General features: G+C 57.8%; 3 long non-coding RNA genes across 3 annotated transcripts; all 3 read right to left on the bottom strand.

The window, feature by feature from the left end:
* Nucleotides 1-18,988: 18,988 nt before the first annotated feature.
* LOC139825802 (uncharacterized) lies at nt 18,989-21,556 on the bottom strand. Its single transcript, XR_011736001.1, has 4 exons — nt 21,389-21,556; nt 21,255-21,309; nt 21,141-21,179; nt 18,989-19,028 (listed from the first exon to the last, which is right to left on the bottom strand). It is a non-coding gene; the product is annotated as an uncharacterized lncRNA (long non-coding RNA).
* A 5,243-nt stretch (nt 21,557-26,799) lies between these two features.
* LOC139825792 (uncharacterized) lies at nt 26,800-27,347 on the bottom strand. Its single transcript, XR_011735991.1, has 2 exons — nt 27,221-27,347; nt 26,800-27,046 (listed from the first exon to the last, which is right to left on the bottom strand). It is a non-coding gene; the product is annotated as an uncharacterized lncRNA (long non-coding RNA).
* A 34,489-nt stretch (nt 27,348-61,836) lies between these two features.
* Nucleotides 61,837-62,170, bottom strand: LOC139825771 (uncharacterized). Its single transcript, XR_011735973.1, has 3 exons — nt 62,113-62,170; nt 61,999-62,037; nt 61,837-61,914 (listed from the first exon to the last, which is right to left on the bottom strand). It is a non-coding gene; the product is annotated as an uncharacterized lncRNA (long non-coding RNA).
* Nucleotides 62,171-65,007: the final 2,837 nt, after the last annotated feature.

The raw sequence follows: 65,007 nt of genomic DNA, 5'->3' as shown, positions 1-65,007 counted from the left end.
CCTAACCCTAACCCTAACCCTAACCCTAACCCTAACCCTAACCCTAACCCTAACCCTAACCCTAACCCTAACCCTAACCCTAACCCTAACCCTAACCCTAACCCTAACCCTAACCCTAACCCTAACCCTAACCCTAACCCTAACCCTAACCCTAACCCTAACCCTAACCCTAACCCTAACCCTAACCCTAACCCTAACCCTAACCCTAACCCTAACCCTAACCCTAACCCTAACCCTAACCCTAACCCTAACCCTAACCCTAACCCTAACCCTAACCCTAACCCTAACCCTAACCCTAACCCTAACCCTAACCCTAACCCTAACCCTAACCCTAACCCTAACCCTAACCCTAACCCTAACCCTAACCCTAACCCTAACCCTAACCCTAACCCTAACCCTAACCCTAACCCTAACCCTAACCCTAACCCTAACCCTAACCCTAACCCTAACCCTAACCCTAACCCTAACCCTAACCCTAACCCTAACCCTAACCCTAACCCTAACCCTAACCCTAACCCTAACCCTAACCCTAACCCTAACCCTAACCCTAACCCTAACCCTAACCCTAACCCTAACCCTAACCCTAACCCTAACCCTAACCCTAACCCTAACCCTAACCCTAACCCTAACCCTAACCCTAACCCTAACCCTAACCCTAACCCTAACCCTAACCCTAACCCTAACCCTAACCCTAACCCTAACCCTAACCCTAACCCTAACCCTAACCCTAACCCTAACCCTAACCCTAACCCTAACCCTAACCCTAACCCTAACCCTAACCCTAACCCTAACCCTAACCCTAACCCTAACCCTAACCCTAACCCTAACCCTAACCCTAACCCTAACCCTAACCCTAACCCTAACCCTAACCCTAACCCTAACCCTAACCCTAACCCTAACCCTAACCCTAACCCTAACCCTAACCCTAACCCTAACCCTAACCCTAACCCTAACCCTAACCCTAACCCTAACCCTAACCCTAACCCTAACCCTAACCCTAACCCTAACCCTAACCCTAACCCTAACCCTAACCCTAACCCTAACCCTAACCCTAACCCTAACCCTAACCCTAACCCTAACCCTAACCCTAACCCTAACCCTAACCCTAACCCTAACCCTAACCCTAACCCTAACCCTAACCCTAACCCTAACCCTAACCCTAACCCTAACCCTAACCCTAACCCTAACCCTAACCCTAACCCTAACCCTAACCCTAACCCTAACCCTAACCCTAACCCTAACCCTAACCCTAACCCTAACCCTAACCCTAACCCTAACCCTAACCCTAACCCTAACCCTAACCCTAACCCTAACCCTAACCCTAACCCTAACCCTAACCCTAACCCTAACCCTAACCCTAACCCTAACCCTAACCCTAACCCTAACCCTAACCCTAACCCTAACCCTAACCCTAACCCTAACCCTAACCCTAACCCTAACCCTAACCCTAACCCTAACCCTAACCCTAACCCTAACCCTAACCCTAACCCTAACCCTAACCCTAACCCTAACCCTAACCCTAACCCTAACCCTAACCCTAACCCTAACCCTAACCCTAACCCTAACCCTAACCCTAACCCTAACCCTAACCCTAACCCTAACCCTAACCCTAACCCTAACCCTAACCCTAACCCTAACCCTAACCCTAACCCTAACCCTAACCCTAACCCTAACCCTAACCCTAACCCTAACCCTAACCCTAACCCTAACCCTAACCCTAACCCTAACCCTAACCCTAACCCTAACCCTAACCCTAACCCTAACCCTAACCCTAACCCTAACCCTAACCCTAACCCTAACCCTAACCCTAACCCTAACCCTAACCCTAACCCTAACCCTAACCCTAACCCTAACCCTAACCCTAACCCTAACCCTAACCCTAACCCTAACCCTAACCCTAACCCTAACCCTAACCCTAACCCTAACCCTAACCCTAACCCTAACCCTAACCCTAACCCTAACCCTAACCCTAACCCTAACCCTAACCCTAACCCTAACCCTAACCCTAACCCTAACCCTAACCCTAACCCTAACCCTAACCCTAACCCTAACCCTAACCCTAACCCTAACCCTAACCCTAACCCTAACCCTAACCCTAACCCTAACCCTAACCCTAACCCTAACCCTAACCCTAACCCTAACCCTAACCCTAACCCTAACCCTAACCCTAACCCTAACCCTAACCCTAACCCTAACCCTAACCCTAACCCTAACCCTAACCCTAACCCTAACCCTAACCCTAACCCTAACCCTAACCCTAACCCTAACCCTAACCCTAACCCTAACCCTAACCCTAACCCTAACCCTAACCCTAACCCTAACCCTAACCCTAACCCTAACCCTAACCCTAACCCTAACCCTAACCCTAACCCTAACCCTAACCCTAACCCTAACCCTAACCCTAACCCTAACCCTAACCCTAACCCTAACCCTAACCCTAACCCTAACCCTAACCCTAACCCTAACCCTAACCCTAACCCTAACCCTAACCCTAACCCTAACCCTAACCCTAACCCTAACCCTAACCCTAACCCTAACCCTAACCCTAACCCTAACCCTAACCCTAACCCTAACCCTAACCCTAACCCTAACCCTAACCCTAACCCTAACCCTAACCCTAACCCTAACCCTAACCCTAACCCTAACCCTAACCCTAACCCTAACCCTAACCCTAACCCTAACCCTAACCCTAACCCTAACCCTAACCCTAACCCTAACCCTAACCCTAACCCTAACCCTAACCCTAACCCTAACCCTAACCCTAACCCTAACCCTAACCCTAACCCTAACCCTAACCCTAACCCTAACCCTAACCCTAACCCTAACCCTAACCCTAACCCTAACCCTAACCCTAACCCTAACCCTAACCCTAACCCTAACCCTAACCCTAACCCTAACCCTAACCCTAACCCTAACCCTAACCCTAACCCTAACCCTAACCCTAACCCTAACCCTAACCCTAACCCTAACCCTAACCCTAACCCTAACCCTAACCCTAACCCTAACCCTAACCCTAACCCTAACCCTAACCCTAACCCTAACCCTAACCCTAACCCTAACCCTAACCCTAACCCTAACCCTAACCCTAACCCTAACCCTAACCCTAACCCTAACCCTAACCCTAACCCTAACCCTAACCCTAACCCTAACCCTAACCCTAACCCTAACCCTAACCCTAACCCTAACCCTAACCCTAACCCTAACCCTAACCCTAACCCTAACCCTAACCCTAACCCTAACCCTAACCCTAACCCTAACCCTAACCCTAACCCTAACCCTAACCCTAACCCTAACCCTAACCCTAACCCTAACCCTAACCCTAACCCTAACCCTAACCCTAACCCTAACCCTAACCCTAACCCTAACCCTAACCCTAACCCTAACCCTAACCCTAACCCTAACCCTAACCCTAACCCTAACCCTAACCCTAACCCTAACCCTAACCCTAACCCTAACCCTAACCCTAACCCTAACCCTAACCCTAACCCTAACCCTAACCCTAACCCTAACCCTAACCCTAACCCTAACCCTAACCCTAACCCTAACCCTAACCCTAACCCTAACCCTAACCCTAACCCTAACCCTAACCCTAACCCTAACCCTAACCCTAACCCTAACCCTAACCCTAACCCTAACCCTAACCCTAACCCTAACCCTAACCCTAACCCTAACCCTAACCCTAACCCTAACCCTAACCCTAACCCTAACCCTAACCCTAACCCTAACCCTAACCCTAACCCTAACCCTAACCCTAACCCTAACCCTAACCCTAACCCTAACCCTAACCCTAACCCTAACCCTAACCCTAACCCTAACCCTAACCCTAACCCTAACCCTAACCCTAACCCTAACCCTAACCCTAACCCTAACCCTAACCCTAACCCTAACCCTAACCCTAACCCTAACCCTAACCCTAACCCTAACCCTAACCCTAACCCTAACCCTAACCCTAACCCTAACCCTAACCCTAACCCTAACCCTAACCCTAACCCTAACCCTAACCCTAACCCTAACCCTAACCCTAACCCTAACCCTAACCCTAACCCTAACCCTAACCCTAACCCTAACCCTAACCCTAACCCTAACCCTAACCCTAACCCTAACCCTAACCCTAACCCTAACCCTAACCCTAACCCTAACCCTAACCCTAACCCTAACCCTAACCCTAACCCTAACCCTAACCCTAACCCTAACCCTAACCCTAACCCTAACCCTAACCCTAACCCTAACCCTAACCCTAACCCTAACCCTAACCCTAACCCTAACCCTAACCCTAACCCTAACCCTAACCCTAACCCTAACCCTAACCCTAACCCTAACCCTAACCCTAACCCTAACCCTAACCCTAACCCTAACCCTAACCCTAACCCTAACCCTAACCCTAACCCTAACCCTAACCCTAACCCTAACCCTAACCCTAACCCTAACCCTAACCCTAACCCTAACCCTAACCCTAACCCTAACCCTAACCCTAACCCTAACCCTAACCCTAACCCTAACCCTAACCCTAACCCTAACCCTAACCCTAACCCTAACCCTAACCCTAACCCTAACCCTAACCCTAACCCTAACCCTAACCCTAACCCTAACCCTAACCCTAACCCTAACCCTAACCCTAACCCTAACCCTAACCCTAACCCTAACCCTAACCCTAACCCTAACCCTAACCCTAACCCTAACCCTAACCCTAACCCTAACCCTAACCCTAACCCTAACCCTAACCCTAACCCTAACCCTAACCCTAACCCTAACCCTAACCCTAACCCTAACCCTAACCCTAACCCTAACCCTAACCCTAACCCTAACCCTAACCCTAACCCTAACCCTAACCCTAACCCTAACCCTAACCCTAACCCTAACCCTAACCCTAACCCTAACCCTAACCCTAACCCTAACCCTAACCCTAACCCTAACCCTAACCCTAACCCTAACCCTAACCCTAACCCTAACCCTAACCCTAACCCTAACCCTAACCCTAACCCTAACCCTAACCCTAACCCTAACCCTAACCCTAACCCTAACCCTAACCCTAACCCTAACCCTAACCCTAACCCTAACCCTAACCCTAACCCTAACCCTAACCCTAACCCTAACCCTAACCCTAACCCTAACCCTAACCCTAACCCTAACCCTAACCCTAACCCTAACCCTAACCCTAACCCTAACCCTAACCCTAACCCTAACCCTAACCCTAACCCTAACCCTAACCCTAACCCTAACCCTAACCCTAACCCTAACCCTAACCCTAACCCTAACCCTAACCCTAACCCTAACCCTAACCCTAACCCTAACCCTAACCCTAACCCAAGGGAAGCACGTGACAGGAAGCACGTGACAGGAAGCACGTGACAGGAAGGACGTGACAGGAAGCACGTGACAGGAAGCACGTGACAGGAAGCACGTGACAGGAAGGACGTGACAGGAAGCACGTGACAGGAAGCACGTGACAGGAAGCACGTGACAGGAAGGACGTGACAGGAAGCACGTGACAGGAAGCACGTGACAGGAAGCACGTGACAGGAAGCACTCGACAGGAAGCACTCGACAGGAAGCACGTGACAGGAAGGACGTGACAGGAAGCACTCGACAGGAAGCACGTGACAGGAAGCACTCGACAGGAAGCACGTGACAGGAAGCACTCGACAGGAAGCAGGTGACAGGAAGCACGTGACAGGAAGCACGTGACAGGAAGCACTCGACAGGAAGCACTCGACAGGAAGCACGTGACAGGAAGCACTCGACAGGAAGGACGTGACAGGAAGCACTCGACAGGAAGCACGTGACAGGAAGCACTCGACAGGAAGCACGTGACAGGAAGCACTCGACAGGAAGCAGGTGACAGGAAGCACGTGACAGGAAGCACGTGACAGGAAGCAGGTGACAGGAAGCACGTGACAGGAAGCACGTGACAGGAAGCACGTGACAGGAAGGACGTGACAGGAAGCACGTGACAGGAAGCACGTGACAGGAAGCACGTGACAGGAAGCACTCGACAGGAAGCACTCGACAGGAAGCACGTGACAGGAAGGACGTGACAGGAAGCACTCGACAGGAAGCACGTGACAGGAAGCACTCGACAGGAAGCACGTGACAGGAAGCACTCGACAGGAAGCAGGTGACAGGAAGCACGTGACAGGAAGCACGTGACAGGAAGCACTCGACAGGAAGCACTCGACAGGAAGCACGTGACAGGAAGCACTCGACAGGAAGGACGTGACAGGAAGCACTCGACAGGAAGCCCGTGACAGGAAGCACTCGACAGGAAGCACGTGACAGGAAGCACTCGACAGGAAGCAGGTGACAGGAAGCACGTGACAGGAAGCACGTGACAGGAAGCAGGTGACAGGAAGCACGTGACAGGAAGGACGTGACAGGAAGCACGTGACAGGAAGGACGTGACAGGAAGCACGTGACAGGAAGCACGTGACAGGAAGCACGTGACAGGAAGCACTCGACAGGAAGCACTCGACAGGAAGCACGTGACAGGAAGGACGTGACAGGAAGCACTCGACAGGAAGCACGTGACAGGAAGCACTCGACAGGAAGCAGGTGACAGGAAGCACGTGACAGGAAGCACGTGACAGGAAGCACGTGACAGGAAGCACGTGACAGGAAGCACTCGACAGGAAGCACTCGACAGGAAGCACGTGACAGGAAGCACGTGGTTCTACATATGTTTGTGTACTTTTAAATTTCTGTGGGTGGAGCTGTGAAGGGATCCGATGAGTTGTGAAAGAGGTGTGAAAGAGGTGTGAAAGAGGTGTGAAAGAGGTGTGAAAGGGGTGTGAAAGGGGTGTGAAAGGGGTGTGAAAGAGGTGTGAAAGAGGTGTGAGTGCTGGTATTTGTGGTTTGTATTGTTTTGTTTTTTTATGGTTTTTGTTGTGGTGGTGGCGAAAAAAAAATTTTTGCCTAATTTGCATAATTAATTAGGTAATTTGCATAATTAATTAGTAAATTTTGTAATTAGTCTTTGATCGTTATGGTAGTATGTTTTTTAATAGGTTTGATGTCAGGTGTGGTTGGGTTTTCTAGGTGGTTGTTGTGTATTGAATATGTGTTCATTTGTGTATAGAAAAAGAAGAAAAACTAAAAGTCCGGTGCAGCAGTAGGGGTTTGGGTGCTCTAGGGGAGGTCTGGAATTTATTTTTAATTTTTTTTTTTTCAAAATCCCCTAGAGCACCCAAAGCCCTACTGCTGCACCTGAAAAAAATAGAGGAAGAAGCAATCCTTAGTTTATTTCTGAATTAAGACTGCATTTTATTTTATTTTTCTTTAGTTTATTGAAAATGACAAACTCATCTGATGTGACATCCAAAAGAAACCCATCTGGAACTTGGCGCTCGCTGCCGTTTGACCTCTCCGACCGGTCCGCTCGCTCGAAGTCCGTCGAACTGACGCTCCGACACGGACGGACTCAGATGTGCGTACCGATGAAGTCCGACGCCGGGGCGTACGAAGTCCGGCACGTAAGGTTGACGCCGACTCTGGCGTGCCTGTAGATGGGGACCGAGTCCGACGTGCGTAGTGGCGAAGTCCGATCCGACCATGGACGCGGACGGACTGAGTCTGACCCTCGTGCCGCTCGGGACGGATTGCCACGTCGACGCGCTCTCGAAGCCTCTCGCGCCGGTGAAACTTCTCCGACTGAAAATGATGCCGCACGACGACGAGGTACGGCTGCTTTACTGTCTGTGTGAAGGAGCTGACTCTGGTAGACCTAGGTCCCTCAAACTCAATATTACCCAAGAAATTACAGGGAGTCGTAATAAATAGTAACATCACATACAAACAGCTTGTTATATCGTCCTTCCCTTATCACTATGACCGTAACACGGAAAACTCCCGCACGTTACTGCATTTTGTCGTAACCTGTCGCGGCGCCGAGGCTACGGGAAATATCGTGGCCTTCGTACGGAGCCATCGCGAAGGTTCGTTCCGGACCGCGGCGATTTACGGGCTCTTCGCGACCCCGTCCCTTTGACCGCGCCGCGGAAGGGACTCCTCCCTGCTCTGACTCTTTAACCTAGTATCCTCCGGACGGGTAACCGAAACTGCTAACACACGACTTGATAACATATTTTACCTATTTCCTTTATCACGCTAAGCAGAGAAGCCGACTCCTCTATCTCACGGCATCCCTGACATGGCGTTACGGAGGACGAGGCGCTCCCGTCGCGACCCTGACCGACTCCTGGGCCGTTTAGTTCGACCGCTGCCGGGGCGATCGCGACCGGCTTTCCGGGACCGTTCCCTAAACGAACCTCCCGGCCGCTACCGACCGAGACCGCGATCCGGAATGACCGTCACCTGAAAAGGTGCTCCCGGAGCCTGGACGATCCCCCCGCCTCCGAAACCACCGTCCCGGTCAGACCCGAAACAAAACGCTGACCGTGAACTTCGCCTGGTGGCCGGGACCTGGGAAAAAACACCCTCCTGGGGGGGCGGAGCATGGGAATCCCCTGGCAGTGGCTTCTTTTCCTATTTCAACTTTTTTCTCCTTTTCAGGTAAATTTCAAAATAAACCTGCAAAGAAAACAACTACCCCAGAACACAATCCTACCAGACGTCACAGCTAAACAGCACCGCTCGCTCCGATACCGAACCCGCCGCCCTCTCGCACGGCGGCCGTTCTCCCGGCTCGAACCGTGGCCCCGTGCCCGCGTCGCCCCTCGGGAACGTCGTTCCCGGGAGCCTGAAAAATGGCCCTGCCTGCCAAAACCCCGGTCCTACGGCCGACCCTGTGCAAACCTTGGTGACGAATGTCACCTCACAGAGTGACCGGGACCGGGGAAAAAAAAACCCAGCCGGGGGAAAAAAAAAAATCCCCCGGCTGGGGTTTTTTTATTCTATTTTAAAATTGAAATGTACCTGAAAAGGAAAAAACATTAACCTGCAAGGACAAAAGCCCACAACCCAGAAACACAAACACACTGAATCTCACAGCTCACCACACCACTCATTCACCCAACAAAGCCACCCCACGCATCACATCCATTGTCCCCTCTGCGCCATTGCCCCTCAGGAACGTTGTTCCCAGGAGCCTCGCATGGCCCTGCCTGCCGAAACCCCGGTCCTACGGCCGTCCCCATCCGAACCTTGGCGACGAACGTCGCCTCGCGGAGCGGCCGGGACCGGGGAAAAAAAAAACCCAGCCGGGGGAAAAAAAAAAATCCCCCGGCTGGGGTTTTTTTATTCTATTTCAAAATTGAAATGTACCTGAAAAGGAAAAAACATTAACCTGCAAGGACAAAAACCCACAACCCCAACTATACAAATGCATCACAATCACACGGCTGACCGCACCGCTCATTCACCCGACAAAGCCACCCCATGCATCACAGCCATCGTCCCCTCTGCGCCGTCACCCCTCGGGAACATTGTTCCCGGGAGCCTCGAATGGCCCTGCCTGCCAAAACCCCGGTCCTACGGCCTCCCGCCTCCGAACCTTGGCGACGAACGTCGCCTCGCAGAGCGGCCGGGACCGGGGAAAAAAAAACCCAGCCGGGGGAAAAAAAAAAATCCCCCGGCTGGGGTTTTTTTATTCTATTTTAAAATTGAAATGTACCTGAAAAGGAAAAAACATTAACCTGCAAGGACAAAAACCCACAACCCCAACTATACAAATATGCCACAATCACACAGCTCACCGCACCGCTCATTCACCTACCAAACCCACCCCACCCTCACACGGGACCCCTCGTCCCCTCTGTGCCGTCGCTCCTCGGGAACGTCGTTCCCGAGAGCCTCGGATGGCCCTGCCTGCCGAAACCCCGGTCCTACAGCCTCCCGCCTCCGAACCTTGGCGACGAACGTCACCTCGCGGAGCGGCCGGGACCAGGGAAAAAAAAACCCAGCCGGGGGAAAAAAAAAAAATCCCCCGGCTGGGGTTTTTTTATTCTATTTCAAAATTGAAATGTACCTGAAAAGGAAAAAACATTAACCTGCAAGGACAAAAACCCACAACCCCAACTATACAAATGCATCACAATCACACGGCTGACCGCACCGCTCATTCACCCGACAAAGCCACCCCACGCATCACAGCCATCGTCCCCTCTGCGCCGTCGCCCCTCGGGAACATTGTTCCCGGGAGCCTCGAATGGCCCTGCCTGCCAAAACCCCGGTCCTACGGCCTCCCGCCTCCGAACCTTGGCGACGAACGTCGCCTCGCGGAGCGGCCGGGACCGGGGAAAAAAAACCCAGCCGGGGGAAAAAAAAAAAATCCCCCGGCTGGGGTTTTTTTATTCTATTTTAAAATTGAAATGTACCTGAAAAGGAAAAAACATTAACCTGCAAGGACAAAAACCCACAACCCCAACTATACAAATATGCCACAATCACACAGCTCACCGCACCACTCATTCACCTACCAAACCCACCCCACGCCGCACCCATCGTCACCTCTAGGCCGTCACCCCTCGGGAACGTTGTTCCCGGGAGCCTCGAATGGCCCTGCCTGCCAAAACCCCGGTCCTACGGCCTCCCGCCTCCGAACGTTGGCGACGAACGTCGCCTCGCGGAGCGGCCGGGACCGGGGAAAAAAAAACCCAGCCGGGGGAAAAAAAAAAAATCCCCCGGCTGGGGTTTTTTTATTCTATTTTAAAATTGAAATGTACCTGAAAAGGAAAAAAACATTAACCTGCAAGGACAAAAACCCACAACCCCAACTATACAAATGCGTCGCAATCACATGGCTGACCGCACCGCTCATTCACCTACCAAACCCACCCCACCCTCACACGGGACCCGTCGTCCCCTCTGTGCCGTCGCTCCTCGGGAACGTCGTTCCCGAGAGCCTCGGATGGCCCTGCCTGCCGAAACCCCGGTCCTACGGCCTCCCGCCTCCGAACCTCGACGACGAACGTCGCCTCGCGGAGCGGCCGGGACCGGGGAAAAAAAAACCCAGCCGGGGGAAAAAAAAAAAAATCCCCCGGCTGGGGATTTTTTATTCTAATATAAATTCTAAAAGAACCTGAAAAGGTAAACCATTAACCTGCAAGGACAAAAACCCACAACCCCAAAATACAAACGCACCAGATCACACAGCTCAGCACAACTCTCATTCACCTACCAAACCCACACTCACACTGCAGCCCTCGTCCCCTCTGTGCCGTCGCCCCTCGGGAACCCGGCTCCCGGGAGCCTCCGAAACGGCCCTGCCTGCCGAAACCCGGCCCGAGGGCCGCCCGCGTCCGAACCTCGGCGACGAACGTCGCCTCGCGGAGCGGCCGGGACCGGGGGAAAAACCCGGTCGGGGGGGATGGATCCCCCGGCTGGAGTTTTTTATTCTTTAACTTTGGAATTTACCTGAAAAGGAAAAAAAATTGAACCTCCAAGGACAAATAACTACAGCCCCGAGCCGCGTTCGCTCGAGGTTTCGCGCTATCCGAACGCTCTGCGCGTCGTCTACCCCGTCGACCGCTTGTTCCTCTCCTGAAGATTGGCTTGACACGGGGATTTCACGCTTGGCACTTATTTCCCTTGCCGTCCTTCGTATAGTTCTTGACCGCGGTGACCTATTCTCGCTCGGCTTCCCGATCCCGTCGATTACCGTGACCTCCTTCCTCTGAGATTCCGCGACTCAAACTCGCCCCGCGTCTCCGTCGCCGAACGCCGACGACGCCCGCGATCCCCCCGACGTCGCTCGGTCTCGCCGGACGGCTTGCGCTGAGGCGGAATGTAATGGCGAGGGACGCTAATGCTGACTAGGAGGACAGAACATGCTAAGCGAATTCGGCTGAAACTTGATGCGGAGCGATTTCGACGTGGACGGGAGATGCCGAAGGCTACGGGGAGGTCTTTCCGTCGAGACGTGAGGTTGGGATCGGACCCCCTCGTTTTCTAAACTCCTCTGCGGACGGGAGCCCGGGTGCGGCCGGATCCGAACTCGGCCCCGCGCTGGATCTACGGTCGGCCTCCCGGCCGTGCGGGGGACAGGGAAAACACCTAAGATATTATATTGACATATGGCTAAAGGACTGGATGTGCACACCTGACTCCTTATACCGCTCAGCCTGAATTTCAGAATGGCATCGCTCTACGCCTCGGCGTCCGTACCGCCCTTCCAGAGGCACGGGGACGGTTGATCGAGGTCTAAGTCCTCGGTCTATCGGGGCGACCTCTCAGGCAAAATCCGTGTAAATAACCGACCGAACGGAGCGGTACTGCGGGAAGGCTGACCGGAGCTGCCGCTTCTGCTGAGGTCCCGGCCGAGCGTGGAAATCCCTGGGTATTTATACCCTTACAAACTATTCACCCGCCCCTCTACGCTGCGAATCGGTCCGATAGCGATAGCCAACTCTCTGGTCTTCTCGCTTCCGGGCGGATCCTTTGCGCCGACCTCGCGCCGGACTCGGCTCTGCGCGGCCGTAGATTCGGTTTACGGTCCGTGGGAGCGTCCCGACGGCCTCGAACGTGGCGTTTTCGGCGACGGAAGCCTATTCCTGCGGGAACGTGTAAAGCGCGCCTTACGGGATGGGTGACGATCGGAGTCTGTAGCCGCTTTTGTTACCGTCGAGTAAAGGCTATAATTATGAGTGCTACATAGCCTAATAAAACGCCTTGTTATAAGTGAGTCGTGTTCACAATGTAGTCCCCTACAAAAAAAAAATACAAAAAGATTTCATTAAAACAGGCTTTGTCTATGAAATAACAGCACACCACAGAAAACACTAGTCAACAATGGTCTCTGTAACAACTGCAAAACACCACTAAAAGGACTTACAACTCCCCTGCCCCCAGCTACTGCGTCCCAGATGACTACTGGCTACACATTTTAACACATCAACAGATTAACCGTGGACTCCTAGAGCTCACTCCACCCGCCCCTGACTTCACACCGCCGGGCAGAGCAGCTCCGAGCCGAATGCGCACGTGCGCAGACCAACGCGCCACAGAACGTTACAGACGACATCATGTCAACAACACCAACAACACCCAACGATGGCAACAACTCCCAAGCACAGAGGCATTGATCAAAAGAACCTGCAGGGGGGTAGTGGTGTGGCGAGGAGCCTCCACTGCAACCCCAGAAAACAAAGCAGCCGAACGTCACAGCCCCTTATGAGACGGCGGCACTGGAGCACACACACGCAGAGACGGCGGCACTGGCGCACACACACGCAGAGACGGCGGCACTGGCGCACACACACGCAGAGGAGACGGCGGCACTGGCGCACACACACGCAGAGGAGACGGCGGCACTGGCGCACACACACGCAGAGGAGACGGCGGCACTGGCGCACACACACGCAGAGGAGACGGCGGCACTGGCGCACACACACGCAGAGGAGACGGCGGCACTGGCGCACACACACGCAGAGGAGACGGCACTGGCGCTACTTAAAAACTTCAAGATGCTGGGAAGAAGTGCCAGTCCCTGAGACTGGAGTGGTACAGAGCAGAGCTGCTGATGCAGCCCAGAACTACACCATAAAACACAACTGAGCAGAAACATCCAAAATGCAAAAACCATTCACACTTTCAGCTACTGATACAATAAAACTGGGACCCAATTGGCGCTACGCCAATTGGCTCTGGCGTTCAAAATCCCAGGATGGCGCCCGGGATCCCTGTCGGGTCCCTCAAACGCGATGAGACCCCGGGACCATCTGACAGGCACAATGCAAGCCTCCCGACCTGCAACACAACACTGACACTGCTTAAAAACTTCAAGATGCTGGGAAGAAGTGCCAGTCCCTTAGACTGGAGGGGTACAGAGCAGAGCTGCTGATGCAGCCCAGAACTACACCATAAAACACAACTGAGCAGAAACATCCAAAATGCAAAAGCCATTCACACTTTCAGCTACTGATACAATAAAACTGGGACCCAATTGGCGCTACGCCAATTGGCTCTGGCGTTCAAAATCCCGGGATGGCGCCCGGGATCCCTGTCAAATGCCTCAAACGCGATGAGACCCCGGGATCGTCTGACAGGCACAATGCAAGCCTCCCGACCTGCAACACAACACTGACACTGCTTAAAAACTTCAAGATGCTGGGAAGAAGTGCCAGTCCCTTAGACTGGAGGGGTACAGAGCAGAGCTGCCAATGCAGCCCAGAACTACACCATAAAACACAACTGAGCAGAAACATCCAAAATGCAAAAACCATTCACACTTTCAACTACTGATACAAGAAAACCGGGACCCGATTGGCGCTACGCCAACTGGCACCGGCGTTCCGGATCCCGGGATGGCGCCCGGGATCCCTGTCGGGTCCCTCAAGCGCGACGAGACCCCGGGATCCTCTGACAGGCACAATGCAAGCCTCCCGACCTGCAACACAACACTGACACGAGGCTGGAGCTGCCCTGCCCGGGACACGCTGGCATCGCACTGTGAAGTTCCCTGGACCCTTCGCCTGCCCAAAAGGGACTGTTCCTGGAGCACCCTTGCCCCAAAGAGAACTTTACCCCCCTCCCTGCAGTTCCCAACCCCTTCCCAGCCCCCCAGCCTCCACTTATCTTTCAGAGGGCCAAGAGACTGAATCCATCTTCAACAGAGGAAAACACCACATGTGCTGATGGAGATCTTCCTGCATCGCCGGGTTCCTCCTCGACATCTGCAATAACACAAGAAAACACACGCTCACTAAGCAGAGCGAGCACACAATATAAAGGCACAAGGCACATCTTCGCTCTGACACCACGCACCCACCCACCTGCTTACGGCGCTCTGCTCGGCTCTTCCGTCGCTCTTTCGTGCCAGGTTGTCCCTCTGCATCTGAAATCAAGGTATTCAACAAGTCACCCAAATGCTCATCAACAGCTTGACCATTCCACAGGTCTGCTTTCTATTCAGGAATCCCACCCGACACTCTAATTGAGTCCCTAAAACACTGGGGAACAGACTGCCAGCTCCCCTGCCCACAGCTACTGCATCCCAGGTGACCGCACAACCTTTGCCTACACAATTGAATCTGTCAACAGATTAACCCTGGACTCCTAGAGTTCTCTCCACCCGCCCCTGACTCCACACCGCCGGGCAGAGCAGCTCCGAGCCGAACGTGCACGTGCGCAGACAAACGGGCCACAGAACGCTATGGACGACACGACCGCAACGGCACCGAAAACGCTCTGCAACGACAGTGACCCAAAACCAGAGACGGCATCAAACAAAACGCCCTGCAGGGAGGCAGTGATGAGGCAAGGAGCCTCTTCTGCAACCCCAGGAAAAAGGAGCTGAACATCATGGCCCCTTATGAGACGGCGGCTCTGGGGCGCACGCACGCCCGCAGAGACGGCGGCTCTGGGGCGCACGCACGCCCGCAGAGACGGCGGCTCTGGGGCGCACGCACGCCCGCAGAGACGGCGGCTCTGGGGCGCACGCACGCCCGCAGAGACGGCGGCTCTGGGGCGCACGCACGCCCGCAGAGACGGCGGCTCTGGGGCGCACGCACGCCCGCAGAGACGGCGGCTCTGGGGCGCACGCACGCCCGCAGAGACGGCGGCTCTGGGGCGCACGCACGCCCGCAGAGACGGCGGCTCTGGGGCGCACGCACGCCCGCAGAGACGGCGGCTCTGGGGCGCACGCACGCCCGCAGAGACGGCGGCTCTGGGGCGCACGCACGCCCGCAGAGACGGCGGCTCTGGGGCGCACGCACGCCCGCAGAGACGGCGGCTCTGGGGCGCACGCACGCCCGCAGAGACGGCGGCTCTGGGGCGCACGCACGCCCGCAGAGACGGCGGCTCTGGGGCGCACGCACGCCCGCAGAGACGGCGGCTCTGGGGCGCACGCACGCCCGCAGAGACGGCGGCTCTGGGGCGCACGCACGCCCGCAGAGACGGCGGCTCTGGGGCGCACGCACGCCCGCAGAGACGGCGGCTCTGGGGCGCACGCACGCCCGCAGAGACGGCGGCTCTGGGGCGCACGCACGCCCGCAGAGACGGCGGCTCTGGGGCGCACGCACGCCCGCAGAGACGGCGGCTCTGGGGCGCACGCACGCCCGCAGAGACGGCGGCTCTGGGGCGCACGCACGCCCGCAGAGACGGCGGCTCTGGGGCGCACGCACGCCCGCAGAGACGGCGGCTCTGGGGCGCACGCACGCCCGCAGAGACGGCGGCTCTGGGGCGCACGCACGCCCGCAGAGACGGCGGCTCTGGGGCGCACGCACGCCCGCAGAGACGGCGGCTCTGGGGCGCACGCACGCCCGCAGAGACGGCGGCTCTGGGGCGCACGCACGCCCGCAGAGACGGCGGCTCTGGGGCGCACGCACGCCCGCAGAGACGGCGGCTCTGGGGCGCACGCACGCCCGCAGAGACGGCGGCTCTGGGGCGCACGCACGCCCGCAGAGACGGCGGCTCTGGGGCGCACGCACGCCCGCAGAGACGGCGGCTCTGGGGCGCACGCACGCCCGCAGAGACGGCGGCTCTGGGGCGCACGCACGCCCGCAGAGACGGCGGCTCTGGGGCGCACGCACGCCCGCAGAGACGGCGGCTCTGGGGCGCACGCACGCCCGCAGAGACGGCGGCTCTGGGGCGCACGCACGCCCGCAGAGACGGCGGCTCTGGGGCGCACGCACGCCCGCAGAGACGGCGGCTCTGGGGCGCACGCACGCCCGCAGAGACGGCGGCTCTGGGGCGCACGCACGCCCGCAGAGACGGCGGCTCTGGGGCGCACGCACGCCCGCAGAGACGGCGGCTCTGGGGCGCACGCACGCCCGCAGAGACGGCGGCGCTACTTAAAAACTTCAAGATGCTGGGAAGAAGTGCCAGTCCCTTAGACTGGAGGGGTACAGAGCAGAGCTGCCGATGCAATCCAGAATGACACCATAAAACACAACTGAGCAGAAACATCCAAAACGCAAAAACCATCCACGCTTTCAGCTGCTGATACAAGAAAACCGGGACCCGATTGGCGCTACGCCAACTGGCACCGGTGTTCCCGATCCCGGGATGGCGCCCGGGATCCCTGTCGGGTCCCTCAAGCGCGACGAGACCCCGGGATCCTCTGACAGGCACAATGCAAGCCTCCCGACCTGCAATACAACACTGACACGAGGCTGGAGCTGCCCTGCCCGGGACACGCTGGCATCGCACTGTGAAGTTCCCTGGACCCTTCACCTGCCCAAAAGGGACTGTTCCTGGAGCACCCTTGCCCCAAAGAGAACTTTACCCCCCTCCCTGCAGTTCCCAACCCCTTCCCAGCCCCCCAGCCTCCACTTATCTTTCAGAGGGCCAAGAGACTGAATCCATCTTCAACAGAGGAAAACACCACATGTGCTGATGGAGATCTTCCTGCATCGCCGGGTTCCCCCTCGACATCTGCAATAACACAAGAAAACACGCGCTCACTAAGCAGAGCGAGCACACAATATAAAGGCACAAGGCACATCTTCGCTCTGACACCACGCACCCACCCACCTGCTTACGGCGCTCTGCTCGGCTCTTCCGTCGCTCTTTCGTGCCAGGTTGTGCCTCTGCATCTGAAATCAAGGTATTCAACAAGTCACCCAAATGCTCATCAACAGCTTGACCATTCCACAGGTCTGCTTTCTATTCAGGAATCCCACCCGACACTCTAATTGAGTCCCTAAAACACTGGGGAAGGGACTGCCAGCTCCCCTGCCCACAGCTACTGCATCCCAGGTGACCGCACAACCTTTGCCTACACAATTGAATCTGTCAACAGATTAACCCTGGACTCCTAGAGTTCTCTCCACCCGCCCCTGACTCCACACCGCCGGGCAGAGCAGCTCCGAGCCGAACGTGCACGTGCGCAGACAAACGGGCCACAGAACGCTATGGACGACACGACCGCAAAGGCACCAAAAACGCTCCGCAACGACAGTGACCCGAAACCTGAGACGGCATCGATCAAAACGCCCTGCAGGGAGGCAGTGATGAGGCAAGGAGCCTGTTCTGCAGCCCCACGAAAAAGGAGCCCAACGTCACGGTCCCTTATGAGACGGCGGCACTGGCGCGCACACACACAGAGGAGACGGCGGCACTGGCGCACACACACACAGAGGAGACGGCGGCACTGGCGCACACACACGCAGAGGAGACGGCGGCACTGGCGCACACACACGCAGAGGAGACGGCGGCACTGGCGCACACACACGCAGAGGAGACGGCGGCACTGGCGCACACACACGCAGAGGAGACGGCGGCACTGGCGCACACACACGCAGAGGAGACGGCGGCACTGGCGCACACACACGCAGAGGAGACGGCGGCACTGGCGCACACACACGCAGAGGAGACGGCGGCACTGGCGCACACACACGCAGAGGAGACGGCGGCACTGGCGCACACACACGCAGAGGAGACGGCGGCACGACCTAAGAACTTCTTCCCAGCATCTTGAAGTGCCAGTCCCTGGGACTGGAGGGGTAGAGAGCAGAGCTGCTGAAGCAGCCCAGAATGACACCATAAATCACAACTGACCAGAAACGTCCAAAATGCAAGCACCGTCCTCGCTTTTGGCTGATGATACAATAATCCAGCACCCGACTGGCACTACGCCAATTAACACCGGCATTCCGGATCCCGGGATGGCACCTGAGAGGCCCGTTGGGCCCCCGGAGCGCAGCGAGACCCCGGGATCGTCTCACAGGCGCGAGGCAGGCTTCCCGAGCTACACGACAACGCAGACGCAGGCTGGAGCTGCCCTGCCCGGCACGTGCTGGCGTCGCGCTGTAAAGTTCCCTGGGCCCTTTACCCACCCAAAGGGGACTTTTCCTGGACAGCCCTTTCCCTTATCGGAACTTTACCCCCAGCCCTGCGATTCCCGGCCCCTTCCCGGCCCCCGTGCCTCCACTTATCTTTCAGAGGGCCGAGGGATCGAATCCACCTTCGACAGAGCAAACGCCACATGTGCTAACGGAGATGTTCCTGCATCGCCGGGGTCCTCTTCAACATCTACGGTAACACAGGAAAACGCACGCTCACTAAGCCGTGCCAGCATACCGTATTGCGGGGTAAACGCCGACTCCTCCCGCGACACCCACCTCCTAAGATCCTCGGCGTTCCGTTCGGCGCGTCGTGTCACGGGTGCGGTCACAAACCCTCGTCGCTCGTAACGCCTAAGACAGCGAGAAACGAAAGAACTGTAGGGCTTGGAGCGAGTCCCCAGCCCCACGCTCCTCCTCGCCCATACCCCGGCTCACCAGAAACGTTCCTCTGAGTCCAAAGGGCCCAAAAGGAGCCTGCAAAACAAGAAGGAAACGCTGAACCGAGTCACCGGGCGACACCGGGCTCCTCGACACCCGCCGCCGCCTCACCTTCTCGGCTGCTGGTCGGCGTGCGGCTTCGCCCCTCCGAGCCGGTCTGCGGCACCTGCGAAAACAAAGGCACCTGCTCAGACGCTACCTGAAAACAGCCTGCCCGCAGACAATTCCATCTCCCGCTCCTTTACCTTGGCCGCTCGCCCGCCTGGCCGCCCTTGCTTTTGACTGCAACGCTGTTGACCACAGAGGTTCAGCTGCCGCCTGTAAAACACAACCCAATGACGCTCACACCTGCACTGGCAACACGGGACCTGAAACGAGCTGCTGCTCTGGCCAAACACTCGTTCCTCACCTTGCCCGAGGAGCTGCGGTGCCGATACCCAGCTTTCCTCTTCGCTTCGCACCTGTAAAACAGACAAACAACCAAACTTAGATAAAGACAGAGGGCACATCTTCCCTCTGACACCACGCACCCACCCACCTGCTTACGGCGCTCTGCTCGGCTCTTCCGTCGCTCTTTCGTGCCAGGTTGTGCCTCTGCATCTGAAATCAAGGTATTCAACAAGTCACCCAAATGCTCATCAACAGCTTGACCATTCCACAGGTCTGCTTTCTATTCAGGAATCCCACCCGACACTCTAATTGAGTCCCTAAAACACTGGGGAACAGACTGCCAGCTCCCCTGCCCACAGCTACTGCATCCCAGGTGACCGCACAACCTTTGCCTACACAATTGAATCTGTCAACAGATTAACCCTGGACTCCTAGAGTTCTCTCCACCCGCCCCTGACTCCACACCGCCGGGCAGAGCAGCTCCGAGCCGAACGTGCACGTGCGCAGACAAACGCGCCACAGAACGCTATGGACGACACGACCGCAACGGCACCGAAAACGCTCTGCAACGACAGTGACCCGAAACCAGAGACGGCACCGATCAAAACGCCCTGCAGGGAGGCAGTGATGAGGCAAGGAGCCTCTTCCGCAGCCCCACGAAAAAGGAGCCCAACGTCACGGCCCCTTACGAGACGGCGGCACTGGCGCACACACACGCAGAGAGAGACGGCGGCACTGGCGCACACACGCAGAGGAGACGGCGGCACTGGCGCACACACACACGCAGAGGAGACGGCGGCACGACCTAAAAACTTCTTCCCAGCATCTTGAAGTGCCAGTCCCTGGGACTGGAGGGTAGAGAGCAGAGCTGCTGATGCAGCCCAGATTGACACCATAAATCACAACTGACCACAAACATCCAAAACGCAAGAACCACCCACGCTTTTGGCTGATGATACAATAATCCAGCACCCGATTGGCTCTACGCCAATTAACACCGGCATTCCGGATCCCGGGATGGCACCTGAGAGGCCCGTTGGGCCCCCGGAGCGCAGCGAGACCCCGGGATCGTCTGACAGACGCGAGGCAGGCTTCCCGAACTACACGACAACGCAGACGCAGGCTGGAGCTGCCCTGCCCGGCACGTGCTGGCGTCGCGCTGTAAAGTTCCCTGGGCCCTTTACCCACCCAAAGGGGACTTTTCCTGGACAGCCCTTTCCCTCATCAGAACTTTACCCCCAGCCCTGCGATTCCCGGCCCCTTCCCGGCCCCCGTGCCTCCACTTATCTTTCAGAGGGTTGTGGGACCGAATCCACCTTCGACAGAGAAAACGCCACGTGCGCTAACGGAGATGTTCCTGCATCGCCGGGGTCCTCTTCAACATCTACGGTAACACAGGAAAACGCACGCTCACTAAGCCGTGCCAGCACACGGTATCGCGGGGTAAACGCCGACTCCTCCCGCAACACCCACCTCCTCCTAAGATCCTCGGCGTTCCGTTCGGCGCGTCGTGTCACGGGTGCGGTCACAAACCCTCGTCGCTCGTTACGCCTAAGACAGCGAGAAACAAAAGAACTGTAGGGCTTGGAGCGAGTCCCCAGCCCCACGCTCCTCCTCGCCCCTACCCCGGCTCACCAGAAACGCTCCTCCGAGTCCAAAGGGCCCAAAAGGAGCCTGCAAAACAAGAAGGAAACGCTGAACCGAGTCACCACGCGACACCGGGCTCCTCGACACTCGCCGCCGCCTCACCTTCTCGGCTGCTGGTCGGCGTGCGGCTTCGCCCCTCCGAGCCGGTCCGCGGCACCTGCGAAAACAAAGGCACCCGCTCGGACGCTGCTCAAAAACAGCCCGCCCGTAGACGGGCCCGTCTCCCGCTCCTTTACCTTGGCCGCTCGCCCACCTGCCTGCCCACCCTTGCTTTTGACTGCAACGCTGTTGACCACAGAGGTTCAGCTGCCGCCTGTAAAACACAACCCAATGACGCTCACACCTGCACTGGCAACACGGGACCTGAAATGAGCTGCTGCTTCGGCCCGACGCTCATTGTTCGCCTTGCCCGAGGAGCTGCGGTGCTGATACCCAGGTTTCCTCTTCGCTTCTATGAAAGAGACAAATGACCAAACTTACATAGAGCCACACGGCACATCTTCCCGCTGGCACCGCGCACCGACCCACCTGCTTATGGCGCGCTGCTCGCCTCTTCTGTTGCTCTTTCGTACCAAGTCATCCCTCTACCTCTGAAAACAAGGTATTCAACAAGTCACCCAGACGCTCATCAAGCGCTTGACCATTCCACAGGTTTGCTTTCTATTCAGGAATCCCACCCGACACTCTAATTGAGTCCCTAAAACACTGGGGAACGGACTGCCAGCTCCCCTGCCCACAGCTACTGCATCCCAGGTGACCGCACAACCTTTGCCTACACAATTTGATCTGCCAACAGATTAACCCTGGACTCCTAGAGTTCACTCCACCCGCCCCTGACTCCACACCGCCGGGCAGAGCAGCTCCGAGCCGAACGTGCACGTGCGCAGACAAACGCGTCACAGAACGCTATGGACGACACGACCACAACGGCACCGAAAACGCTCTGCAACGACAGTGACCCGAAACCAGAGACTGCATCAATCCAAATGCCCTGCAGGGAGGCAGTGATGAGGCATTGAGCCTCTTCTGCAGCCCCACGAAAAAGAAAAGGGAGCCGAACGTCACGGCCCCTTACGAGACGGCGGCACTGGCGCACACACGCAGAGGAGACGGCGGCACTGGCGCACACACGCAGAGGAGACGGCGGCACTGGCGCACACACGCAGAGGAGACGGCGGCACTGGCGCACACACGCAGAGGAGACGGCGGCACTGGCGCACACACACGCAGAGGAGACGGCGGCACTGGCGCACACACACGCAGAGGAGACGGCGGCACGACCTAAAAACTTCTTCCCAGCATCTTGAAGTGCCAGTCCCTGGGACTGGAGGGGTAGAGAGCAGAGCTGCTGAAGCAGCCCAGATTGACACCATAAGTCACAACTGACCAGAAACGTCCAAAATGCAAGAACCGTCCACGCTTTTGGCTGATGATACAATAATCCAGCACCCGATTGCCACTACGCCAATTAACACCGGCATTCCGGATCCCGGGATGGCACCTGAGAGGCCCGTTGGGCCCCCGGAGCGCAGCGAGACCCCGGGATCGTCTGGCAGACGCAGGCTGGAGCTGCCCTGCCCGGCACGTGCTGGCGTCGCGCTGTAAAGTTCCCTGGCCCCTTTACCCACCCAAAGGGGACTTTTCCTGGACAGCCCTTTCCCTCATCAGAACTTTACCCGCCTCCCTGCGATTCCCGGCCCCCGTGCCTCCACTTATCTTTCAGAGGGCCGAGGGACGGAATCCACCTTCCACAGAGGAAAACGCCACGTGCGCTAACAGGGATCTTCTCGCAGTTGTCGCTTTCTCCATCGTCGCCTACGGTAAGGAAAGCGAGGACACGCATGCTATAGAGCGCCCAAATAATATTTATCCGTAGTAGCCTACGGTTCGTTGCTCACCTTGGCTGAGTTCTGGGAGGTACATTTGAATGATCCACCGGGGATCGCCGCACGCTGCAAAGGTTCTGGAGACGAGATGCTCCTCCAGGAGAAGAGATTATATTAACAACTATTAATACAGCAATACAAACCGAAAAACAACACTCCATCTCCATCGTGGTCAGGAGTTTTGGGAAAATGCAAAGCACCTGGAAATAAATCAACAAATGAAACATAATGAGAAACAACTCTTCTACTACAGCTATTGTTAAACCTTCACTGTCCCTGAAGCTCTTACGTCAAACAGGCACCTCTGCTTGTCCAAAGACATCTGCCCACTTAGATTAAACATCTCAAAAGCTGCCGGCTGCTGAAGGAGCAGCAGAGAACCACCACCCAAGCTGCCCTGGAGCAGAATGAGCTCCCTGCCCGGGGACCGGGGCTCAAATACCCAGGGCTCCGCCCACCCCTTCCCACAAACCCCTGCGAAAGGGGCGGGGTCATTCACCCCAGACCCCCTCACCACCCTTACCAAATTACCTGGAATCTCCCTGAAAATGGCAGCGCCTGCACTTTATTGCTGCTATTGCAGCTACAATGAGATTGAGTATGGATTTCAACTTCGTTTTTCTAGGGAGCAAATAGAAAGTGAAATACCACCACCAGCACTCCAGCATCTTCATTGTAGTCAGGAATTTCAGGAAAATGCAAAGGACGTGGAATTGCATCAACAAATGAAAATTAATGACAAACAACCTTTCTACTACAACTGCTACTGAACCTTTGCTGCTCCTGAAGCTCTTACATCAAACAGACACCTCCGCTTGTCTAAAGACATCTACCCACTTAGATTAAACATCTCAAAAGCTGCTGAAGGAGCAGCAGAGAACCACCACTGAAGAGGCTCTGGAGCAGAATGAGCTCCCTGCCCGGGGACCGGGGCTCAAATACCCAGGGCTCCGCCCACCCCTTCCCACAAACCCCTGGGAAAGGGGCAGGGTCATTCACCCCAGACCCCCTCACCACCCTTACCAAATTACCTGGAACCTCCCTGAAAATGACAGCGCCTGCACTTTATTGCTGCTATTGCAGCTACAATGAGACCGAGTATGGATCTCAACTTAGTTTTTCTAGGGAGCAGATAGAAAGTGAAATACCACCACCAGCACTCCAGCATCTTCATTGTAGTCAGGAATTTCAAGAAAATGCAAAGGACCTGGAATTGAATCAACAAATGAAAAATAATGACAAACAACCTTTCTACTACAACTGCTACTTAACCTTTGCTGCTCCTGAAGCTCTTACGTCAAACAGACACCTCCGCTTGTCCAAAGACATCTACCCACTTAGATTAAACATCTCAAAAGCTGCTGAAGGAGCAGCAGAGAACCACCACTGAAGAGGCTCTGGAGCAGAATGAGCTCCCTGCCCGGGGACCGGGGCTCAAATACCCAGGGCTCCGCCCACCCCTTCCCACAAACCCCTGGGAAAGGGGCGGGGTCATTCACCCCAGACCCCCTCACCACCCTTACCAAATTACCTGGAATCTCCCTGAAAATGACAACGCCTGCACTTTATTGCTGCTATTGCAGCTACAATGAGACCGAGTATGGATCTCAACTTAGATTTTCTAGGGAGCAAATAGAAAGTGAAATACCACCACCAGCACTCCAGCATCTTCATTGTAGTCAGGAATTTCAGGAAAATGCAAAGGACCTGGAATTGAATCAACAAATGAAAAATAATAACAAACAACCTTTCTACTACAACTGCTACTGAACCTTTGCTGCTCCTGAAGCTCTTATGTCAAACAGACACCTCCGCTTGTCCAAAGACATCTACCCACTTAGATTAAACAGCTCAAAAGCTGCTGAAGGAGCAGCAGAGAACCACCACCCAAGAGGCTCTGGAGCAGAATGAGCTCCCTGCCCGGGGACCGGGGCTCAAATACCCAGGGCTCCGCCCACCCCTTCCCACAAACCCCTGGGAAAGGGGCGGGGTCATTCACCCCAGACCCCCTCACCACCCTTACCAAATTACCTGGAATCTCCCTGAAAATGACAGCACCTGCACTTTATTGCTGCTATTGCAGCTACAATGAGACCGAGTATGGATCTCAACTTAGTTTTTCTAGGGAGCAGATAGAAAGTGAAATACAACTGCCAGCACTCCATCTCCATTGTAGTCAGGAATTTTCGGAAAATGCAAAGCAGCTGGAACCGAATCAATGAATGAAACATAATGACAAACAACCTTTCTACTACAGCTGCTACTGAACCTTGGCTGCTCCTGGAGCTCGTACCTCGAACAGACACCTCCGCTTCTGCAAAGACGTCTGCCCATGTAGATTAAACGGCTCAAAAGCTGCCGAGGGGAGGGGTCGATCGTCCCAGGCCCCGCCCACCACCCTTATAAAATCACCTGGACCCTAACTATAAATGACAGCACCTGTGGGAGATTTAAGGGATGTTCTTAAGGTTGTTGTGCGGATGGGTTTCTGTTAGGTAGAGATTTATTTCTGACCTAGACAAAGCGACTCCGAGGCCGGCGCAAAGGCTGAAAAACACCACCTGTTACGAGGGTGAGGTAATTCTATAATAACGAGACCCGAACGTGGACGATATCCGATCAGCCGACGCGTGTTTGGAACGTGGACGCTTATCGGGAAATAACTGCTTATACAAGGAGGCTTGTCTCCACAATAAATGGCTTCGCTTGAACTCGTGTTGAGTTGCGTGGAGTCCGTGAGTTTGCGCCCTCGCGAGCGGAGACCCCGACGTGATCCCTAAGGAGAATTTACGGAAGGCTTGCGACCGCTGCGGGGAGCGAGCCCCAGCTGGAACGGCTCGGCTGGACCGGGACCGGGACGCGGGCTGCGGGCTGCGTGACTCCCGATTGACGGCTACGGAGCGACAGAGGAGGGATGAAGGATCCGATGTCGTCGCAACGGACGCCCAAAGAGGAGCGAGAGGAGATGGGGCAGAATATTTTTAAAGAAGAAGAAGAAATACTGGGGGGTTCTCCCGCATATTCTCTCTAAGAGAGGGGTGAAGTATGAGGAGAGTAACCTCAAAACACTGTTCATTTGGTGCAGAGGCAGTGGGTTTCCTGCTGAACTGTTAGGAGTTTTTCAAATAGAGACCTGGGAAAAAGTGGGAACTGTGTTGTGGAAGGCGATTAGTCGCAGTGAAAAATATATTCTCGGCCTTCTAACCACCTGTAAACTGGTAATTACTACGGTGAAGCAATTAAAACCTGGAAAGACTGTTATGAGCATTAGTGACTCAAAACTTTAACTTGAACTTTGGGATGATAGCTAAAATCCTAACCCTAAACCCTAACCCGGTGTGAAGTGGCCGGGGGGGAGGTGTGTTTACCTCATTTGCATATTTAATGAGGTAGTTTTCATAATCGGGTTTAATTTCCATAATCAGGGTCTCATTTGTTTCGTGTGTGTTTGGCTGTTTATTGTTTGAGTATTTCCTAGGGGTACGGCAATGTCATGTAATGGATTGGAACGTGTAATTTAGTTTTTTCTTCTTTTTCCACACAAAATACCTGCAAGTCTGGTGCAGCAGTAGGGCTGTGGAAGCTCTAGGGGAGGACTGGAATTATTAATTAATTAATCAATTAGTTAATAATTAATTAAATGAATAATTCCAGTCCTTCACCATCACAATCGCACAGCAGTGAACTCGTAAGAGCAAAGCAGCCGTCTGACAGACGCGCTCAGAACCAGGCGAGGCTGGGGTCACACAAACGGACTCGCATTGTGGTAACATCACTTTATTTATTGCCCCCCCCCCCACCCCCGTGCTTTAAGGTGGGTTGCGCGGGAGTGGGCGGAGTCTTCAGAGGCACCGACGAATCAGCTGAGAGCGATGGTCACCTGCGGGAGGAGCTCGGCCAGGCGGGCGCAGCGATCGGGGGCGGCGGCCAAGGGCGTGTCGGCCAATCGGATGCGGCGCAGCTGGGGGCAGGCGGCCAATGGGGTGAGGGCGGAGGCGTCGCCAATCGCTAAGGTCAGAGTCAAAGGGAAGAACCAATCAGAGCCTGACCCCAGCACCCCCAGTTCACCACAGTTCACCCCAGTTCACCCCAGTTCTCTTTGATCCGGTCGCACTGATCCCCATTGACCCCCACTGACCCCTCAGTGCCTCCCAGTCCCTCCAGTGTCCCCTTGGTTCTCACGGTTTCCATGGAGATCCAGTTCCTCCAGGTGGGGGAGGGGTGGGAAACCCTGCAGAGTTGTGACCTCGTTGAGTGACAAGTCCAGAACCTGCAGGGGAGGGGCAGCCGGATGCTTGGGTCCCTCCTGAACTCCTAGGTCCCCTCAGAACTCCTGGGTTATCCCCTCAGAACTCCTGGGTCCCCTCAGAACTCCTGGGTCCCCCCCTGAACTCCTGGGTCCTTTGGGGCACTCCTGGGTCCTTTGGGGCACTCCTGGGTGGTCCCCTCCTCATCTCTTGGGTCCCCCTCCTCATCTCTTGGGTCCCCCTCCTCATCTCTTGGGTCCCTCCCGAACTCTTGGGTCCTTTGGGGCACTCCTGGGTCCCCTCCTGAACTCTGGATCCTTTAAGGCACTCATGGGTCCCCTCCTGAACTCCTGGGGGGGTCCCCTCCTGAACTCCTGGGGGGGTCCCCTCCTGAACTCCTGGGGGGATCCCCTCCTGAACTCCTGGATCCCTCCTGAACTCTTAGGTCCCCTCTTGAAATCTTGGGTCCTTTGGGGCACTCCTGGGTCCTTTGGGGCACTCCTGGGTCCCCTCCTGAACTCCTGGGTCCCCTCCTGAACTCTTGGGTCCTTTGGGGCACTCCTGGGTCCCCCCCTGAACTCCTGGGTCCCCCCCTGAACTCCTGGGTCCTTTGGGGCACTGCTGGGTGCCCTCCTGAACTCCTGAGTCCCCTCAGAACTCCTGGGTCCGCTCCTAAACTCCTGGGTGGGTCCCCCCCTGAACTCTTGGGTCCCCCCCTGAACTCTTGGGTGCTTTGGGGCACTCCTGGGTCCCCCCTGAACTCCTGGGTCCCCTCCTGAACTCTTTGGTCCCCTTCTAAGCTCTCAGGTCTCGCCCTGAACTCCTGGGTCCCTCCTGAACTCCTGGGTGGGTCCCCCCCTTAACTCTTGGGTGCTTTGGGGCACTCCTGGGTCCCCTCCTGAACTCTTGGGTCCCCTCCTGAACTCTTGGGTCCCCTCCTGAACTCTTGGGTCCTTTGGAGCATTCCTGGGTCCCCTCAGAACTCCTGGGTTCCCCCCTGAACTCTTGGGTCCCTCTTGAACTCTTGGATCCCCTCCTGAATTCCTGGGTCCCCCCCTGAACTCCTGGCTCTTGTCTTGAACTCTTGGGTCCCCTTCTAAGCTCTCGGGTCCCCCCTGAACTCTTGGGTCCCCTCCTGAACTCCTGAGTCCCCTCAGAACTCCTGTGTTCCCCCCTGAACTCCGGGGTCCTTTGGGGCACTCCTGGGTCCCCTCCTGAACTCTTGGGTCCCTTGGGGCACTCCTGGGTCCCTCCTGAACTCTGGGTCCTTTGGGGCACTCCTGGGTCCCGCCCTGAACTCTTGGGTCCCCTTCTAAGCTCTTGGGTCCACTCCCGAACTCCTGGGTCCCCTCAGAACTCCTGGGTGGGTCCCCTCCCGAACTCCTGGGTGGGTCCCCTCTTGAACTCTTGCGTCCCTCTTGAACTCTTGGGTGCTTTGGGGCACTCCTGGGTCCCTCTTGAACTCTTGGGTGCTTTGGGGCACTCCTGAGTCCCCACGGAACTCCTGGCTCCCCTCCTGAACTCTTGGGTCCCCTTCTAAGCTCTCAGGTCCCCTCCTGAACTCCTGGGTCCCCTCCTGAACTCCTGGGTCCCCTCCTGAACTCTTGGGTCCCCTCCTGAACCCCTGGCTGGGTCCCCTCCTGAACTCTTGGGTCCCTCCTGAACTCTTGGGTGGTTTGGGGCACTCCTGGGTCCCCTCAGAACTCCTGGGTGGGTCCCTCCTGAACTCCTTGGTGGGTCCCTCCTGAACTCCTGGCTCCTGTCCTGAACTCTTGGGTCCCCTTCTAAGCTCTCGGCTCCCCCCTGAACTCTTGGGTCCCCTCCTGAACTCCTGGGTCCTTTGGGGCACTGCTGGGTCCCTCCTGAACTCTTTGGTCCCCCCTGAGCTCTTGGGGGCCCCCCTGAACTCCTGGGTCCCCTCCTGAACTCGTGGGTTACTCCCTGAACTCCTGGGTCCTTTGAGGCACTCCTGGGTCCCTCCTGAAATCCTGGGTCCCCCCTCCTGAACTCCTGGGTCCCCTCCCGAATTCCTGGGTCCCTCCCGAACTCCTGGGTCCTTTGGGGCACTGCTGGGTCCCCTCAGAACTCTCGGGTCCCCTCCTGAACTCCTGAGTCCCCTCAGAACTCCTGGGTCCGCTCCTAAACTCCTGGGTGGGTCCCCCCCTGAACTCTTGGGTCCCTCTTGAACTCTTGGATCCCCTCCTGAACTCCTGTGTTCCCCCCTGAACTCCTGGGTCCTTTGGGGCACTGCTGGGTCCCCCCCTGAAGTCTTGGGTCCCTCCTGAACTCTTGGGTGCTTTGGGGCACTCCTGGGTCCACCCTGAACTCCTGGCTCCCCTCCTGAACTCTTGGGTCCCCTTCTAAGCTCTCAGGTCTGGCCCTGAACTCCTGGGTCCCTCCTGAACTCCTGGGTGGGTCCCCCCCTGAACTCTTGCGTCCCCCCCTGAACTCTTGGGTCCTTTGGAGCACTCCTGGGTTCCCTCTTGAACTCTTGGGTCCCTCTTGAACTCTTGGGTCCCCTCCTGAATTCCTGGGTCCCCCCTGAACTCCTGGCTCCCCTTCTGAACTCTTGGGTCCCCTTCTAAGCTCTCAGGTCCCCCCTGAACTCTTGGGTCCCCTCCTGAACTCCTGAGTCCCCTCAGAACTCCTGTGTTCCCCCCTGAACTCCCGGGTCCTTTGGGGCACTGCTGGGTCCCCTCCTGAACTCCTAGGTCTCCCCCCTGAACTCCTGGGGGGTCCCCTCCAGAACCCTTAGGTCCCCTCTTGAACTCTTGGGTCCTTTGGGGCACTCTTGGGTCCCCTCAGAACTCCTGGGTTCCCCCCTGAACTCCTGGGTCCTTTGGGGCACTCCTGGGTCCTTTGGGGCACTCTTGGGTCCCCTCCTGAACTCCAGGGTCCCTCCTGAACTCCTGGGTCCTTTGGGGCACTGCTGGGTCCCCTCAGAACTCTCAGGTCCCCTCCTGAACTCCTGAGTCCCCTCAGAACTCCTGGGTCCCCTCCTAAACTCCTGGGTGGGTCCCCCCCTGAACTCTTAGGTCCCCCCCTGAACTCTTGGGTCCCTCCTGAACTCTTGGGTGCTTTGGGGCACTCCTGGGTCCCCCCTGAACTCCTGGCTCCCCTCCTGAACTCTTTGGTCCCCTTCTAAGCTCTCAGGTCTGGCCCTGAACTCCTGGGTCCCTTCTGAACTCCTGGGTGGGTCCCCTCCTGAACTCTTGGGTCCCCTCCTGAACTCTTGGGTCCTTTGGAGCACTCTTGGGTCCCCCCTGAACTCTTGGGTCCCCCCTGAACTCTTGGGTCCCCCCTGAACTCTTGGGTCCCCCCTGAACTCTTGGGTCCCCCCTGAACTCTTGGGTCCCCGTTGAACTCTTGGGTCCCTCTTGAACTCCTGGGGCCCCTCCTGAACTCCTGGGTCCCCTCCTGAACTATTGGGTCCCCTCCTGAACTCTTGGGTCCTTTGGGGCACTCCTGGGTCCCCTCAGAACTCCTGGGTCCTTTTGGGCACTGCTGGGTCCCCTCCTGAACTCCTGGGTGGGTCCCCTCCTGAACTCCTGGGTGGGTCCCCTCCTGAACTCCTGGGTCCTTTGGGGCACTCCTGGGTCCCCTCCTGAACTCTTTGGTCCCCCCCTGAACTCCTGGGTCCCCTCCTGAACTCCTGGGTCCCCTCAGAACTCCTGTGTTCCCCCCTGAACTCCCGCGTCCTTTGGGGCACTGCTGGGTCCCCTCCTGAACTCTTGGGTCCCTTGGGGCACTCCTGGGTCCCCCCCGAACTCCTGGGTCCCCCCCCTGAACTCCTGGGTCCCTCCTGAACTCTGGATCCGTTGGGGCACTCCTGGGTCCCGCCGTGAACTCTTGGGTCCCCTCCTGAACTCTTGGGTCCCCTCCTGAACTCTTGGGTCCCCTCCTGAACTCTTGGGTCCCCTCCTGAACTCTTGGGTCCCTCCTGAACTCCTGGGTCCCTCCTGAACTCTTGGGTGCTTTGGGGCACTCCTGGGTCCCCCTGGAACTCCTGGTTCCCCTCCTGAACTCCTGGGTGGGTCCCTCCTCATCTCTTGGGTCCCCCTCCTCATCTCTTGGGTCCCCCTCCTCATCTCTTGGGTCCCCCTCCTCATCTCTTGGGTCCCCTCCTGAACTCTTGGGTCCCCCTCCTCATCTCTTGGGTCCCCCTCCTCATCTCTTTGGTCCCCTCCTGAACTCCTTGATCCTTTGGGGCACTCCTGGGTCCCTCCTGAACTCTTGGGTCCTTCCCGAACTCCTGGATCCTTTGGGGCACTCCTGGGTCCCTCCTGAACTCTTGGGTCCCTCCCGAACTCCTGGATCCTTTGGGGCACTCCTTGGTCCCGCCCTGAACTCCTGGGTCCCCTCCTGAACTCTGGATCCTTTAAGGTACTCCTGGGTCCCCCCCTGAACTCCTAGGTCTCCCCCCTGAACTCCTGGGGGGTCCCCTCCAGAACCCTTAGGTCCCCTCTTGAACTCTTGGGTCCTTTGGGGCACTCTTGGGTCCCCTCAGAACTCCTGGGTTCCCCCCTGAACTCCTGGGTCCTTTGGGGCACTCCTGGGTCCTTTGGGGCACTCTTGGGTCCCCTCCTGAACTCCAGGGTCCCTCCTGAACTCCTGGGTCCTTTGGGGCACTGCTGGGTCCCCTCAGAACTCTCAGGTCCCCTCCTGAACTCCTGAGTCCCCTCAGAACTCCTGGGTCCGCTCCTAAACTCCTGGGTGGGTCCCCCCCTGAACTCTTGGGTCCCCCCCTGAACTCTTGGGTCCCTCCTGAACTCTTGGGTGCTTTGGGGCACTCCTGGGTCCCCCCTGAACTCCTGGCTCCCCTCCTGAACTCTTTGGTCCCCTTCTAAGCTCTCAGGTCTGGCCCTGAACTCCTGGGTCCCTCCTGAACTCCTGGGTGGGTCCCCTCCTGAACTCTTGGGTCCCCTCCTGAACTCTTGGGTCCCCTCCTGAACTCTTGGGTCCTTTGGAGCACTCTTGGGTCCCCCCTGAACTCTTGGGTCCCCTCAGAACTCTTGGGTCCCCCTTGAACTCCTGGGTCCCCTCCTGAACTATTGGGTCCCCTCCTGAACTATTGGGTCCCCTCCTGAACTCTTGGGTCCTTTGGGGCACTCCTGGGTCCCCTCAGAACTCCTGGGTTCCCCCATGAACTCCTGGGTCCTTTGGGGCACTCCTGGGTCCCCTCCTGAACTCCTGGGTCCCTCGTGAACTCCTGGCTCCCGTCCTGAACTCTTGGGTCCCCTTCTAAGCTCTCAGGTCGCCCCTGAACTATTGGGTCCCCTCCTGAACTCCTGGGTCCCCTCAGAACTCCTGTGTTCCCCCCTGAACTCCCGGGTCCTTTGGGGCACTGCTGGGTCCCCTCCTGAACTCTTGGGTCCCTTGGGGCACTCCTGGGTCCCCCCCCCGAACTCCTGGGTCCCCCCCCTGAACTCCTGGGTCCCTCCTGAACTCTGGATCCGTTGGGGCACTCCTGGGTCCCGCCGTGAACTCCTGGGTCCCGCCCTGAACTCTTGGGTCCCCTTCTAAGCTCTTGGGTCCCCTCCTGAACTCTTGGGTCCCCTCCTGAACTCTTGGGTCCCCTCCTGAACTCTTGGGTCCCCTCCTGAACTCTTGGGTCCCTCCTGAACTCTTGGGTCCCTCCTGAACTCTTGGGTGCTTTGGGGCACTCCTGGGTCCCCCTGGAACTCCTGGCTCGCCTCCTGAACTCTTGGGTCCCCTTCTAAGCTCTCAGGTCCCACCCTGAACTCCAGGGTCCCGCCTGAACTCCTGGGTGGGTCCCCTCCTGAACTCTTGGGTCCCCTCCTGAACTCTTGGGTCCCTCCGGAACTCTTGGGTCCTTTGGGGCACTCCTGGGTCCCCCCCTGAACTCCTGGGCCCCCCCTGAACTCCTGGCTGGGTCCCCCCCTGAACTCCTGGCTGGGTCCCCCCCTGAACTCTTGGGTCCCCTCCTGAACTCTTGGGTCCCTCCGGAACTCTTGGGTCCTTTGGGGCACTCCTGGGTCCCCCCCTGAACTCCTGGGTTCCCCCCTGAACTCTTGGGTCCCTCTTGAACTCTTGGATCCCCTCCTGAACTCCTGGGTGGGTGCCCTCCTGAATTCCTGGGTCCCCCCCTGAACTCATGGCTCTTGTCTTGAACTCTTGGGTCCCCTTCTAAGCTGTCGGGTCCCCCCTGAACTCCTGGGTCCCCTCCTGAACTCCTGGGTCCCCTCCTGAACTCCTGGGTCCCCCCTGAACTCTTGGGTCCCCTCCTGAACTCCTGAGTCGCCTCAGAACTCGTGGGTTACTCCCTGAACTCCCGGGTCCTTTGGGGCACTGCTGGGTCCCCTCCTGAACTCTTGGGTCCCTCCTGAACTCTTGGGTCCCTCCTGAACTCTTGGGTCCCTCCTGAACTCTTGGGTGCTTTGGGGCACTCCGGGGTCCCCCTGGAACTCCTGGCTCGCCTCCTGAACTCTTGGGTCTTCTTCTAAGCTCTCAGGTCCCACCCTGAACTCCAGGGTCCCGCCTGAACTCCTGGGTGGGTCCCCTCCTGAACTCTTGGGTCCCCTCCTGAACTCTTGGGTCCCCTCCTGAACTCTTGGGTCCCCTCCGGAACTCTTGGGTCCCTCCGGAACTCTTGGGTCCTTTGGGGCACTCCTGGGTCCCCCCCTGAACTCCTGGGTCCCCCCCTGAACTCCTGGCTGGGTCCCCCCCTGAACTCCTGGCTGGGTCCCCCCCTGAACTCCTGGCTGGGTCCCCCCCTGAACTCTTGGCTCCCTCCGGAACTCTTGGGTCCTTTGGGGCACTCCTGGGTCCCCCCCTGAACTCCTGGGTTCCCCCCTGAACTCTTGGGTCCCTCTTGAACTCTTGGATCCCCTCCTGAACTCCTGGGTGGGTCCCCTCCTGAATTCCTGGGTCCCCCCCTGAACTCCTGGCTCTTGTCTTGAACTCTTCGGTCCCCTTCTAAGCTGTCGGGTCCCCCCCTGAACTCTTGGGTCCCCTCCTGAACTCCTGGGTCCCCTCAGAACTCCTGGGTCCCCTCCTGAACTTCTGGGTCCCCCCTGAACTCTTGGGTCCCCTCCTGAACTCCTGAGTCGCCTCAGAACTCGTGGGTTACTCCCTGAACTCCCGGGTCCTTTGGGGCACTGCTGGGTCCCCTCCTGAACTCTTGGGTCCCCTCCTGAACTCTTGGGTCCCCTCCTGAACTCTTGGGTCCCTCCTGAACTCTTGGGTCCCTCCTGAACTCTTGGGTGCTTTGGGGCACTCCTGGGTCCCCCTGGAACTCCTGGCTCCCCTCCTGAACTCCTGGGTGGGTCCCTCCTCATCTCTTGGGTCCCCCTCCTCATCTCTTGGGTCCCCCTCCTCATCTCTTGGGTCCCCCTCCTCATCTCTTGGGTCCCCCTCCTCATCTCTTTGGTCCCCTCCTGAACTCCTGGATCCTTTGGGGCACTCCTGGGTCCCTCCTGAACTCTTGGGTCCCTCCCGAACTCCTGGATCCTTTGGGGCACTCCTTGGTCCCGCCCTGAACTCCTGGGTCCCCTCCTGAACTCTGGATCCTTTAAGGTACTCCTGGGTCCCCCCCTGAACTCCTAGGTCTCCCCCCTGAACTCCTGGGGGGGTCCCCTCCAGAACCCTTAGGTCCCCTCTTGAACTCTTGGGTCCTTTGGGGCACTCTTGGGTCCCCTCAGAACTCCTGGGTTCCCCCCTGAACTCCTGGGTCCTTTGGGGCACTCCTGGGTCCTTTGGGGCACTCTTGGGTCCCCTCCTGAACTCCTGGGTCCTTTGGGGCACTGCTAGGTCCCCTCAGAACTCTCAGGTCCCCTCCTGAACTCCTGAGTCCCCTCAGAACTCCTGGGTCCCCTCCTAAACTCCTGGGTGGGTCCCCCCCTGAACTCTTGGGTCCCCCCCTGAACTCTTGGGTCCCCCCCTGAACTCTTGGGTCCCCGCCTGAACTCTTGGGTCCCTCCTGAACTCTTGGGTGCTTTGGGGCACTCCTGGGTCCCCCCTAAACTCCTGGCTCCCCTCCTGAACCCTTTGGTCCCCTTCTAAGCTCTCAGGTCTGGCCCTGAACTCCTGGGTCCCTCCTGAACTCCTGGGTGGGTCCCCTCCTGAACTCTTGGGTCCCTTGGAGCACTCTTGGGTCCCCCCTGAACTCTTGGGTCCCCCCTGAACTCTTGGGTCCCCCCTGAACTCTTGGGTCCCCCCTGAACTCTTGGGTCCCCCTTGAACTCCTGGGTCCCCTCCTGAACTCCTGGGTCCCCTCCTGAACTCTTGGGTCCTTTGGGGCACTCCTGGGTCCCCTCAGAACTCCTGGGTTCCCCCATGAACTCCTGGGTCCTTTGGGGCACTCCTGGGTCCCCTCCTGAACTCCTGGGTCCCCTCCTGAACTCCTGGGTCCCTCCTGAACTCCTGGGTCCCTCCTGAACTCCTGGCTCCCGTCCTGAACTCTTGGGTCCCCTCCTGAACTCCTGGGTCCCCTCAGAACTCCTGTGTTCCCCCCTGAACTCCCGGGTCCTTTGGGGCACTGCTGGGTCCCCTCCTGAACTCTTGGGTCCCTTGGGGCACTCCTGGGTCCCCCCCGAACTCCTGGGTCCCCCCCCTGAACTCCTGGGTCCCTCCTGAACTCTGGATCCGTTGGGGCACTCCTGGGTCCCGCCGTGAACTCCTGGGTCCCGCCCTGAACTCTTGGGTCCCCTTCTAAGCTCTCGGGTCCCCTCCTGAACTCTTGGGTCCCCTCCTGAACTCTTGGGTCCCCTCCTGAACTCTTGGGTCCCTCCTGAACTCTTGGGTCCCTCCTGAACTCTTGGGTGCTTTGGGGCACTCCTGGGTCCCCCTGGAACTCCTGGCTCGCCTCCTGAACTCTTGGGTCCCCTTCTAAGCTCTCAGGTCCCACCCTGAACTCCAGGGTCCGGCCTGAACTCCTGGGTGGGTCCCCTCCTGAACTCTTGGGTCCCCTCCTGAACTCTTGGGTCCCTCCGGAACTCTTGGGTCCTTTGGGGCACTCCTGGGTCCCCCCCTGAACTCCTGGCTGGGTCCCCCCCTGAACTCCTGGCTGGGTCCCCCCCTGAACTCTTGGGTCCCCTCCTGAACTCTTGGGTCCCTCTGGAACTCTTGGGTCCTTTGGGGCACTCCTGGGTTCCCCCCTGAACTCCTGGCTGGGTCCCCCCCTGAACTCCTGGCTCCCGTCCTGAACTCTTGGGTCCCCTTCTAAGCTCTCGGCTCCCCCCTGAACTCCTGAGTCCCCTCAGAACTCCTGGGTCCCGCCCTGAACTCGTGGGTTACTCCCTGAACTCCTGGGTTCCCCCCTGAACTCCTGGGTCCTTTGGGGCACTGCTGGGTCCCTCCTGAACTGCTGGGTCCCTCTTGAACACTTGGGTCCCCTCCCGAATTCCTGGGTCCCTCCCGAACTCCTGGGTCCTTTGGGGCACTGCTGGGTCCTTCCTGAAGTCTGGATCCTTTGGGGCTCTCCAGGGTCCCCTCCTGAACTCCTGGGTGCCCCCTGATCTCCTGGGTCCTTTGGGGCACTCTTGGGTCCCTCCCGTACTCTTGGGTCCGTCCCGAACGCCTGGGTCCCCTCCTGAACTCTTGGGTCCCTTGGGGCACTCCTGGGTCCCCTCAGAACTCCTGGGTCCCCCCCTGAACTCCTGGGTCCTTTGGGGCACTCCTGGGTCCCTCCTGAACTCATTGGTCCTCTCCTGAACTCCTGGGTCCCCTCCTGAACTATTGGGTCCCCTCCTGAACTATTGGGTCCTTTGGGGCACTCCTGGGTCCCCTCAGAACTCCTGGGTTCCCCCATGAATGCCTGGGTCCTTTGGGGCACTCCTGGGTCCCCTCCTGAACTCCTGGGTCCCCTCCTGAACTCTTGGGTCCCTCCTGAACTCTTGGGTCCTTTGGGGCACTCCTGGGTCCCCTCAGTACTCCTGGGTTCCCCCCTGAACTCTTGGGTCCCTCTTGAACTCTTGGATCCCCTCCTGAACTCCTGGGTGGGTGCCCTCCTGAATTCCTGGGTCCCCCCCTGAACTCCTGGCTCTTGTCTTGAACTCTTGGGTCCCCTTCTAAGCTCTCGGGTCCCTCCTGAACTCCTGGGTCCCCTCCTGAACTCCTGGGTCCCCTCAGAACTCCTGGGTCCCCTCAGAACTCCTGGGTCCCCTCCTGAACTCCTGGGTCCCCCCTGAACTCTTGGGTCCCCTCCTGAACTCCTGAGTCGCCTCAGAACTCGTGGGTTACTCCCTGAACTCCCGGGTCCTTTGGGGCACTGCTGGGTCCCCTCCTGAACTCTTGGGTCCCTCCTGAACTCTTGGGTCCCTCCTGAACTCTTGGGTGCTTTGGGGCACTCCTGGGTCCCCCTGGAACTCCTGGCTCCCCTCCTGAACTCCTGGGTGGGTCCCTCCTCATCTCTTGGGTCCCCCTCCTCATCTCTTGGGTCCCCCTCCTCATCTCTTGGGTCCCCTCCTGAACTCTTGGGTCCCCCTCCTCATCTCTTTGGTCCCCCTCCTCATCTCTTTGGTCCCCTCCTGAACTCCTGGATCCTTTGGGGCACTCCTGGGTCCCTCCTGAACTCTTGGGTCCCTCCCGAAATCCTGGATCCTTTGGGGCACTCCTTGGTCCCGCCCTGAACTCCTGGGTCCCCTCCTGAACTCTGGATCCTTTAAGGTACTCCTGGGTCCCTCCCTGAACTCCTAGGTCTTTCCCCTGAACTCCTGGGGGGGTCCCCTCCAGAACCCTTAGGTCCCCTCTTGAACTCTTGGGTCCTTTGGGGCACTCTTGGGTCCCCTCAGAACTCCTGGGTTCCCCCCTGAACTCCTGGGTCCTTTGGGGCACTCCTGGGTCCTTTGGGGCACTCTTGGGTCCCCTCCTGAACTCCTGGGTCCTTTGGGGCACTGCTGGGTCCCCTCAGAACTCTCAGGTCCCCTCCTGAACTCCTGAGTCCCCTCAGAACTCCTGGGTCCCCTCCTAAACTCCTGGGTGGGTCCCCCCCTGAACTCTTGGGTCCCCCCCTGAACTCTTGGGTCCCCCCCTGAACTCTTGGGTCCCTCCTGAACTCTTGGGTGCTTTGGGGCACTCCTGGGTCCCTCCTGAACTCCTGGCTCCCCTCCTGAACTCTTTGGTCCCCTTCTAAGCTCTCAGGTCTGGCCCTGAACTCCTGGGTCCCTCCTGAACTCCTGGGTGGGTCCCCTCCTGAACTCTTGGGTCCTTTGGAGCACTCTTGGGTCCCCCCTGAACTCTTGGGTCCCCTCAGAACTCTTGGGTCCCCCTTGAACTCTTGGGTCCCCCTTGAACTCCTGGGGCCCCTCCTGAACTCCTGGGTCCCCTCCTGAACTCCTGGGTCCCCTCCTGAACTCTTGGGTCCTTTGGGGCACTCCTGGGTCCCCTCAGAACTCCTGGGTTCCCCCATGAACTCCTGGGTCCTTTGGGGCACTCCTGGGTCCCCTCCTGAACTCCTGGGTCCCCTCCTGAACTCCTGGGTCCCTCCTGAACTCCTGGGTCCCTCGTGAACTCCTGGCTCCCGTCCTGAACTCTTGGGTCCCCTTCTAAGCTCTCAGGTCCCCCCTGAACTCTTGGGTCCCCTCCTGAACTCCTGGGTCCCCTCAGAACTCCTGTGTTCCCCCCTGAACTCCCGGGTCCTTTGGGGCACTGCTGGGTCCCCTCCTGAACTCTTGGGTCCCTTGGGGCACTCCTGGGTCCCCCCCGAACTCCTGGCTCCCCCCCCTGAACTCCTGGGTCCCTCCTGAACTCTGGATCCGTTGGGGCACTCCTGGGTCCCGCCGTGAACTCTTGGGTCCCCTCCTGAACTCTTGGGTCCCCTCCTGAACTCTTGGGTCCCCTCCTGAACTCTTGGGTCCCTCCTGAACTCTTGGGTGCTTTGGGGCACTCCTGGGTCCCCCTGGAACTCCTGGCTCGCCTCCTGAACTCTTGGGTCCCCTTCTAAGCTCTCAGGTCCCACCCTGAACTCCAGGGTCCCGCCTGAACTCCTGGGTGGGTCCCCTCCTGAACTCTTGGGTCCCCTCCTGAACTCTTGGGTCCCTCCGGAACTCTTGGGTCCTTTGGGGCACTCCTGGGTCCCCCCCTGAACTCCTGGCTGGGTCCCCCCCTGAACTCCTGGCTGGGTCCCCCCTGAACTCCTGGCTGGGTCCCCCCCTGAACTCCTGGCTCCCGTCCTGAACTCTTGGGTCCCCTTCTAAGCTCTCGGGTCCCCCCTGAACTCCTGAGTCCCCTCAGAACTCCTGGGTCCCGCCCTGAACTCGTGGGTTACTCCCTGAACTCCTGGGTTCCCCCCTGAACTCCTGGGTCCTTTGGGGCACTGCTGGGTCCCTCCTGAACTGCTGGGTCCCTCTTGAACACTTGGGTCCCCTCCCGAATTCCTGGGTCCCTCCCGAACTCCTGGGTCCTTTGGGGCACTGCTGGGTCCCCTCAGAACTCTCGGGTTCCCTCCTGAACTCCTGAGTCCCCTCAGAACTCTTGGGTCCCCCCCTGAACTCTTGGGTCCCTCCTGAACTCTTGGGTGCTTTGGGGCACTGCTGGGTCCCCTCAGAACTCCTGGGTTCCCCCCTGAACTCTTGGGTCCCTCTTGAACTCTTGGATCCCCGCCTGAACTCCTGCGTGGGTCCCCTCCTGAATTCCTGGGTCCCCCCCTGAACTCCTGGCTCTTGTCTTGAACTCTTGGGTCCCCTTCTAAGCTGTCGGGTCCCCCCTGAACTCTTGGGTCCCCTCCTGAACTCTTGGGTCCCCTCCTGAACTCTTGGGTCCCCTCAGAACTCCTGGGTCCCCTCAGAACTCCTGGGTCCCCTCCTGAACTCCTGGGTCCCCCCTGAACTCTTGGGTCCCCTTCTAAGCTCTCGGGTCCCCTCCTGAACTCTTGGGTCCCCTCCTGAACTCCTGGGTCCCCTCAAAACTCCTGGGTCCCCTCAAAACTCCTGGGTCCCCTCCTGAACTCCTGGGTCCCCCCTGAACTCTTGGGTCCCCTCCTGAACTCCTGAGTCCCCTCAGAACTCCTGGGTCCGCTCCTAAACTCCTGGGTGGGTCCCCCCCTGAACTCTTGGGACCCCCCTGAACTCTTGGGTCCCCGCCTGAACTCTTGGGTCCCTCCTGAACTCTTGGGTGCTTTGGGGCACTCCTGGGTCCCCCCTGAACTCCTGGCTCCCCTCCTGAACTCTTTGGTCCCCTTCTAAGCTCTCAGGTCTGGCCCTGAACTCCTGGGTCCCTCCTGAACTCCTGGGTGGGTCCCCTCCTGAACTCTTGGGTCCCCTCCTGAACTCTTGGGTCCTTTGGAGCGCTCTTGGGTCCCCCCTGAACTCTTGGGTCCCCTCAGAACTCTTGGGTCCCCCTTGAACTCTTGGGTCCCCCTTGAACTCCTGGGGCCCCTCCTGAACTCCTGGGTCCCCTCCTGAACTATTGGGTCCCCTCCTGAACTCTTGGGTCCTTTGGGGCACTCCTGGGTCCCCTCAGAACTCCTGGGTTCCCCCATGAACTCCTGGGTCCTTTGGGGCACTCCTGGGTCCCCTCCTGAACTCCTGGGTCCCTCGTGAACTCCTGGCTCCCGTCCTGAACTCTTGGGTCCCCTTCTAAGCTCTCAGGTCCCCCCTGAACTCTTGGGTCCCCTCCTGAACTCCTGGGTCCCCTCAGAACTCCTGTGTTCCCCCCTGAACTCCCGGGTCCTTTGGGGCACTGCTGGGTCCCCTCCTGAACTCTTGGGTCCCTTGGGGCACTCCTGGGTCCCCCCCGAAATCCTGGGTCCCCCCCGAACTCCTGGGTCCCCCCCCTGAACTCCTGGGTCCCTCCTGAACTCTGGATCCGTTGGGGCACTCCTGGGTCCCGCCGTGAACTCCTGGGTCCCGCCCTGAACTCTTGGGTCCCCTTCTAAGCTCTCAGGTCCCCCCTGAACTCCTGGGTCCCCTCAGAACTCCTGGGTCCCCTCAGAACTCCTGGGTCCCCTCCTGAACTCCTGGGTCCCCCCTGAACTCTTGGGTCCCCTCCTGAACTCCTGAGTCGCCTCAGAACTCGTGGGTTACTCCCTGAACTCCCGGGTCCTTTGGGGCACTGCTGGGTCCCCTCCTGAACTCTTGGGTCCCTCCTGAACTCTTGGGTCCCTCCTGAACTCTTGGGTGCTTTGGGGCACTCCTGGGTCCCCCTGGAACTCCTGGCTCCCCTCCTGAACTCCTGGGTGGGTCCCTCCTCATCTCTTGGGTCCCCTCCTCATCTCTTGGGTCCCTCCTGAACTCTTGGGTCCCTCCTGAACTCTTGGGTCATTCCTGAACTCTTGGGTCCCTCCTGAACTCTTGGGTGCTTTGGGGCACTCCTGGGTCCCCCTGGAACTCCTGGCTCGCCTCCTGAACTCTTGGGTCCCCTTCTAAGCTCTCAGGTCCCACCCTGAACTCCAGGGTCCCGCCTGAACTCATGGGTGGGTCCCCTCCTGAACTCTTGGGTCCCCTCCTGATCTCTTGGGTCCCTCCGGAACTCTTGGGTCCTTTGGGGCACTCCTGGGTCCCCCCCTGAACTCCTGGGTCCCCCCCTGAACTCCTGGCTGGGTCCCCCCCTGAACTCCTGGCTGGGTCCCCCCCTGAACTCTTGGGTCCCCTCCTGAACTCTTGGGTCCCTCCGGAACTCTTGGGTCCTTTGGGGCACTCCTGGGTCCCCCCCTGAACTCCTGGGTTCCCCCCTGAACTCTTGGGTCCCTCTTGAACTCTTGGATCCCCTCCTGAACTCCTGGGTGGGTGCCCTCCTGAATTCCTGGGTCCCCCCCTGAACTCCTGGCTCTTGTCTTGAACTCTTGGGTCCCCTTCTAAGCTCTTGGGTCCCCCCCTGAACTCTTGGGTCCCCTCCTGAACTCTTGGGTCCCCTCAGAACTCCTGGGTCCCTTCCTGAACTCCTGGGTCCCCCCTGAACTCTTGGGTCCCCTCCTGAACTCCTGAGTCGCCTCAGAACTCGTGGGTTACACCCTGAACTCCCGGGTCCTTTGGGGCACTGCTGGGTCCCCTCCTGAACTCTTGGGTCCCTCCTGAACTCTTGGGTCCCCTCCTGAACTCTTGGGTCCCCTCCTGAACTCTTGGGTCCCCTCCTGAACTCTTGGGTCCCTCCTGAACTCTTGGGTGCTTTGGGGCACTCCTGGGTCCCCCTGTAACTCCTGGCTCCCCTCCTGAACTCCTGGGTGGGTCCCTCCTCATCTCTTGGGTCCCCCTCCTCATCTCTTGGGTCCCCCTCCTCATCTCTTGGGTCCCCTCCTCATCTCTTGGGTCCCCCTCCTCATCTCTTGGGTCCCCCTCCTCATCTCTTGGGTCCCCCTCCTCATCTCTTTGGTCCCCTCCTGAACTCCTGGATCCTTTGGGGCACTCCTGGGTCCCTCCTGAACTCTTGGGTCCCTCCCGAACTCCTGGATCCTTTGGGGCACTCCTTGGTCCCGCCCTGAACTCCTGGGTCCCCTCCTGAACTCTGGATCCTTTAAGGTACTCCTGGGTCCCCCCCTGAACTCCTAGGTCTCCCCCCTGAACTCCTGGGGGGGTCCCCTCTTGAACTCTTGGGTCCTTTGGGGCACTCTTGGGTCCCCTCAGAACTCCTGGGTTCCCCCCTGAACTCCTGGGTCCTTTGGGGCACTCCTGGGTCCTTTGGGGCACTCTTGGGTCCCCTCCTGAACTCCAGGGTCCCTCCTGAACTCCTGGGTTCTTTGGGGCACTGCTGGGTCCCCTCAGAACTCTCAGGTCCCCTCCTGAACTCCTGAGTCCCCTCAGAACTCCTGGGTCCCCTCCTAAACTCCTGGGTGGGTCCCCCCCTGAACTCTTGGGTCCCCCCCTGAACTCTTGGGTCCCTCCTGAACTCTTGGGTGCTTTGGGGCACTCCTGGGTCCCCCCTGAACTCCTGGCTCCCCTCCTGAACTCTTTGGTCCCCTTCTAAGCTCTCAGGTCTGGCCCTGAACTCCTGGGTCCCTCCTGAACTCCTGGGTGGGTCCCCTCCTGAACTCTTGGGTCCTTTGGAGCACTCTTGGGTCCCCCCTGAACTCTTGGGTCCCCCCTGAACTCTTGGGTCCCCCTCAGAACTCTTGGGTCCCCCTTGAACTCTTGGGTCCCCCTTGAACTCTTGGGTCCCCTCCTGAACTCCTGGGTCCCCTCCTGAACTCCTGGGTCCCCTCCTGAACTCTTGGGTCCTTTGGGGCACTCCTGGGTCCCCTCAGAACTCCTGGGTTCCCCCATGAACTCCTGGGTCCTTTGGGGCACTCCTGGGTCCCCTCCTGAACTCCTGGGTCCCTCCTGAACTCCTGGGTCCCTCCTGAACTCCTGGCTCCCGTCCTGAACTCTTGGGTCCCCTTCTAAGCTCTCAGGTCCCCCCTGAACTCTTGGGTCCCCTCCTGAACTCCTGGGTCCCCTCAGAACTCCTGTGTTCCCCCCTGAACTCCCGGGTCCTTTGGGGCACTGCTGGGTCCCCTCCTGAACTCTTGGGTCCCTTGGGGCACTCCTGGGTCCCCCCCGAACTCCTGGGTCCCCCCCCTGAACTCCTGGGTCCCTCCTGAACTCTGGATCCGTTGGGGCACTCCTGGGTCCCGCCGTGAACTCTTGGGTCCCCTCCTGAACTCTTGGGTCCCCTCCTGAACTCTTGGGTCCTTCCTGAACTCTTGGGTCCCTCCTGAACTCTTGGGTGCTTTGGGGCACTCCTGGGTCCCCCTGGAACTCCTGGCTCGCCTCCTGAACTCTTGGGTCCCCTTCTAAGCTCTCAGGTCCCACCCTGAACTCCAGGGTCCCGCCTGAACTCCTGGGTGGGTCCCCTCCTGAACTCTTGGGTCCCCTCCTGAACTCTTGGGTCCCTCCGGAACTCTTGGGTCCTTTGGGGCACTCCTGGGTCCCCCCCTGAACTCCTGGCTGGGTCCCCCCCTGAACTCCTGGCTGGGTCCCCCCTGAACTCCTGGCTGGGTCCCCCCCTGAACTCCTGGCTCCCGTCCTGAACTCTTGGGTCCCCTTCTAAGCTCTCAGGTCCCCCCTGAACTCTTGGGTCCCCTCCTGAACTCCTGGGTCCCCTCAGAACTCCTGTGTTCCCCCCTGAACTCCCGGGTCCTTTGGGGCACTGCTGGGTCCCCTCCTGAACTCTTGGGTCCCTTGGGGCACTCCTGGGTCCCCCCCGAACTCCTGGGTCCCCCCCCTGAACTCCTGGGTCCCTCCTGAACTCTGGATCTGTTGGGGCACTCCTGGGTCCCGCCGTGAACTCCTGGGTCCCGCCCTGAACTCTTGGGTCCCCTTCTAAGCTCTCGGGTCCTCTCCTGAACTCTTGGGTCCCCTCCTGAACTCTTGGGTCCCCTCCTGAACTCTTGGGTCCCCTTCTAAGCTCTCAGGTCCCACCCTGAGCTCCAGGGTCCCGCCTGAACTCCTGGGTGGGTCCCCTCCTGAACTCTTGGGTCCCCTCCTGAACTCTTGGGTCCCTCCGGAACTCTTGGGTCCTTTGGGGCACTCCTGGGTCCCCCCCTGAACTCCTGGCTGGGTCCCCCCTGAACTCCTGGCTGGGTCCCCCCCTGAACTCCTGGCTGGGTCCCCCCCTGAACTCCTGGCTGGGTCCCCCCTGAACTCCTGGCTGGGTCCCCCCCTGAACTCCTGGCTGGGTCCCCCCCTGAACTCCTGGCTGGGTCCCCCCCTGAACTCCTGGCTCCCGTCCTGAACTCTTGGGTCCCCTTCTAAGCTCTCGGCTCCCCCCTGAACTCCTGAGTCCCCTCAGAACTCCTGGGTCCCGCCCTGAACTCGTGGGTTACTCCCTGAACTCCTGGGTTCCCCCCTGAACTCCTGGGTCCTTTGGGGCACTGCTGGGTCCCTCCTGAACTGCTGGGTCCCTCTTGAACACTTGGGTCCCCTCCCGAACTCCTGGGTCCCCCCTCCTGAACTCCTGAGTGGGTCCCCTCCTGAACTCTTGGGTCCTTTGGGGCACTCCTGGGTCCCCCACTGAACTCCTGGGTTCCCCCCTGAACTCCTGGATCCTTTGGGGCACTCCTGGGTCCCCTTCTAAGCCCTCGGTCCCCTCCTGAACTCTTAGGTCCCCTTCTAAGCTCTCGGGTCCCCTCCTGAACTCCTAGGTCCCCCCTGAACTCTTGGGTCCCTCCTGAATTCTTGGGTCCTTTGGGGAACTCCTGGCTCCCGCCCAAGCTCTTGGGTCCTTTAGGGCACTCTTGGGTCCCCCCCTGAACTCCTGGATCTTTTAGGGCACTCTTGGGTCCCTCCCGAACTCTTGGGTCCCTTGGGGCCCTCCTGGGTCCCCTCCTGAGCTCCTGGGTCATTTGGGGCACTCTTAGGTCCCCCCCCTGAACTCCTGGGTAGGTCCCTTCTGAACTCCTGGGTAGGTCCCTCCTGAACTCCTGGTCCCCCTCCTGAACTCTTTGGTCCCCGCCCTGAGCTCCTGTGTCCCCTCTTGAACTCTTGGGTTACCCCCTGAACTTGGGTCCCCTTCTGAATTATTCGGTCCCCTCCTGAACACCTGGGTCCTGCCATGAACTCTTGGGTGGGTCCCCTCCTGAACTCCTGGGCAGGTCCTACACTGAACTTCTGGGTCCCCCCCTAAACTCTTGGGTCCTTTGGGGCACTCCTGGGTCATTTGGGGCACTCCTAGGTCCCCCCCTGAACTCCTGGTTCCTTTGGGGCACTCCTGGGTCCCCCCCTGTACTCTTAGTTCAATCCTGAACTCCTGGGTCCCTCCTGAGCTCTGGATCCTTTGGGGCACTCCTAGGTCCCCCTCCTGACCTCCTGGGTGGGTCCCCTCCTGAACTCCTGGGTGGGTCCCACCCTGAACTCTTAGTTCAATCCTGAACTCCTGGGTCCCTCCTGAACTCTGCATCCTTTAGGGCACTCCTGGGTCCCCCGCTGAACTCCTAGGTCCCCCCCCTGAACTCCTGGGTGGGTCCTCTTCTGAACTCCTGGGTGGGTCCCTCCTGAACTCCTGGTCCCCCTCCTGAACTCTTTGGTCCCCCCCTGAACTCCTGTGTCCCCTCTCGAACTCTTGGGTTACCCCCTGAACTGGGGTCCCCTTCTGAATTCTTCGGTCCCCTCCTGAACACCTGGGTCCCACCCTGAACTGCTGGGTGGGTCCCCTCCTGAACTCCTAGGTCCTTTGGGCAACTCCTGGGTTCCCCCCTGTACTCTTAGTTCAATCCTGAACTCCTGGGTCCCCTCCTGAACTTTTGGGTCCCCTTCTAAGCTCTTGGGTCCCCTCCTGAACTCCTGGGTCCCTCCTGAACTCTGGGTCCTTTGGGGCACTCCTGGTTCCCCTCCTGAACTCTTGGGTCCTTTGGGGCACTCCTGGGTCCCCTCCTGAACTCTTGGGTCCTTTGGGGTACTCCTGGGTCCCCTCAGAAGTCCTGGGTTCCCCCCTGAACTCCTGGATCCTTTGGGGCACTCCTGGGTCCCCCCCTGAACTCTTGGGTCCTTTGGGGTACTCCTGGGTCCCCTCAGAAGTCCTGGGTTCCCCCCTGAACTCCTGGATCCTTTGGGGCACTCCTGGGTCCCCTTCTAAGCCCTCGGTCCCCTCCTGAACTCTTAGGTCCCCTTCTAAGCTCTCGGGTCCCCTCCTGAACTCCTAGGTCCCCCCTGAACTCTTGGGTCCCTCCTGAATTCTTGGGTCCTTTGGGGAACTCCTGGCTCCCGCCCAAACTCTTGGGTCCTTTAGGGCACTCTTGGGTCCCCCCCTGAACTCCTGGATCTTTTAGGGCACTCTTGGGTCCCTCCCGAACTCTTGGGTCCCTTGGGGCCCTCCTGGGTCCCCTCCTGAGCTCCTGGGTCATTTGGGGCACTCTTAGGTCCCCCCCCTGAACTCCTGGGTAGGTCCCTTCTGAACTCCTGGGTAGGTCCCTCCTGAACTCCTGGTCCCCCTCCTGAACTCTTTGGTCCCCCCCTGAGCTCCTGTGTCCCCTCTTGAACTCTTGGGTTACCCCCTGAACTTGGGTCCCCTTCTGAATTATTCGGTCCCCTCCTGAACACCTGGGTCCTGCCATGAACTCTTGGGTGGGTCCCCTCCTGAACTCCTGGGTGGGTCCCACCCTGAACTCCTGGGCAGGTCCTACACTGAACTTCTGGGTCCCCCCCTAAACTCTTGGGTCCTTTGGGGCACTCCTGGGTCATTTGGGGCACTCCTAGGTCCCCCCCTGAACTCCTGGTTCCTTTGGGGCACTCCTGGGTCCCCCCCTGTACTCTTAGTTCAATCCTGAACTCCTGGGTCCCTCCTGAGCTCTGGATCCTTTGGGGCACTCCTAGGTCCCCCTCCTGACCTCCTGGGTGGGTCCCCTCCTGAACTCCTGGGTGGGTCCCACCCTGAACTCTTAGTTCAATCCTGAACTCCTGGGTCCCTCCTGAACTCTGCATCCTTTAGGGCACTCCTGGGTCCCCCGCTGAACTCCTAGGTCCCCCCCTGAACTCCTGGGTGGGTCCCCTCCTGAACTCCTAGGTCCTTTGGGCAACTCCTGGGTTCCCCCCTGTACTCTTAGTTCAATCCTGAACTCCTGGGTCCCCTCCTGAACTTTTGGGTCCCCTTCTAAGCTCTTGGGTCCCCTCGTGAACTCCTGGGTCCCTCCTGAACTCTGGGTCCTTTGGGGCACTCCTGGTTCCCCTCCTGAACTCTTGGGTCCTTTGGGGCACTCTTGGGTCCTTTGGGGCACTCCTGGGTCCCCTCCTGAACTCTTGGGTCCTTTGGGGTACTCCTGGGTCCCCTCAGAAGTCCTGGGTTCCCCCCTGAACTCCTGGATCCTTTGGGGCACTCCTGGGTCCCCCCCTGAACTCTTGGGTCCTTTGGGGAACTCTTGCGTCCCCCCCCGAACTCTTGGATCCCCCCGGAACTCTTGGGTGCCTCCCAAACTCTTGGGTCCTTTGGGGCACTCTTGGGTCCCTCCCGAACGCTTGGGTCCCCTCCTGAACTCTTGGGTCCCTTGGGGCACTCCTGGGTCCCCTCAGAACTCTTGGGTCCCTTGGGGCACTCCTGGGTCCCCTCAGAACTCTTGGGTCCCTTGGGGCACTCCTGGGTCCCCTCAGAACTCTTGGGTCCTTTGGGGCACTCCTGGGTCCCCTCCTGAACTCTTGGGTCCCCTTCAAAGCTATCGGGTCCTGCCCTGAACTCCCGGGTGGGTCCGCTCCTCAACTCCTGGGTCCTTTGGGGCACTCTTAGGTCCCTCCCAAACTCTTGGGTCCTTTGGGGCACTCCTGGGTCCCTCCTGAACTCTGAATACTTTGGGGCACTCCTGGGTCCCCTCCTGAACTCTTGGGTCCCTTGGGGCACTCCTGGGTCCCCTCAGAACTCTTGGGTCCCGCCCTGAACTCTTGGGTCCTTTGGGGCACTCCTGAGTCCCCTCTGAACTCCTGGGTCCCCCCCTCAACTCTTGAGTCCTTTGGGGCACTCCTGGCTCCCCTCCTGACCTCTTGGGTCCCCTTCAAAGCTCTCGGGTCCTGCCCTGAACTCCTGGGTCCTTTGGGGCACTCTTAGGTCCCTCCCAAACTCTTGGGTCCTTTGGGGCACTCCTGGGTCCCCTCAGAACTCTTGGGTCCCTTGGGGCACTCCTGGGTCCCCTCAGAACTCTTGGGTCCCCTTCAAAGCTCTCGGGTCCTGCCCTGAACTCCTGGGTGGGTCCGCTCCCAAACTCTTGGGTCCCTTGGGTCACTCCTGGGTCCCCTCAAAACTCTTGGGTCCTTTGGGGCACTCTTGGGTCCCCCCCTCAACTCTTGAGTCTTTTGGGGCACTCCTGGCTCCCCTCCTGAACTCTTGGGTCCCCTTCAAAGCTCTCAGGTTCCCTCCTACACTCCTGGTCCCTGCAAAACCCCGGCCCGAGGGCCGCCCGCGTCCGAACCTTGGTGATGAACGTCGCCTCGCGGAGCGGCCGGGACTGGGGGAAAAAAAAACCCGGTCAGGGGTAATGGATCCCCTGGCTGGAGTTTTTTATTCTTTAACTTTGGAATTTACCTGAAAAGGAAAAAAAATTTGAACCTCCAAGGACAAATAACTACAGTTTCACGCTATCCAAACGCTCTGCACGTCGTCTACCCCGCCGACCGCTTCTTCCTCTGCTGACGATTGGCTTGAGACGGTGTCGAGGGTTGGGATTGCGGGGTGACAATCAAACCCTGGCAGATGTATTGTTAACCTCCTCTCCCCCCCCACTTCCCCCTTTTTGCCCCTCCCTCTCCCCCCTTCCCACTCAGGACAGGCGATCGGGAGGGAAAGAAGGACAGAGAGAGAAGAGTTGGAAAAGTTAAAGATGTTTTACTAATGCCACTAATAAGAATAGAGAAAATAATACAAAATATACAAAACCAATCTTGTAAGTCTCAGCAACTGCAGAGCCAGCACCCAAAGTCCTGGATTAGACTCTGTAGCCAACCGGAGCTGGATTCAGTCTCTCACTAGGCCTCAGTTCACAGGGACGACCAACAAGGTCCTCTCCTAATGTCAGCCATGAGGAAAAAGGGAAAGAGGGCAAAAAGGGCCGAGATCCTCGTGATCTCCCACTTTTATATGAAGTATTCACGTGAATGGAATGTTATACACCGTTGGTCAGTCTCTCGATCACCAGTTTCTCGTTGCCCCTCTCGCGAGATGTCCATCCGTGCTTATCAATAAGTTTGCATTCCATTGCTAGGTTTAACCAAAACATGTGTCGGGTTCTCCAGGAAAATGCAGCTAATATGAAGGCTTTAGCTGACAGGCAAAAATTTGCTAAAAGAGAAACTTGTTTTTAACAAAACCAGGACATTCCACCCCTTATAATATGACATTCACTGAATACTTAAACCTTATCAATACAATCTATCAATACAATCTAATTAATCACTACTACTATATATATATATGTACATATATACACAGGAGTAATTAATCAGTGGACCATCCTTTGAAAAGTTCATTAAGTTCATTTTGTCACAATAGTCTCCCAGGGCAGGAAAAATGATACAAGTGCATCTCATGACCACTACTTGTGGGTTAAGGACACCAACTTCCAAGAAGGTGTCGGGCGCCACTCGAAGAAGCTAGCTCTAGTTTCATCACCATTGTCTTGATCTGAAAGACACTTATTAAACATTGTTAGTGCAGCAATTCACATCATACAGTTCAGCATTGCATATTTTCACCTAAAATCAAATCCCCTTGAGGTACACACCGAACTTCTCCATCCTTAAGCATCACCCACCAGGTGCTGCCAGGTCCCTGGGCAAAAACAATCCCACGAATAGGTTTGCCTTTGCCTGAGGCAGGAGTAACCCAGACTGCCTTTCCTAAAATATTTTTCATGTGTACTACAGGGACTTTATCTCCTTCTACAGTCCGTAGAATTTCTGATTGGGCAGGCCCGGCTCGATTGGTTGATCCCCTAGTGTTGACCAACCAAGTGGCTTTTGCTAAATGTGAATCCCAGTTTTTAAAGGTTCCACCACCAAGTGCCTTTAGTGTAGTTTTTAACAAACCATTGTACCTTTCAATTTTCCCAGAGGCTGGTGCATGATATGGAATATGATATACCCACTCAATACCATGTTCTTTGGCCCAATTGTCTATAATACTGTTTTTGAAATGAGTACCATTGTCTGATTCAATTCTTTCTGGCGTACCGTGCCGCCAGAGGACTTGCTTCTCAAGGCCCAAGATAGTATTTCGGGCTGTAGCATGAGGTACGGCATATGTTTCCAACCATCCAGTGGTTGCTTCCACCATTGTAAGTACATAGCGCTTACCTTGACGTGTTTGTGGAAGTGTAATATAATCAATCTGCCAAGCTTCTCCATACTTATACTTTAACCATCGCCCCCCATACCATACAGGTTTTAACCGTTTTGCTTGTTTGATTTCGGCGCAAGTTTCACATTCATGAATAACCTGTGAAATAGTGTCCATAGTTAAATCCACCCCTCGATCACGAGCCCATTTGTATGTTGCATCTCTACCTTGATGCCCTGAAGCATCATGGGCCCACCGAGCTAGGAAAAGTTCACCTTTATGTTGCCAGTCCAAGTCCACCTCAGCTACTTTAATCTTAGCAGCTTGATCTGCTTGTTGGTTGTTTAGATGTTCCTCGGTGGCTCGACTTTTAGGCACATGAGCATCTACATGACGAACTTTCACAGGCAGGCTCTCTAGCCGAGCAGCAATGTCTTGCCACAGTGTGGCAGCCCAAATGGGTTTACCTCTGCGCTGCCAGTTGCTTTTCTTCCATTGCTGTAGCCACCCCCACAAGGCATTTGCTACCATCCATGAGTCAGTATAGAGATAAAGTATTGGCCACTTCTCTCGTTCAGCAATGTCCAAAGCCAGCTGGATGGCTTTCACTTCTGCAAACTGACTGGATTCACCTTGTCCTTCAGTGGCTTCTGTAACTTGTCGTGTGGGACTCCACACAGCAGCTTTCCACCTTCGATGTTTTCCTACAAGACGACAGGATCCATCTGTGAACAGTGCATACTGCTTATCAGTCTCTGAAAGCGTATTATATGGTGGTGCTTCTTCAGCACGTTTTACTTCCTCCTCATCTGGAGACATCCCAAAGTCTTTGCTTTCTGGCCAGTCTGTAATCACTTCTAATATCCCTGGACGGTTGGGACTTCCAATTCGAGCTCGTTGCGTGATCAGTGCAATCCATTTACTCCATGTAACTTCGGTTGCATGATGTGGAGAGGGAACCGTCCCTTTGAACATCCAGCTCAGCACCGGCAGTCGAGGTGCCAGGAGGAGCTGTGCTTCAGTGCCGATCACTTCTGAAGCAGCTCGAACTCCTTCATATGCTGCTAGTATCTCCTTTTCAGTTGGAGTATAGTTGGCCTCAGATCCTTTGTATCCTCGACTCCAAAAACCTAAGGGTCGACCTCGGGTTTCTCCTGGTGCTTTCTGCCAGAGGCTCCAGGTAAGTCCATTATCTCCGGCTGCGGTGTAGAGCACATTTTTAACATCTAGTCCAGTTCGGACTGGTCCAAGGGCCACCGCATGAGTTATCTCACGCTTAATTTGTTCAAAGGCTTGTCGTTGTTCAGGGCCCCACTCAAATTGGTTCTTTTTACGAGTCACTCGATAGAGAGGGCTCACAATGTGGCTGTAGTCAGGAATATGCATTCTCCAAAAACCTACAACGCCCAAGAAAGTCTGTGTCTCCTTCTTATTAGTAGGTGGAGACATTGCTGCAATTTTGTTGATCACATCCATTGGGATCTGACGACAGCCATCTTGCCATTTTATTCCTAAAAACTGGATCTCTCGTGCAGGTCCCTTGACCTTGCTCCGTTTTATGGCAAAACCAGCATCCAAAAGAATATGAATTATTCTCTCACCTTTCTCGAAGACTTCTTTTGCTGTGTCGCCCCATACGATGATGTCATCAATATATTGCAAGTGTTCTGGAGCTTCACCTTGCTCCAGCGTGGTCTGGATCAGTCCATGGCAGATGGTAGGACTGTGTTTCCACCCCTGGGGCAAGCGATTCCATGTATACTGGATGCCCCTCCAGGTGAAAGCAAACTGCGGCCTGCACTCTGCTGCTACAGGAATAGAGAAAAATGCATTAGCAATGTCAATTGTAGCATACCACTTGGCTGCCTTTGACTCCAGTTCAAATTGCAGTTCTAGCATGTCAGGCACAGCAGCACTCAGTGGTGGTGTAACTTCATTCAGGCCACGATAGTCTACAGTTAGTCTCCACTCGTCACTAGACTTACGCACTGGCCAGATTGGGCTGTTAAAAGGTGAGCGAGTCTTACTGATCACACCCTGGCTTTCCAATTGACGGATCAGCTTCTGGATAGGAATCAAAGAGTCTCGATTGGTGCGATATTGCCGGCGATGCACCGTCGTGGTAGCAATTGGCACCTGCTGATCGTCAACCCTCAGCAGTCCTACAACAGAAGGGTCATCTGAAAGACCAGGCAAATCAGACAGCTGTTCAATTTTCTCAGTGTCCACAGCTGCTATACCAAATGCCCACCTATACCCTTTTGGGTCCTTAAAATACCCTCTCCTGAGGTAGTCTATACCAAGGATGCATGGAGCATCTGGACCAGTCACAATGGGATGCTTTTGCCAGTTTTTTCCAGTTAGGCTCATTTCAGCCTCTACAACAGTCAGCTCCTGGGATCCCCCAGTCACTCCAACAATATTGATGGATTGCGTTCCTTTATAATTAGAAGGAATTATTGTGCACTGAGCACCAGTGTCCACTAAAGCTTTGTACTCCTGGGGTTGTGTTGTACCAGGCCATAGTATTTGTACAGTCCAATAAACTCTGTTATCCCTTTCCTCCACCTGGTTGGAGGCAGGGCACCTCTAATTCCTGTTTTGCACAGTCTCTGGGTGTGAATTAGAGGTTCCTTCAAGAGCATCAGAATCTCTTCTGCTCCTTTTGTAAACTGGAGCAGCCACCTTCCTAGGAGTTTTTCCTTTTATCTCACGTACTCGTTCTTGAAGTTCTGAGGTAGGCCTTCCATGCCACTTATTCATGTTTTCTCCCTGCTCATGTAGGAAGAACCACAGTGAACCTCTTTTTGTGGGCTGCCTCTGCCCTCTCTCTCGAGTTTGGAAACGGCGGCACTGGCGCGCGCACACACGCGCAGAGGAGACGGCGGCTCTGGCGCGCACACACGCGCAGAGGAGACGGCGGCTCTGGCGCGCACACACGCACGCAGAGACGGCGGCGCTACTTAAAAACTTCAAGATGCTGGGAAGAAGTGCCAGTCCATTAGACTGGAGGAGTAGAGAGCAGAGCTGCCGATGCAGCCCAGAACTACACCATAAAACACAACTGAGCAGAAACATCCAAAATGCAAAAACCATTCACACTTTCAGCTGCCGATACAATAAAACCGGGACCTGATTGGCGCTACGCCAATTGGCACCGGCGTTCCGAATCCCGGGATGGCACCTGGGATCCCTGTCGGGTCCCTCAAACGCAATGAGACCCCGGGATCGTCCGACAGGCACAACGCAAGCCTCCCGACCTACAACACAACACTGACACTACTTAAAAACTTCAAGATGCTGGGAAGAAGTGCCAGTCCCTTAGACTGGAGGAGTAGAGAGAAGAGCTGCCGATGCAGCCCAGAACTACACCATAAAACACAACTGAGCAGAAACATCCAAAATGCAAAAACCATTCACACTTTCAGCTGCCGATACAATAAAACCGGGACCCGATTGGCGCTACGCCAATTGGCACCGGCGTTCCGAATCCCGGGATGGCACCTGGATCCCTGTCGGGTCCCTCAAACGCGATGAGACCCCGGGATCGTCTGACAGGCACAACGCAAGCCTCCCGACCTACAACACAACACTGACACTGCTTAAAAACTTCAAGATGCTGGGAAGAAGTGCCAGTCCCTTAGACTGGAGGGGTACAGAGCAGAGCTGCCGATGCAGTCCAGAATGACACCATAAAACACAACTGAGCAGAAACATCCAAAACGCAAAAACCATCCACGCTTTCAGCTGCCGATACAAGAAAACCGGGACCCGATTGGCGCTACGCCAACTGGCACCGGCGTTCCGGATCCCGGGATGGCGCCCGGGATCCCTGTCGGGTCCCTCAAGCGCGACGAGACCCCGGGATCCTCTGACAGGCACAATGCAAGCCTCCCGACCTGCAATACAACACTGACACGAGGCTGGAGCTGCCCTGCCCGGGACACGCTGGCATCGCGCTGAAGCTCCCTGAACCCTTCGCCTACCCAAAAGGGACTGTTCCTGGATCACCCTTGCCCCAAAGAGAACTTTACCCCCCTCCCTGCAGTTCCCAACCCCTTCCCAGCCCCCCAGCCTCCACTTATCTTTCAGAGGGCCAAGAGACTGAATCCATCTTCAACAGAGGAAAACACCACATGTGCTGATGGAGATCTTCCTGCATCGCCGGGTTCCTCCTCGACATCTGCAATAACACAAGAAAACACGCGCTCACTAAGCAGAGCCAGCACACAATATAAAGGCACAAAGCACATCTTTGCTCTGACACCACGCACTGACCCACCTGCTTACGGGGCTCTGCTTGGCTCTTCCCTCGCTCTTTCGTGCCATGTTGTGCCTCTACATCTGAAATCAAGGTATTCAACAAGTCACCCAGACGCTCATCAACAGCTTGACCATTCCACAGGTCTGCTTTCTATTCAGGAATCCCACCCGACACTCTAATTGAGTCCCTAAAACACTGGGGAATGGATTGCCAGCTCCCCGGCCCACAGCTACTGCATCCCAGATGACCGCACAACCTTTGCCCTGCCCGGCACGAGCTGGCATCGCTCTGTAAAGTTCCCTGAGCCCTTTACCCACCCAAAGGGGACTTTTCCTGGACAGCCCTTTCCCTTATCAGAACTTTACCTGCCTCCCTGCGATTCCCGGCCCCTTCCCGGCCCCCGTGCCTCCACTTATCTTTCAGAGGGCCGAGGGACCGAATCCACCTTCGACAGAGAAAACGCCACGTGCGCTAACGGAGATGTTCCTGCGTTGCGGGGTTCCTCTTCAACATCTACAGTAACACGAGAAAACGCACGCTCACTAAGCCGTGCCAGCACACGGTATCGCGGGGTAAACGCCGACCCCTTCCGCAACACCCACCTCCTAAGTTCCTCATCGTTCCGTTCGGCGCGTCGTGTCATGGGTGCGGTCACAAACCCTCATCGCTCGTGGCACCTAAGACAGTGGGAAGCAAAAGAACTGTAGGGCTTGGAGCGAGTCCCCAGCCCCACGCTCCTCCTCGCCCCTACCCCGGCTCACCAGAAACGCTCCTCCGAGTCCAAAGGGCCCAAAAGGAGCCTGCAAAACAAGAAGGAAACGCTGAACCGAGTCACCGGGCGACACCGGGCTCCTCGACACCCGCCGCCGCCTCACCTTCTCGGCTGTTGTCCGGCGTGCGGCTTCGCCCCTCCGAGCCGATCCGCGGTACCTGCGAAAACAAAGGCACCTGCTCAGACGCTGCCCGAAAACAGCCTGCCCGCAGACAATTCCATCTCCCGCTCCTTTACCTTGGCCGCTCGCCCACCTGGCCGCCCTTGCTTTTGACTGCAACGCTGTTGACCACAGAGGTTCAGCGACTGCCTGTAAAACACAACCAAAGGACGCTCACACCTGCACCGGCAACACGGGACCTGAAACGAGCTGCTGCTTTGGCCAAACACTCGTTCCTCATCTTGCCCGAGGAGCTGCGGTGCCGATACCCAGCTTTCCTCTTCGCTTCGCACCTGTAAAACAGACAAACAACCAAACTTAGATAGAGGCAGAGGGCATATCTTCCCTCTGACACCACGCAGCGACCCACCTGCTTACGGCGCTCTGCTCGGCTCTTCCCTCGCTCTTTCGTGCCATGTTGTCCCTCTGCATCTGAAATCAAGATATTGAACAAGTCACCCAGATGCTCATCAATAGCTTGACCATTGCACAGGTCTGCTTTCTATTCAGGAATCCCACCTGACACTCTAATTGAGTCCCTAAAACACTGGGGAACGGACTGTCAGCTCCCCCGCCCACAGCTACTGCATCCCAGATGACCGCACAACCTTTGCCTACACAATTTAACACGTCAACAGATTAACCCTGGACTCCTAGAGCTCACTCCACCCGCCCCTGACTCCACACCGCCGGGCAGAGCAGCTCCGACCCGAATGCGCACGTGCGCAGACAAACGCGCCACGGAACGCTATGGACGACACGACCGCAACGGCACCGAAAACGCTCTGCAACGACAGCGACGCCAAAACCAGAGACGGCATCAATCCAAATGCCCTGCAGGGAGGCAGTGATGAGGCAAGGAGCCTCTTCTGCAACCCCAGGAAAAAGGAGCTGAACATCACGGCCCCTTATGAGACGGCGGCTCTGGCGCGCACGCACGCAGAGACGGCGGCTCTGGCGCGCACGCGCGCACGCACGCAGAGACGGCGGCTCTGGCGCGCGCGCACGCACGCAGAGACGGCGGCTCTGGCGCGCACGCACGCACGCAGAGACGGCGGCTCTGGCGCGCGCGCACGCACGCAGAGACGGCGGCGCTACTTAAAAACTTCAAGATGCTGGGAAGAAGTGCCAGTCCATTAGACTGGAGGGGTAGAGAGCAGAGCTGCCGATGCAGCCCAGAACTACACCATAAAACACAACTGAGCAGAAACATCCAAAATGCAAAAACCATTCACACTTTCAGCTGCCGATACAATAAAACCGGGACCCGATTGGCGCTACGCCAATTGGCACCGGCGTTTCGAATCCCGGGATGGCACCTGGGATCCCTATCGGGTCCCTCAAACACGATGAGACCCCGGGATCGTCTGACAGGCACAACGCAAGCCTCCCGACCTACAACACAACACTGACACTGCTTAAAAACTTCAAGATGCTGGGAAGAAGTGCCAGTCCCTTAGACTGGAGGGGTACAGAGCAGAGCTGCCGATGCAGTCCAGAATGACACCATAAAACACAACTGAGCAGAAACATCCAAAACGCAAAAACCATCCACGCTTTCAGCTGCCGATACAAGAAAACCGGGACCCGATTGGCGCTACGCCAACTGGCACCGGCGTTCCGGATCCCGGGATGGCGCCCGGGATCCCTGTCGGGTCCCTCAAGCGCGACGAGACCCCGGGATCCTCTGACAGGCACAATGCAAGCCTCCCGACCTGCAATACAACACTGACACGAGGCTGGAGCTGCCCTGCCCGGGACACGCTGGCATCGCGCTGAAGCTCCCTGAACCCTTCGCCTACCCAAAAGGGACTGTTCCTGGATCACCCTTGCCCCAAAGAGAACTTTACCCCCCTCCCTGCAGTTCCCAACCCCTTCCCAGCCCCCCAGCCTCCACTTATCTTTCAGAGGGCCAAGAGACTGAATCCATCTTCAACAGAGGAAAACACCACATGTGCTGATGGAGATCTTCCTGCATCGCCGGGTTCCTCCTCGACATCTGCAATAACACAAGAAAACACGCGCTCACTAAGCAGAGCCAGCACACAATATAAAGGCACAAAGCACATCTTTGCTCTGACACCACGCACCGACCCACCTGCTTACGGGGCTCTGCTTGGCTCTTCCCTCGCTCTTTCGTGCCATGTTGTGCCTCTACATCTGAAATCAAGGTATTCAACAAGTCACCCAGACGCTCATCAACAGCTTGACCATTCCAGAGGTCTGCTTTCTATTCAGGAATCCCACCCGACACTCTAATTGAGTCCCTAAAACACTGGGGAATGGATTGCCAGCTCCCCGGCCCACAGCTACTGCATCCCAGATGACCGCACAACCTTTGCCCTGCCCGGCACGAGCTGGCATCGCTCTGTAAAGTTCCCTGAGCCCTTTACCCACCCAAAGGGGACTTTTCCTGGACAGCCCTTTCCCTTATCAGAACTTTACCTGCCTCCCTGCGATTCCCGGCCCCTTCCCGGCCCCCGTGCCTCCACTTATCTTTCAGAGGGCTGAGGGACCGAATCCACCTTCGACAGAGAAAACGCCACGTGCGCTAACGGAGATGTTCCTGCGTTGCGGGGTTCCTCTTCAACATCTACAGTAACACGAGAAAACGCACGCTCACTAAGCCGTGCCAGCACACGGTATCGCGGGGTAAACGCCGACCCCTTCCGCAACACCCACCTCCTAAGTTCCTCATCGTTCCGTTCGGCGCGTCGTGTCATGGGTGCGGTCACAAACCCTCATCGCTCGTGGCACCTAAGACAGTGGGAAGCAAAAGAACTGTAGGGCTTGGAGCGAGTCCCCAGCCCCACGCTCCTCCTCGCCCCTACCCCGGCTCACCAGAAACGCTCCTCCGAGTCCAAAGGGCCCAAAAGGAGCCTGCAAAACAAGAAGGAAACGCTGAACCGAGTCACCGGGCGACACCGGGCTCCTCGACACCCGCCGCCGCCTCACCTTCTCGGCTGTTGTCCGGCGTGCGGCTTCGCCCCTCCGAGCCGATCCGCGGTACCTGCGAAAACAAAGGCACCTGCTCAGACGCTGCCCGAAAACAGCCTGCCCGCAGACAATTCCATCTCCCGCTCCTTTACCTTGGCCGCTCGCCCACCTGGCCGCCCTTGCTTTTGACTGCAACGCTGTTGACCACAGAGGTTCAGCGACTGCCTGTAAAACACAACCAAAGGACGCTCACACCTGCACCGGCAACACGGGACCTGAAACGAGCTGCTGCTTTGGCCAAACACTCGTTCCTCACCTTGCCCGAGGAGCTGCGGTGCCGATACCCAGCTTTCCTCTTCGCTTCGCACCTGTAAAACAGACAAACAACCAAACTTAGATAGAGGCAGAGGGCATATCTTCCCTCTGACACCACGCAGCGACCCACCTGCTTACGGCGCTCTGCTCGGCTCTTCCCTCGCTCTTTCGTGCCATGTTGTCCCTCTGCATCTGAAATCAAGATATTGAACAAGTCACCCAGATGCTCATCAATAGCTTGACCATTGCACAGGTCTGCTTTCTATTCAGGAATCCCACCTGACACTCTAATTGAGTCCCTAAAACACTGGGGAACGGACTGTCAGCTCCCCCGCCCACAGCTACTGCATCCCAGATGACCGCACAACCTTTGCCTACACAATTTAACACGTCAACAGATTAACCCTGGACTCCTAGAGCTCACTCCACCCGCCCCTGACTCCACACCGCCGGGCAGAGCAGCTCCGACCCGAATGCGCACGTGCGCAGACAAACGCGCCACGGAACGCTATGGACGACACGACCGCAACGGCACCGAAAACGCTCTGCAACGACAGCGACGCCAAAACCAGAGACGGCATCAATCCAAATGCCCTGCAGGGAGGCAGTGATGAGGCAAGGAGCCTCTTCTGCAACCCCAGGAAAAAGGAGCTGAACATCACGGCCCCTTATGAGACGGCGGCTCTGGCGCGCGCGCACGCACGCAGAGACGGCGGCTCTGGCGCGCGCGCACGCACGCAGAGACGGCGGCTCTGGCGCGCGCGCACGCACACACGCAGAGACGGCGGCTCTGGCGCGCGCGCACGCACACACGCAGAGACGGCGGCTCTGGCGCGCGCGCACGCACACACCCAGAGACGGCGGCTCTGGCGCGCACGCACGCAGAGACGGCGGCGCTACTTAAAAACTTCAAGATGCTGGGAAGAAGTGCCAGTCCATTAGACTGGAGGGGTAGAGAGCAGAGCTGCCGATGCAGCCCAGAACTACACCATAAAACACAACTGAGCAGAAACATCCAAAATGCAAAAACCATTCACACTTTCAGCTGCCGATACAATAAAACCGGGACCCGATTGGCGCTACGCCAATTGGCACCGGCGTTTCGAATCCCGGGATGGCACCTGGGATCCCTGTCGGGTCCCTCAAACACGATGAGACCCCGGGATCGTCTGACAGGCACAACGCAAGCCTCCCGACCTACAACACAACACTGACACTGCTTAAAAACTTCAAGATGCTGGGAAGAAGTGCCAGTCCCTTAGACTGGAGGGGTACAGAGCAGAGCTGCCGATGCAGTCCAGAATGACACCATAAAACACAACTGAGCAGAAACATCCAAAACGCAAAAACCATCCACGCTTTCAGCTGCCGATACAAGAAAACCGGGACCCGATTGGCGCTACGCCAACTGGCACCGGCGTTCCGGATCCCGGGATGGCGCCCGGGATCCCTGTCGGGTCCCTCAAGCGCGACGAGACCCCGGGATCCTCTGACAGGCACAATGCAAGCCTCCCGACCTGCAATACAACACTGACACGAGGCTGGAGCTGCCCTGCCCGGGACACGCTGGCATCGCGCTGAAGCTCCCTGAACCCTTCGCCTACCCAAAAGGGACTGTTCCTGGATCACCCTTGCCCCAAAGAGAACTTTACCCCCCTCCCTGCAGTTCCCAACCCCTTCCCAGCCCCCCAGCCTCCACTTATCTTTCAGAGGGCCAAGAGACTGAATCCATCTTCAACAGAGGAAAACACCACATGTGCTGATGGAGATCTTCCTGCATCGCCGGGTTCCTCCTCGACATCTGCAATAACACAAGAAAACACGCGCTCACTAAGCAGAGCCAGCACACAATATAAAGGCACAAAGCACATCTTTGCTCTGACACCACGCACCGACCCACCTGCTTACGGGGCTCTGCTTGGCTCTTCCCTCGCTCTTTCGTGCCATGTTGTGCCTCTACATCTGAAATCAAGGTATTCAACAAGTCACCCAGACGCTCATCAACAGCTTGACCATTCCAGAGGTCTGCTTTCTATTCAGGAATCCCACCCGACACTCTAATTGAGTCCCTAAAACACTGGGGAATGGATTGCCAGCTCCCCGGCCCACAGCTACTGCATCCCAGATGACCGCACAACCTTTGCCCTGCCCGGCACGAGCTGGCGTCGCTCTGTAAAGTTCCCTGAGCCCTTTACCCACCCAAAGGGGACTTTTCCTGGACAGCCCTTTCCCTTATCAGAACTTTACCTGCCTCCCTGCGATTCCCGGCCCCTTCCCGGCCCCCGTGCCTCCACTTATCTTTCAGAGGGCCGAGGGACCGAATCCACCTTCGACAGAGAAAACGCCACGTGCGCTAACGGAGATGTTCCTGCGTTGCGGGGTTCCTCTTCAACATCTACAGTAACGCGAGAAAACGCACGCTCACTAAGCCGTGCCAGCACACGGTATCGCGGGGTAAACGCCGACCCCTTCCGCAACACCCACCTCCTAAGTTCCTCATCGTTCCGTTCGGCGCGTCGTGTCATGGGTGCGGTCACAAACCCTCATCGCTCGTGGCACCTAAGACAGTGGGAAGCAAAAGAACTGTAGGGCTTGGAGCGAGTCCCCAGCCCCACGCTCCTCCTCGCCCCTACCCCGGCTCACCAGAAACGCTCCTCCGAGTCCAAAGGGCCCAAAAGGAGCCTTCAAAACAAGAAGGAAACGCTGAACCGAGTCACCGGGCGACACCGGGCTCCTCGACACCCGCCGCCGCCTCACCTTCTCGGCTGTTGTCCGGCGTGCGGCTTCGCCCCTCCGAGCCGATCCGCGGTACCTGCGAAAACAAAGGCACCTGCTCAGACGCTGCCCGAAAACAGCCTGCCCGCAAACAATTCCATCTCCCGCTCCTTTACCTTGGCCGCTCGCCCACCTGGCCGCCCTTGCTTTTGACTGCAACGCTGTTGACCACAGAGGTTCAGCGACCGCCTGTAAAACACAACCAAAGGACGCTCACACCTGCACCGGCAACACGGGACCTGAAACGAGCTGCTGCTTTGGCCAAACACTCGTTCCTCACCTTGCCCGAGGAGCTGCGGTGCCGATACCCAGCTTTCCTCTTCGCTTCGCACCTGTAAAACAGACAAACAACCAAACTTAGATAGAGGCAGAGGACATATCTTCCCTCTGACACCACGCAGCGACCCACCTGCTTACGGCGCTCTGCTCGGCTCTTCCCTCGCTCTTTCGTGCCATGTTGTCCCTCTGCATCTGAAATCAAGATATTGAACAAGTCACCCAGATGCTCATCAATAGCTTGACCATTGCACAGGTCTGCTTTCTATTCAGGAATCCCACCTGACACTCTAATTGAGTCCCTAAAACACTGGGGAACGGACTGTCAGCTCCCCCGCCCACAGCTACTGCATCCCAGATGACCGCACAACCTTTGCCTACACAATTTAACACGTCAACAGATTAACCCTGGACTCCTAGAGCTCACTCCACCCGCCCCTGACTCCACACCGCCGGGCAGAGCAGCTCCGACCCGAATGCGCACGTGCGCAGACAAACGCGCCACGGAACGCTATGGACGACACGACCGCAACGGCACCGAAAACGCTCTGCAACGACAGCGACGCCAAAACCAGAGACGGCATCAATCCAAATGCCCTGCAGGGAGGCAGTGATGAGGCAAGGAGCCTCTTCTGCAACCCCAGGAAAAAGGAGCTGAACATCACGGCCCCTTATGAGACGGCGGCTCTGGCGCGCACGCACGCACGCAGAGACGGCGGCTCTGGCGCGCACGCACGCACGCAGAGACGGCGGCTCTGGCGCGCACGCACGCACGCAGAGACGGCGGCTCTGGCGCGCACGCACGCACGCAGAGACGGCGGCTCTGGCGCGCACGCACGCACGCAGAGACGGCGGCTCTGGCGCGCACGCACGCACGCAGAGACGGCGGCTCTGGCGCGCACGCACGCACGCAGAGACGGCGGCTCTGGCGCGCACGCACGCACGCAGAGACGGCGGCTCTGGCGCGCACGCACGCACGCAGAGACGGCGGCTCTGGCGCGCACGCACGCACGCAGAGACGGCGGCTCTGGCGCGCACGCACGCACGCAGAGACGGCGGCTCTGGCGCGCACGCACGCACGCAGAGACGGCGGCTCTGGCGCGCACGCACGCACGCAGAGACGGCGGCTCTGGCGCGCACGCACGCACGCACGCAGAGACGGCGGCTCTGGCGCGCACGCACGCACGCACGCAGAGACGGCGGCTCTGGCGCGCACGCACGCACGCACGCAGAGACGGCGGCTCTGGCGCGCACGCACGCACGCACGCAGAGACGGCGGCTCTGGCGCGCACGCACGCACGCACGCAGAGACGGCGGCTCTGGCGCGCACGCACGCACGCACGCAGAGACGGCGGCTCTGGCGCGCACGCACGCACGCACGCAGAGACGGCGGCTCTGGCGCGCACGCACGCACGCAGAGACGGCGGCTCTGGCGCGCACGCACGCACGCAGAGACGGCGGCTCTGGCGCGCACGCACGCACGCAGAGACGGCGGCTCTGGCGCGCACGCACGCACGCAGAGACGGCGGCTCTGGCGCGCACGCACGCACGCAGAGACGGCGGCTCTGGCGCGCACGCACGCACGCAGAGACGGCGGCTCTGGCGCGCACGCACGCACGCAGAGACGGCGGCTCTGGCGCGCACGCACGCACGCAGAGACGGCGGCTCTGGCGCGCACGCACGCACGCAGAGACGGCGGCTCTGGCGCGCACGCACGCACGCAGAGACGGCGGCTCTGGCGCGCACGCACGCACGCAGAGACGGCGGCTCTGGCGCGCACGCACGCACGCAGAGACGGCGGCTCTGGCGCGCACGCACGCACGCAGAGACGGCGGCTCTGGCGCGCACGCACGCACGCAGAGACGGCGGCTCTGGCGCGCACGCACGCACGCAGAGACGGCGGCTCTGGCGCGCACGCACGCACGCAGAGACGGCGGCGCTACTTAAAAACTTCAAGATGCTGGGAAGAAGTGCCAGTCCATTAGACTGGAGGGGTAGAGAGCAGAGCTGCCGATGCAGCCCAGAACTACACCATAAAACACAACTGAGCAGAAACATCCAAAATGCAAAAACCATTCACACTTTCAGCTGCCGATACAATAAAACCGGGACCCGATTGGCGCTACGCCAATTGGCACCGGCGTTCCGAATCCCGGGATGGCACCTGGGATCCCTGTCGGGTCCCTCAAACGCGATGAGACCCCGGGATCGTCTGACAGGCACAACGCAAGCCTCCTGACCTACAACACAACACTGACACTGCTTAGAAACTTCAAGATGCTGGGAAGAAGTGCCAGTCCCTTAGACTGGAGGGGTACAGAGCAGAGCTGCCGATGCAGTCCAGAATGACACCATAAAACACAACTGAGCAGAAACATCCAAAACGCAAAAACCATCCACGCTTTCAGCTGCTGATACAAGAAAACCGGGACCCGATTGGCGCTACGCCAACTGGCACCGGCGTTCCGGATCCCGGGATGGCGCCCGGGATCCCTGTCGGGTCCCTCAAGCGCGACGAGACCCCGGGATCCTCTGACGGGCACAATGCAAGCCTCCCGACCTGCAATACAACACTGACACGAGGCTGGAGCTGCCCTGCCC

The sequence above is a fragment of the Patagioenas fasciata genome, chromosome 28, assembly GCF_037038585.1.
Source record: "Patagioenas fasciata isolate bPatFas1 chromosome 28, bPatFas1.hap1, whole genome shotgun sequence".
In the NCBI taxonomy this organism is placed as follows: domain Eukaryota; kingdom Metazoa; phylum Chordata; class Aves; order Columbiformes; family Columbidae; genus Patagioenas; species Patagioenas fasciata.
Note: the sequence above shows the minus strand (reverse complement) of the source record. Positions and strands in the feature narration are given on the sequence as shown.